Genomic DNA, 72,089 nt, shown 5'->3' with positions numbered 1-72,089 from the left:
TACGGTTTGAGTCAATATGCTTGATTAAAACAAACAACTCTTTAACAATAAGAACTTTACTAGGTTCAAATCAACCCCTTGATTTGAGTTCCACTAATATTTGGCATTGTTGCTTAGACCATATCAACAAGTTAACATTCATAAGCTCTATTTTGATGGACTTTTAAAAGTTGATTGATTTCTAGATCAATTCAAGACAAGCTAGTCTTACTTGTTGAAAGTAACAAAAGATATGAACTATTGTTAGAACGTCTAGACAATAGAGTTCAAAGCTAAAGAAAGATTTTGTGACTTTATTATTTCACATAGATTTGAGTGAATATAGGTTTATTTACTCAAAGTGATATAAGTTTGAATCTGTTTGGCTAGTTCAAAGATTCAGAAGTATAAAATCCACTTGGCAAGAAATCATAAAGATCTAGGTTAGATCATATTGTTGATTACTTATACCAAGAATGATCATCAATGATTGTGTGTTGTAATTTCACGATCTTGCTCCATAAGATATGGCACATCTACGTTGGAATGATCGAACTCAACTAGTACTTCATTCGATCAATGATGAATCATAAAGAATTTTCCTATAATTTCTAAACAAAATGCTCAACTACCACTAAACTAAACCAAATTCGTCAAAGCTATTGAAAAGTAATTTCAGAATATCTTTTCATAATATATCTAAAGAGTTCCTAAACTCAGTGGGAGCTTAGCGTTTGTTATTCAACAAACTAAGGCCCAAGAATAGATATATGTTTCATTGTGATTTATTCAAATGAGACACAAGGGTATTGTTTCTACCACGAATTTTTGAGAACATAATGTTTGTTTGCTCGAAATAATGTCCTTTTGGAGATTCGTTTCCAAAATGACAAGTGGGAGAAAATAGACCTCGAAAGTCTTCGAGGCGAACAACAAACATAAAACGGAGATTCCATAGGCTTTTCGAAGTTCTTTAGAAAATCCGAACACTTATTCTTTGAGGACTTTAGAAGTGGCTTTAAAGAATAGACATCTCTTAGAAGACTGCACAAGTGCTTCAAGGAGAACAGAATATTCAAAGGACTTTCAAGTGGCTATTGATATTCTATTGTTTGATGTTCTATACCCATGTAGGCATAGAGTTAAAGTCACTGAAACTATGAGATTCTTCTATTAGATAGTGAAGAAACATGGAGTTCAGGTCACTGAAGCTATGCGATTCTTCTATTAGATAGTGAAGAAACCTACAACTTGCAGTCAAACTATTATCGTGAGTTTGTGACATGTGAGAAAGCTATGACGAAACCCAGATTCCCTAAAAAGGTTAGAGGCCTCATATAGACTCAAATGTTTTAAATGGTTAGAGGCCATAAAACATACTCAATGTTTTGATGACAAAATTGAAATTTTGTTGATTTGCAAGAATAGTTTCACACCTATTGGTTGCAAGTTTGTTTTAAGGATAAAAACCATCAAACATGGAATTGTGTTCACACACAAAGCTAGATTAGTTGCTAAAGGTTACAAGCAAATTCACGACGTAGATTGTGTTGAAGCCTCATGCAAAATCGTAATGCTTAAGTCTATAATTCAAGCAATGATTGCATATTGGTACATATGGCAATTGGATGACAAAACGTATTCCTCAATCAAATGTTGGAAGAAAACTATGTACATGGCATGTCATAGGATTTGTGAATCCAAATAAATGCTTGAAAAGGAATGCTAGCTTATGAAATCTAAGTACAGATTTAAGCAAGCAATTGGGAATTGGAATTGTATTTTAGTGAAGCTAATAAGCATTTTAGTTTCATCAAATGTACATGATTCTTATAGATGTATAAGAAGTTTAGTGGGAGTACAAAAAAACTTAATTGGTCCTATGTGTATCACACATATATCTCTCTATTGTGAAATAACATTCAAATGCTAATGACTTAGATTTGAAATTATTCATCAATGATGGACCAAGGCGAAACTTAGTACATACTGGGTATTAAGATCTATTTACAAAGATCTTATATTAATGTATTGGATTAAGTAATGGCATTTACTAAATCAAACACGAAAGACTCCATTGGAGATATTAGACCCATGTGAATAAATCTAAGTAAAGAATGTTTGAACAATGTATAAGCATTTACTAAGTTAAACATCAAAGGATCTAAGTAAGATTCTTAACCTATATTATATGTCAAAGAATTTAGCTGGATTTAGTATCTACTGAAACTAGATGAGCTAAAGTTACATGAATAGAATTCAATTGGGAATTATTCTGCAAAAGAATTTATCATGTATGATATAATATGAGGATTGCCAAAAACGTATCGTATGACTTTAGGCATGGCGAACATATACCAATCTCTATTGATCTAAGTGAAGATCAACTAGATTGAGATCAAGAAAAACTTATGGTACTTGAAAAGGTACATAGGAATAGTTCTTGATTCAAGGAAATAAAGATATGCTAAATATTGATGCTACACGCATAAACACTGGCAAAGGATCAAGCAAGATTCCCTTGGAGTTAACCATTGACAAGGACGAGCTATAGAGCATCGTGTTTTGAAAATGGCAACATGGATTGGAGACCATGAGTTGTTGCGTGGGAAATTAAATATTAATTTCTATGTTCTAAGATACAGCTGGAAAGTCTTCCGCATATTTGTGAACTGCTTGGATAAGTAAATCCAACCAAAGAATCACTAGCAACCTAAACAGTTGAAGTAAAAGTACTTATTGCCTAAGAAGCAATAAAACAGAGTTGTTTATATTAATGAGTTCTTCATTGAACTTGGGAAGATCACATGTCTGTTGACTTAATGGTTCTTCATTGCAAAATGCGTAGAACCACTAATGTAGCAAGAAAGACTAGATCACAAAATAAACATACTCAAAAGATCTTATCATCATATCTCGAAGAACATTCAATGAAAAGGATATTAAGATTGGCAAAGCATGATAACTAAACCTATACAACAAGTGAGAAGCAACACTCACATTGTAGCACCGGAAATCGAGCATAGCTTTGAATTCCATGAACTGTTTTAAAGATGGGTTTGAGGCCCATGGTTATAAAACATTGGGGTTGAACATTTATCATATATGAAATGTATTTTCATATTCCATTTAATCTTGGTTTAGTATTAAATGATGAGTCCCTTCAATTTGACGATATATTAAAGATAGACTGTCAGGACCAGTCCCGTGACTAAGAAATGTCTATCAAGTGAACTTGAATGTCAAAAGTTGAAAATGGTCCCTGGTCGGAGTTTTCTATAAAATTGGACGCATAGAAAACGTTAGACGACTGGAATGCAAGATGACTAGTAGTTCTGTTTCTTGAACTATGTGGACATGGCAATGTCATAATCATTTGCATAGATACTTACTTTGGGAAGACTAGTATCGGACAAACCTATGAAACTTTACTGTAAGAGATGAAAATCTGTCATAAGTAAATTTCATTAAAATTATTAGACACTAAATCCTCAATACCTGAGTGATTTGAGATTACTTGTTTGAGAACTGGTTGCTTTGACGTTGACCAACCGTCGCACCGTAAAAGGAGGCTATAAAGGCAACGCTCAGGTAATCACCTATCAAACGAAGTCTAATCTCAAGATCACAAGATTGGGATTGTCCTCCCATAGATCGGGATGAGATGCTTAAAAGTTGTACAAGGCCACTCGGAGAGCTAGAAACTGTGAAATGCATGGCCGTGCTCGGATGAATCATATGCTATGATTATCTGTTTATTTGATCAGTTGAACTTTGAAACCGAGAAACACCTCTGGACATAATAAGGATGACAACTCTTACCTTATGTTCAAGAGCAAGCATCGAGCGACAAAGGAATTAGGTAATGCACACTTGTCCTTAAGGACAAGTGCGAGACTGAAGGAAATAATGCCCTTGGTCCAAGTATGCATATAATATTAAGTCTAATAAATGCGGTTCAGTATTAATTAAAAAGTTAATAATTCAGTGAGATCAAGTGAGCTGAATGCCTAGCTAGAGGCCGCTTCAGTTCAAGTGGAATTAATGATATTAATCCACAGCTTACTCTTGACTGAACCCGTAGGGTCACACAAATAGTACTTAAACGGATCAAGTATTTAATGGCATTAAATACTCCATCTATGGATATTCGGAATCGACGGATCTTGGTTTCAGTGGGAGCTAAGATCGTCACAAGCAAGAAATGAATACTCCGGAAACGATGATATTGCCGGAAACGGAAATATGGATCGTATCGGAAATATAAATATTATCCAAGTCGTAGATGTTGCCGGAAACGGAAACATGGTACGTATCGGAAAATATTAATGGAAATGGAAATATTGCCGGAATCGGAAATATTGCCGGAAACGGAAATATTGTCAGAATCGGAAATATTATCGGAATCGGAAAATAATTTCGGAAACGGAAATATTAAATATTTGTTCGAAACGGAAATTAATTCCGGAATCGGAAATATTAAATATTGTTCGTATCGGAAATGAATTCCGGAACCGGGAATTTAATCGGAAGCGCATCGTACGAATTAGGATCGGACGAGGCTTGCTAGACGAAGGCCCAACACGAAGCCAGGCCCGCGCCTAGCAAGCCGAGCGCCCAACATGGAGCTGCCACAGCCTCGCCAGGCCCAGCGCAAGGCCAGGCCCAGCAAGGCCTTGGCGCGCGCACGCTAAGCGTGCTGTTGGGCTGCTAGCAGCGGCTGCTCGTGTGGGCCGCAAGGCCTGCACGGGTGGTGCGATGCTCGTGGCCATACGATGCTCATGTTCGTAACGAATCCTAATCCTATCGGAATTCGTGTTTTGATTAAATCCTAATCCTAATAAGATTAAATTTATTATTTAGAGTTCAAGTTGGATTCTAATTAATAAATCCAAATCCTAGTAGGATTATAATTCCTTTTCCATACCTCTATAAATAGGAGCCTAGGGTCATAATTTATAGACGACAATTGAAGTATTCTAAAGGTAAGATTTTGAAGAAAAATCAGCCATACACTTGCACCTAAATAGCCGAAATTCCTAAGCAACCTTAAGGGCGATTCTAGTTGGTCAAGCTTAAGGCGGATCCGGACGTGCTGTGGATTATCTACGGAGGGACGACACTTGGAGTCCTAAAGACTTGTTCTTGTTCGGTTCGGGCGCAGCTAGGGAGGGCACGCAACAAAGTGTATGCATCTAAACTATGCTAAATGATTATGTGTAAATAATATGCTTTCCTGGCTTTATGGTTTTTCCGCATGATTTATGTTTTGTCATATGAATAATAACCTAACAACACTCTCTCTAGTGTGATCTTGAAACGACATAGATTGCCCTGGAAGTTTACCCGGTTGCCTTTTTGACAAATCATCAGCGAGTTGAGCAACTTGGTTCTCCAACATTCTATTTTGATTCTTCAACTCCTTTATGCTCTCATCGTGGTTCTTTTGAGCAGTTGCTGAGGTCTTCTGCATATTCGCTATTAGCTTATACAAATCACTCATGTTAGGCTCTGGAGTGGCATTGCTCTGCGGAGGTTGTTGCTGATAGCCTTGGTGCGGGGGTCTATTAAATCCCGGGGGAGCATTATGTGAGGCTCCTTGTTGAAATGGAGGCCTAGCAACATGTGGTTGAGGTGGATAGAACTGTGGTTGTGACCATTGTTGCTGGGGTTGAGGATTTTGAACATTATTGCTCCGATATGAGAAATTTGGATGATTCCTCCAACCTGGATTGTATGAGTTGAAATATTGGTCATCGGGTTGCCTCTGTTGAAAAGCATTCACTTGCTCCATTCGCGTGGTATCCTGCGGACTATAAGAGCACTCATGACCAAAGTGACCTTGGATTCCACATACTTCGTAGTAAGAAGTTGTCACTGGAGCTACACTAGACATAGCATTGATACTCATTGGGGGAGTACCAGACTAAGGAGCCTTCAAAGAATCAATCTTTAAGTTCAAGGCTGCCACTTGTGAGGATAATAGAGAGTAGGCATCAACGTCCATCTTGCCCCTCTTTGATGTGGTTCTGGTAGTGCTATAATGATTGACAGCTAGATTGGTAAGAAAATCATAACCTGCATCCACTTCTTTGTCAAGAAAAACACCCCCAGCAGCAGAATCAATCGTGTTCTTTGTTTCATCTTGCAAACCATGGTAGAAAATCTGAACCAAGAACCATTTTTCAATGTTGTGATGCGGGCACGACCGCTGCAAAGCCTTGAATCTATCCCAGGCTTCTCGAAGTGACTCTCCAGGTTCTTGCGTGAATGTAGTCAACTTATGTCTTATTTCAACAGTCTTGGTGGGTGGAAAGAATTCTTCTAGAAAGGCTTGTGAAATAGCACTCCACCATGTCTCCTTGACATCGTTCAACCATGTTTGAGCCTTATCACGAAGGCTAAAACCAAACAAAATAACTTTCAATTGGTCTTGAGTGACCCCTTGATGCTTGATAGTACCACATAGTTGGTTGAACCTTTGCAGATGGTTGGTGGGTTCCTTAGATGGATGACCACCATATTGATTTTGTGAGACCATGGAGATTAGAGCTGGCTTGATCTCAAAGTTGACTGCTTCGATAGTTGGCATCGTAAGCCCATTCGGGACACTGCTCGAGGAAGGCACCCCATATGATTTCAAGGATTTAGACATCGTGTGACTCGGTGGAGTCTGTGAGTCTTGAGACCCTGACTGCTTCTTCTTTTGTTGTTTCTTTTTGAGTTGTCGAAGAGTCTTACCAAGATCGGGATCGGGAGGGACCTAGGTACCCGTTCTAGAAGACCTGGGCATAAACAACAGACAAGAAAACGCAGTAAAATTTGCCCCAATTGAAACTAAAGTTCCAATGAGACAATGGAAACAGTTCAATTAATCAAACTAAAACTAATAGAATCTAGCCGTCTACCCTGCAACGGCGCCAAAAACTTGATAGATTAAAAAGTGATACCGCAAGAGCACGGTGTCTGTTGTTAGCATATACTTAGCAAATACGGGTTGATCCCACTGGAAGACAAGTTCTATTAGTTTTTGCCCAATTATACGAACTATTTCAATAACGAAAGTTGATTTTGAGTATTAACTAGTAAAGCTAAAGCAATAATAAAAATGTGTAATTTATCAATGAATTAAAGGTCTACGGCGTCTGTTCGGTTCACCATGCTTATACCAATCCAATAACACAATTCAATTCGACAATGAATAAACTAAGCCGAGTAATTAAAGTACATGTTAATCCTACGGTCGGGTCTTAACACTTTCAATTCAACATATGCAGTACGATCGCTAACATAATCATAATTGCCAATTGTACTAAGCCTCTAAAACACGATCTTTCGATTCTAATTCCTATTAGCTAGATAATTAATCCATGAAATTGGCCGATAACATGAACCAACAATTAAGAACAAATCAATTGGAATTACTCAATCATAATCTATAAATTAACAAACTTTAATGCATAACGATTACGGTATAAACATGGCTTCCCTTACTTAGCCCTAGAAAATGACTACTCGCTCATAATTAATTTAACAACCATGAAATAAATAATAAGAATGAATTTCATAATTAAAGAACAAATTAATGTAAGGAACGAAAATAATAAGAATGAATTAAAGCAAGAGAAATTATGAAATTACCTTAGATTGATGAATGAAAGAAATCAGAAAAATAGCGTTCAACAATGGAAGAGAGAAAAGTAGTAATAAGCGTAATAAGAATTCTAAGGAAGAAAAATAACATAAAAGAGAACCCTAGGAAAATAATTCCCTTCAATATTTATAGGCTTTCTATTTTCTGAAATAATAATAAATAAATAAATGAGAAAGTAAAAATAGAAGTCGTCAATAATTGGTCGATGATGTGATGACGTGGCGATGAAAAACCGATGGCGAGAGAGACGTATGCAATATGGTACTTCGTCGGCTTGGGCGCGCTGTGGGCGCAGCCTTGCGCTGTGGGCAGGCCAGCAGTTGCTTATGCGATGCGTGAGTGCGATGTGGGCGCAGCGATGTTGCTGTGGGCGCAGCACACGGGCTGTGGGCGCATCGAAGAAGAAGATGTGCGCTGTGGGCGCAGCACATCGCTGTGAGCATGTCAGACTTTGTTTACCGAGGCGACGTGGTGCTGCGGGCTGGGTGCGGCCACAACACGCTAGATGTGGGCATAAAGCGCTTCGCTGTGGGGACATTGCACGATTCAGGTACGATGTTGTGACGATGCTTCCCACATTACCGAGATTTTATGACGAGCATCGGAAACTAGCCCCGTGTCATCCAAAATAACGAATTTCCTAATTTTCCGAATACATCAAGCTAAGTGAACCGGAACTTCCGCAAATCATTTCCGAAAACTTCATTTTCCAATCAAACACGGCGTTTTCAATACAAACCTTCCGATAGTCATTCGACCCACCTCCAAATCTCCGGAAACATCCAAATGATTGTAAAATCACCTGAAATATCAAAGAAAACACAAACGGAGCGTAATAGAGTACGATAACGATGACTTATGCAAGTATGACTTAAAATGCAACTAATATGAGAGAAATGCCTAGAAATGCAACCTAAATGAGCCTAAAATACCCTATATAAATTAATATACTTCATCAAAAAACACAAAAGACTCAACAAAGCCGTCATTCAATATGGACTCCCTCTCCTTTGATGGTGTCACAAAAGACTAATCGGTTGACGACCTGAGGAGTGGCCTAGATTAGCGCCCCAAATTAGACTGATCACCTAAAACACTAGGGTAACCGTCCACAATTAGGCAAAAAAGCTTGTTCCTGAAAAAGTCAGTTCAAAAACTGAGATGGAATAAAAACACAAGTGCACAGAAGGCACAAAACATTCATACATGCGCACAAGGCGCAAAAAACCCAAATAAATTAATGCCCAAAGGCATCAATGTTATTACAAGCGCCTACGACGCCACAGAAATCAGCAGTAAAATAAAACAACCTACGGATGAGGGGTCGTCGAGCTTCCGTCCTGGACGTCTTGATCTTCTGGAGAGTTTACCTCCTCTTCCTCCACGTCCTCATCCTCCCCATCACTAAAAAACTCGGGGGGGGGGGGGGGGGGTCAAGCCCAAGGCTGAGCGGCCAAAACGGCCAACTGGTACGAGATCCGGCGTCTAAACCAGGAAAAATCTTTCTCGTCCATCGACTGGTCCCAAGCCTGCCGAGCACTCTCCAGAATGGCCTCCTCCCCAAGTTTGAAGGAACTGGAGGCTTCCCCCCGAATAATTTCAATCTCATCTTGGGTGGCCTTGAGCTTCTTCTCCAGGGCGTCCACTTTGGAAGAGAAGTTGGTAACCCGCTCTGAGACGGCAGCATACCCGGTCCTAAGAGCAGTCAGCTTCTCCTAATGCTCCAACAGCTTCTTCTCATAATCATGAGCATCTTCCTCAGCCTTTTTTAGAACAGCCGTTTTCGACCTGATGGCCACGTCCGCGTCCTCATTGATTATTATTGCCATTTTCTCAGCTTACTGCTCGTGATTCTCAATTTGGTCCTGATGGTTCAACATCTCTTGGTGCATGTCAAAGCGGTACTGTCTACCCTCGGCACATCGCATAAAGAGCTGTCAAGAACCAGAACAAGCTTAATTCACTCCAAAACATTAGGAGAGGAACTAAAACGAGTTTGTGAAAACAAATTAAGAGAATGCTCACGTCAAGCACAAGGGACCGCATGGCTCCAAAGTATACCCCTGGTTAATCCCAGGCAGAGAGTTCACATACTCCTTGGGAAAAGTGCATAGACGGTAGAAAGGATTTTGTCCTTTTCCTCCGAGCTGAAACCGCTAGATGGAGGAGTATGCGCTACCTCGGACCGCCTCATCCGCTCGAAGATATCACCTGGGCCAACATGCATACATCAATAAAAAATTCTAAATTACCAAGTTAGCAAGCCATCCTAAGTATCACAGAGCTTACCAATTGACGAAGCAGGCGGAGGCATCAACGCGTCCCCACCAGGAGAAGGATCCCTGGACTCCCTGCTCATCCTCTCCCTAGACGATGAAGCAGCACCACGGCCAGCATCTGCAGCAGCCTCAGTAGCAGCAGCCGCCTTGGCCACTGAACCACCCTCATCTGCCACCAGGGGAGACGCCTCCTTTGATACAGGAGGAAGGTCTCCCACTTGCGAAACAGAAGCTCCCACTCCCCTAGCCGGAGTTGCTGACGGCTTCAACCCGAGGGTCAGCGCAACATCAGTACTGCTTAACTTCTTGAAGAAGGGCCGCTTGGGCTTAGAGCCTACTGACGAAGTGGCAGGACGCTTCCCCGTAACCGATGAAGTAGGCCCCTGAAAATGAAGATGTGAAAAGCCGGCCTAAACTTTTAAGACTCTAGAACGCGTCCAACTGAATAAAACGTACCTTGGGAGGGTCACCAGAAGCCGCCTCATCCGACTTCTTCGAGGATTCCTTCCTCTTTGCCTCCACAGCTTTGAAGACGTCGTCCGTGTACACCTGGGACAACCAGGTAGGCCTCTCCACCAATCCCTTGTCTTCTGGGGACAAACGACTCATAGCAGAATCTACACAAGCCAAGGGGATTAGCGAGGAACAAGAAAAAAGAGGTTATTAACGAAAAACAAATTAAACACTATACTACCTATTTGTAAATAAGGGCAGAGACCAACAACCGCAAGGAAGACCACGTTGGTGAACTGTCCCACATGGGGAAGCCAACTGTTAGGCACCCACGCGTGACTCTTTGCAGACAGCCGATACATCTCGGCTTGAAACAAAGGCTTTACGAGCCTCCATTCCTTTGAAAGAAGGCGAGGATAGGCGTCAGTTTTGGACAAGAAGGGAGGCCGGTAATTCCAGCGAGAAAGACGCTCTGAAAGGGGAAGATCCTCCATTCGGATAATGGACCACTTGGTTCTCCATCATACCCAGCTGGAAGACTTACCCACTACCGTCTTATAACCCCGCCGACTATACAGGGTAAACCACCCTTGGGGAGAACGAGAAGGAGCGATATCTACAAGTCTAACACAAGAAGGAAAGGAGGGGGTGACGTCACTTAACGCACATTTGGCAATATAGCCAAAAACATTCGCCCAAGAATTAGGGGTCAACTGGGCCAGGCCAATGTCAAAACCATCCAAAACATCCATTACAAAAGGGTGCAAGGGAAATCTAAGGCCCAATAGGAAGGCGGCCGTATAGACAACAACTTCTCCCAAAGAAAAACGGTCTACAATACTATGAGGACAAGGACACCTAAAACTAAAACCACGATGCAAGAGAAAGAAACACTCAAAGTCACGTCCTTGCTCCTTTAGGTACCTCAACCATTTCCTTCTTGGGAGGATGTCAGAAGGAAATAAGTCCACGTCCTCTTTTCCACAAACCATGGGAGGAAGATTTTTGGAAAACTCCTCATCCGAAGAGCTGGAAGAGTCATCTTCGAAATCCTCACGTGGCATACGAGGACGGAAAGCCACACTCTTTCTTCTCCTTGAAGAACGATCCGCTCTGGAGCCCCCGTCTCCTGAATGATGTGAGGAACTAACTCCTCCCCTATTTCCATGGGACGGGTTCGAAAAGGGAACCCTGTTGTCCCTCTCTCGGGGTGTTGCCCATGCAGCCACATTGGTCGTCTGTTTAATACGTTCCATGCAACCCTACATAAGGAATAGGACGTCCGACTTAAGAAAAGAGGAAAAAGCAAAGATCGTGGACGCCGTCCAGATACAAGAGGAGTGCGGCGATCGACGGGACGTCTCCCCAAGAAATAGAAGCATCAAAAAGAAAAACTTTAAATACACACATAAATGAAGAAACAGGAAACTAACAAGAACACTTACCAACAAGTGATCAAACTGCTGAAACTCTCAGGCAAAATCGTCCAAGCTCCAAGAACAATGAATGAAGAGTCCAAGAACACCCAATGCAAGCACAAAGAAGATCTTCGAAGGGAAAATCGCTTTCTCTCTCTAAAAATTTCTTTGAAATAACAAAAGGAAAATGAGAGGAAAATGAACGATTTCTGGAGGTTTTAAATGGGAAACCAGGTCTTGAAAAGCAACCACACGTGGCACTCCACCATGTCAAGAAGGCTGCCCCACATGGGTGAGGGGCACCCTCCTTGAGGGGCAAATGATGTGACCTAAACTAAAGAGAGACACATGGATTTATTATGTTAGCCCAAAAGGGAGGCCCAAAGGTCCCCGAGCATGCATACCTCAAATGCATACAGGGCCAGTGTCCGCATCCAGGTCCAAGCCCCATCACTTAGGCTCAGGAGGTCTATTTTCTTGGTAAGATCCCAAGTTACCCATGTTTAAATCCCAAAGCTTAAAGACAAGCTCAAAGTTTAAAAGGTCCATCAGGTCTAAATCACACCTCCTGCTATTGGACACATGTCCCAATCTCAGAGAGCACTCAATCATGTAGCCAGGGTTTAGGGATCAATTCCTAAGGAACCCTAGCACTATAAATAGTGCAGATTCCTAGCTAGGTAAAAGGGGCATTCAATACATTCCCACCTACCTTAAACTATCTTTACTCTGCCTTCTCTCTACAAATTACTTCTCTCTCTAGCCAATACTTACTTAGGCATCGGAGGGAATATTCCTACAGGAATATTCTTATTTTGCAGGTTGCAGGAAGATCGTGCCAGCGCATACTTGATACCTCCAAGGAACGCGTGACACGTCATCACCACAAAAGATCCCACAACACAAGGTTTTATTGCTTTGTACGTGATTGAACATAATTCATACAGAGTATTCCCTATATTTCTTAATACTTGCAACAATTTGAGTGGCACACTTGTCAAATAATAAAATTGACTCTAAAATATACAATTACATATTAGTAAAAAAACATAAAATAAAAAATTTGATACTGGTAAATTATGTACTCCCTCTGCCTCTAATTGTTTGCTTTATGCACAACTATTAAGAATTGGTGTGTGGATCTGGGAAGAGACAAAAGTAGTAGGGAAAATATATTTTATGTGAGAGTAAAGTTGTGGTCGCATAAGTTTTTATGGTAATGAGACAATCTTTTAGGTACGGCTTAAAACGACAAATGGGGAAAAATGGATAGAGGGAGTATTAAGATTTAAGACTAATCCAACACCATACTACTCCCTCCGTCCCTTAATACTCGCATCGCTTTCCTTTTCGGGTCGTCCCTTAATACTTGCACCGCTTCTATAAATGGAAAGTTTTTACCAATATTATATTATTTTTTACACTTACCTACTAATCCATCTACACCCCTACTCCCTACAAAAAATAATTTAAAAATTCACGCCCTCCACTCCCCTCTCCCCACCCCTTACACATTTTCCACTAACTATATTACAAAAAGTACCCATTAAATTAATAAGTCAATTAAAGTGTCTTAAACTCAGCAGCGGTAAAAAGGGTGCGAGTATTAAGGGATGGAGGGAGTACACAATAACATTTGATTTTTATATATTAGTAAAAAAAATTGGTCAATGTTATTATATTTTTGAATAGTGAAAAAGTTAAACTGTTGCAAATATTCAAGAACATAGGAAGTAATATCCTAATTGTAAACAAATCAAAATAAAGTACTACAGGCCCGACCCTGAGGGGTGAAACGAGGGGCGGCCGCCCTGGGCCCCCTGACGGAAAGGGCCCCAAATTTAACAGTTTATGTTAAGGTGATTATATAAAATTAAAACTGCAATAGTAAATGAGAGTAGAAGTGGCTCGGCCGGTTAAGTTGGTGAAGTTAGAAACAAGGTACTAAGGGAGGGGTTCGAATCTTCTTGCTCAAATTTTACCCTTTTTACAATTAATTTACATGCTTTATGTTGTAGGCCCATTAACCTTTTCCTATGTTTTTTTCCTTTAACAATATTCTATATTTTTTCAGATACAAGCAAGCTAGAAACTGCAATAGTCTATGTTTCTCTTTATTAACCCACTTTCTCTTTCTTTAAATGATTTTTTTTGTGTATTCTCCAAAAAGGAAAAATAATATATACAAGATCCATCAACCCAAGTATCATGCGATCTATTTTTCAAAGCACAGAATAATTTTTCGTTGTTTGTAAAGGGTCATTTACTTATATTTTACCCCGGGACCAACCCTGAGTACTGCGTATAATCTGTAGAGCGAAAGGAGTAAATAAAACATTAAGAGCATCAATCATAAGGGTAACTCTTTTTTTACACCTCTTATAGTCTATTTCCTCATCCACCTCAACACCACTCTTAATAAGAGTTAGATACCTAAAAATACAAGAAATATACTAACTCTTATATAATACTTCCTCTGTTCTTATTTATATGACACAATAATTTAGTCACGTTTGTCAATGCACGATTTGAAACATTAATATCTTCAATTATTGATAAGAAAAAATTATAAAAATTTGATATTTAAAAAATATTTATTGAGACGAATCAATCAAGACCCACACGACTATGTTTTTTTCTTAAGTATAAATCACAAATTGAAATTAAAGGAGTTTGTGTGAATAGTGGCAAAACCCCAATTGTGTCATATAAATAAGAATATAGGAAGTACCTCTTATGTAGCTTTTTCATATTTTTTTTATTTTATTTATAATACAAAAATATCAAAAAACAAGCATAAAAGCCCCACAATATTCAACCTCACCCCCTCTTATTTTCTAAGACCTACCTCTTATTTAGAGGATGTCATAATCAACTTCTAAATAAGAGGGAGCTAAGAATTACCACATTTTAGCTAAGAGCTAACTCTTAGGAGAAATAAAAGTTAAGAGACGGCAAATAGATTATTATTGATGCTCTTAATATTAGTACTCCATACTGGAATAGTGATCTCACTATTCTGATTACATACATATTACAAATTCTGATTAATATCCATCTCCTAATCCAATCTAATAACGTTTTCTTAACAATTCTTTTTGTTTTTCTTTTTCAATCTCCAAATTTTTGTTCTTTTTCACTAGATTTTTTTTGGAAAAACCAAAAATAAAATAAAATTGTGTGGGTCCAGCCATAAACTCTATTCTTATCAACCATATGCAGTAAAATCCCGGCCCCCAGCCGTCCGGTGCTCCTTGTCTATCTCTACTTAATTACAACCTTTTTTTTTTATTTATCCTTAAAAAGCTACACTAATAAAATAAAAGGATATTTAATTGTTTTAAATAATTTTTTAAAATATACAGATTATCAGGATTCAGAAACGAGCGTCTTCGAAGCCGTGCAAATCGCTAACCCGGTTCAAATTCTTTCTCATCATAGCTACTTTAGCCAACCGTTCAGCCGCTTTCCAAGACGATGTTGGCGTTAACGGTTCCCCCTTTTCATCCTCTACACAACATCCACCACGGCTACTCCCTTCCTTTTCCCTTCTCTGCTTTTCTTCTGGCTGAGTTTGACGTCTCCACTTAATTTCCACTAACTCGGCTTCCACCCTCCTCCTAAATTCTACAGCTGCAGCTATTTTCATACTCGGCTGACTCAACACTGCTCGAGCCGAAGCTAGAAGCCGCTCGGCTCCCTCGAAATCGTTTCGCTCGGCTAATAATCTCCTACTTTCTGCTACTGCCCTTGTCATAACGAAGAGACTTCTCAATCGTTGGATCTTCGGGTCCGATGATCGGATGGTATGGAGACAGGGAACGATAAGCGATTGATTCTCACTGTAGATCACCTGTTTATAAGACGAAGGATCCTTGTGGTACGACCGGACGGATAACCTGTGATGGGACCAGACCGAACTCGCCAGGACCTTCAACTCAACCAAAATTTCTCTCTCCTCAGAACTATACAAGTCGCCCAGTTTTGCTGAACCGGAGTTAAGAAAACCGGGCCGCCCCGTGCAAGAATAAACTGCTGCTATTTCTGCAGCAGCTGAACCAGTTGCTAAACCCAGCTGCACCCTAACATCTAAAACGACGACGCTCAGGAATAAACTCACAGATCTCACAAACTCCTCCTCCGCGAAATTCTCCCTCATCCTAAACGTGTGAACCGGAATCTCAGAAAACCGGGTTGACGATACGATAAACCGGTCTCCTTTCTCTTCATCGTGGCCGCCCATCAAAACAATGGACGCGAAATGATTCTTCTCTTTACGATCTTGTATAACTCTGGCTGCTTTTCGAAGCGCGTCGTTTAGACACGCTCCTGTAGTGGCCAAATTAATAGCATCAACAATCCGCCTAGCTGACCGCCTTCCTGAAGGCGTCATCCTCCTAAGTGGAAGCAGCCGCTTAGAAGTCGAGGAAAACGACACCATGGAGAGGCGGTCATTGAAAGAGAGGGAAGCAATCAATCCCCTCATAGCTCTTTTAAGAGCATGTAATTTCCCAGTATTCATTTCGCCACCAATGTCCATAACCACCACAACATCCACCGAAGGACGACGAATTCTAGCCGATAATGGAGGAGCTTTCACGGTGAGTAGCACCGCGTAGGTTTCGTAACTCCTTCCCACCGCGACCACCGTTGACTCCGAAGATATTGTCACCTTTACTCCTTTGCTTCTGTTGTCGGCAATTTGAAGCCGTGGAGTCTCTGGATTGGAGATAAAACCCGGAAATTCATCAAAGATGTCTTCACTTTCATCCTCGGATTCGGGTATTGAATTGAACTGAACCAAAGAAACATGTGTTACGAGCGGCTCATCGTCGTCGTAGAGTCGATGTTTAGAAGGAAGATATTTTTTAACAAGTTTTTTCTTCTGGGGCAAACCAACAAAGGGGCCTTCCTTCCAATGAGATCCACAAAGAGGACAACACAAGGTGACACCATTATTACCATCTTTCATGGCAATAGCAGTAATACAAGGGAAATGAAAAGAATGCGAACATTCCGCCGTGAAAATAGCGGTTCCTTGCCCACTCTTAACACTATGTAGACAAATACCGCAGCGAGTCAACTTGGTAAAACGGAGTGAGTTCTTAAGAAGAAGAGCGAAAGTAGAGGGAGAGTGAGGGGAGGAAGACGTAGGTGTGGAGGTGCCGCTTTTACAACGAAGCTTCGGTGAGGCTTCGTCAAAAGCGGTTTTACAACGGAGTGTTGGTGATATAGGTACAAAAGGCAATGTTTTCGGCTGAGGAGTAGAGGGAGATGAAGATGAAGATGAGAAGAAGGTGAACTTCGATAACCCCAATTTCGGACTACGGGTATTAATGTTATTGCTATCGTATTTTTTGTTGTTGTGGTTATTTTCGTCTTTGGGGACGGAAGTGCAGAAGGCTCTTCGCCATCCAGTAACCATTGTTGTTAACAAAGTATAACTATTTGTGAATATGGTATTTCGTTCTTTTACTTGGCTCAATGGTAGGATTTTCTTTTGTAATTAGGTGTAAAATAAGGACTAAAGTTTTTAGGAGGATGAACTTTTTGGTCAAATCATTTTAACTTTCTTTTTCTGTGTTCTTTTGGTTTGTGTGTATGTATTGATGGCCCAAAAACCTGAGTGCACAGGGAAAAAGAGAAAGAGAAAGAAAAGAAGAAGAGAGGGTGAGATAATTTGAGAACTACTTTTAAGCAGTGACCTTCTTAAGAGAGGGGGGATACTGGGTTTGTTTAAATAGCTAACAGCTGGAGGTTTTCTGGATAAAGTTAATGAGAATTGAAGTTTTTTTTAAATAAAAAAGGTAAAGAAATGAAGAACAGTAAACAAGTCAACGAGATTGTATAGAGATCGAGTTTAGAGATTTACAACACCAAACAGTGTCATTGTTGTTGAGATCCGCTCTTTCGCCTTAACCCTCGTCACCTTTTTCATGTCCAAGTCTCCCTTTGCTCCTTTTTGGAAATTTCATAATACTCCTGATATCACTCTCGTATCCCATTGAATTTGACTTATACGAAGTATGAAGTATTAATTGATAATTTTTCAGTTGTATAAGAACAACTCATCACACCATTTTAGCTTTTATAAGGAAAATAGTTATTTAGCCCTTGCGAATATGCGATGAATGGTATTTTCTTTAATTTGAAAATTGGCAATGTTTGTGTATATAATAAAGAGAAAGGGGATTAAAAACACAAAACTTGAAACCATGAATTGTGACGAGTTTGGATGTGGATGAAAATCATATACTCCGTATTCAACTGAAATTTGGATGTAAAACTAATATAATCAACGGTCTCAAAATAAAAGATTTGAAATTACGTATGATGATAAAAAAGGAGAAAAAAAATATAGGGAAAGAGAGACTAGGAGAAAAAGACGACGATGATCTTTAAAAAAAAGATAGAAAAGTAAATGAAAATAAACATGGCCGCATAATAGGTAGCATTGTGGCATACAAAATTTTCTATTTTAGAGGAAAAATATAGATTGTAGACATTTTTTGAATTCATTTATTTAAAAAATGGATTATGAACCAAACCAATTTATTTCCTAAAAAATGAACGTCAAATATACTCTGTTCTCCTATTTTGTTTTTAAGCCTTCAGTTATTTTGGTCATTTCGAAATTAGAAATGATAATAGGCAATGTACTCCATAGTTATTGTTTTGACAATTATTTATAGTAGAAACAAATTAATTTAGTTAAAGCGGTAATTGTTTAGACAGTGTTTGAGACGTGTCAACAAATTGATGGTGGTGTACAAGAGAATCTTGTACACTATGTGTATATGTAGTCTTCTCCGTTTGAGATGAGACGGTTTGTGACTTTGTGATTTGCGTTCCCTATAATATTTTTGTAATTTGGTGCTTGATTTTTCACTTCCAATTCCCTATAAAGTTTTAAAAATCATTAAATGTTGATTACATCCCGATTTAAAAGGGAGGTGGAGTTAATTACGTATGTCAGAAATCGGTTGCTGTTCCATGTACCTTACTACCTTGATATGGACAAACTGCAAATTGGCAGACATAATGGAGTATTATCCATTCTCTGCATTTACTATAACAAACAATAAAAAAGGTGGGAAGAAGGATTCAGTAAAATAAGGATTAAACAAATGACTAAAGAAACTCCATGAATTATAACAAATGGCTAAAGAAACTCCTTTAATTATAGTTTATTCCATTTATCATATATATGTATATATATGATTAAAATATTAATTTTAATTGGATTATAAACTCTAATATAACTAGAAGTTTAACGTACATCAAATAACTTTAGAGAATTTTATCTCTATCACACCACCGCTAGCTGGACGAGGAGGTCGTACGCTAAGATTGGATTTGAAATCCCAAAATAATTGTCGTGGAATGCCCTTTGTGAAAATGTCGGCAAACTGATATTGTGAAGGAACATGCAACAAACTCAGTACCGGACTATCATTATGCTACAACAATGAGCCCTGTGCAATTTCTCAAAATGGGACCTTCAATTTATTACTTTAATAAAAACTTCAATTTTTATTAAACAAAAATTCGATAATTAAAGGATGATGTTGATTCCGTATTTCGTAACACTGTGAACTGTTGGAAGTCCTAGTGAAAGTGCAAAAGAAATGAGTGGAAAAAGTGGGAATGTGAAAAGTCCCACATGGGAAAAACACCAAGTTCATTTATTGTTTATATTCAGGGACTTGAGGGAAACATTTGTTTAAGAAAGCATGAGAGTGACATGGGTGGTCACACAACACACATGCGCACGGGCCGTGGGCCATGGGCCTTGGTACTTGGTGAATGCGGGCGTGCTGTGAATTTTGTGGGTCGGGTTATTCTTTTTGGTAGGAAGTGATTTTGATTAATTCTAACGTTCAGAATTAATCAACCCACTAATGTTGTTGTAACTGCCCAATTACTCCACCCACTAATCATGTAACCACTCACTACTTCCACTACTAGCTGTTTATGACTGTTATAACTTTCCTATAAATTCATTCTCTTTTTTTTTTTTGGCAAATAAATTTGATTATATTTCCAAAGTAAGGATAGCACCTAGTCACAAAAACCAACTCTAAGTTCCCAACAACCTGGGAACACAGCAACTAAACACAAAGCCAACAGGCACAAGCTAAACTCTACAAGCCACACAAAACAGAATTCTACTTACAACTGACTCTATAGGATCATAGTGATCATTAAACACACTAGAATTCCTCTGAATCCACACAGCATAGACTGTCTCAATGAAGGCAATACTACACAGTTTGGCTCTTTCTTTGGTGCTCCTGCTCTGTACAGCTGCCCATCTAACCTCATCATCCCAGGTCTGAATTGTTCTCTGCATCCCCATTTGAGTAAGAACTCTACTCCAAATCTCCTTTGAATATTGACACTCAAAGAACAAATGTGTCAGTTTCTCTTCATGTACCAGACAAAATTCACATTCACCACTAATGTCTATGTCCCAGCTGATCAATCTGTCTTTGGTAGGAAGCCTGTTTTGTAAAGCCAACCAAGTAATGAAGGTCCCTTTAGGACTAGCCTTGCTGTTACAAGTGATTCTTTTCCAATGCACATGACTGGCTCCACTCTGAAGATGCTTATACATTTTACTGATTTTGAACTTGTCATTATGGACAAATTGAGTCACTCCTCCTGCTTGCATTAGAACATCTCTATACTGCCAGATCTTCCTTAATGACCAAGTTAGCCCAGATGGGATGGGCATGGTCCAAAAATCCATCTGCTTCACATAGTAAGTGTGGATCCATTTCACCCACAGTCTGTCTTGTTTCATAGATAAAGCCCAGCAGTGTTTGAGAACAGCAGCTTTATTCCATATTGTTAAGTCCTTTAGATTCCACCCACCACAACTCTTGGGAAGGCACAAGTGATCCCAAGAAACTGGGGCCTTTTTTGAGCCAATATCTGACCCTGTCCACAGAAAGCACCTGCAAATGCTTTGGATTGTCTTCATAACTTTCTTGGGCATTACAAAAATTTGACACCAGTAGAGCTGCATTCCAAACAGAACTGACTTGACCAGCTGTAATCTGCCTGCATAGGACAAGAATCTTGCAGACCAACTCTTAATTCTAGCAGTTGTTCTTTCAATAAGAGGTTTACAATCAGAGAAACTCAACTTCCTAGTTGTCAAGGGTACCCCTAAATATTTAAAGGGGAAAACACCTTTCTGAATGCCAATTGTGGTAGCAATCTGGTTAGAAGCAACATCAGAAACACCAGCTGTATAGACTTCACTCTTATGGAGATTAGCACTGAGACCAGAAGCCTTTGAGAACTTGGTAAAAGCTCCAAAAAGAGTAATAATAGAAGGCAAATCTGCCCTGGCAAACATGAGAAGGTCATCAGCAAACATCATGTGGGTAATCTTCAATTTCTTACATCTTGGATGATAGTTAAATTCCTTTTGTGAACTCATGGCAGCCAAACATCTTGACAAATACTCCATACCCAGAGCAAAGAGATAGGATGACATTGGATCCCCTTGCCTCAATCCCTTTTTTGCAGGAATAGGAAGGGTAGGAAATCCATTGACAAGAATAGAGTAGGAGACAGTTCCCAAACATTCCATCACCCACCTAATAAACATGTCAGGGAATCCTAATTCATGCATCATTGACTTCAGGAAGGGCCATTCCAAAGAGTCATAAGCCTTCTTGAGGTCAACTTTTATCATACACCTAGGGGAGATGTATTTCCTTGAATAACATTTCACCAGCTCAGAAGCCAGTAGGATATTATCAGCAATATTCCTACCAGGAATGAAGCCAGCCTGAGAATCATTCACCACTTCACCAATTATTGACTGCATTCTGTGAGTTAAGATTTTTGAAATCAACTTGTAAACAACGGAGCAACATGCTATAGGCCTGAAGTCTTTAATACTGGTAGCATTGTGAATTTTTGGGATTAGAGTAATGTTAGGTTATGATACATATGACATTTACATAAATCATGCGGAAACAACCATTAACCCAGGAAACATATTATTTACACATAATCATTTAGCATAGTTTAGATGCATACTCTTTGTTGCGTGCCTTCCCTAGCTGCGCCCGAACCGAACAAGAACAATTCTTTTAGGACTCCAAGTGTCGTCCCTCCGTAGAAAGTCCACAGCACGTCCGGATCCGCCTTAAGATTGACCAACTAGAATCGCCCTTAAGGTACTCAGAAAATTCGGCACTTTTGGGGCAAGATGGGTGTTTGAATTTTCTCTCAAAAACTCACTTTTGAATACTTTGAAAACTTGTATATAAATTATGACCCCTAGGCCTTTATTTATAGAGTTATGGAAAAGGAATCGTAATCCTAGTAGGATGCGAATTAATTGGAATTAGAATTCTACATGAATTCTACTTAATCAATTTATCCAATAGGAATAGACATTTAATCATACACTGACTCTTGCAGATTCAGGAATCTCGCATGAGCTCAAACTCACACACACACGGCAGCCACAAGGGCTGCCCACGCATGCGAGCAGCAGCCCACGCAGCGCGGCCCACGCATGCGCGGCCTTGTGCGCGCTGGGCTGTGGCGTGCGTGCTTGCTGGGCGATGGCCTGGCTTCGTGCTGGGCCTTCGTCCGGCAGGCCTCGTCCGATGCTAATTCGTACGATACGCTTCCGATTAAATTTCCATTTCCGGAATCTATTTCCGATACGAACAATATTTAATATTTCCGATTCCGGAATTAATTTCCGTTTCGAACAAATATTTAATATTTCCGTTTCCGGAATTATTTTCCGATTCCGGTAATATTTCCGATTCTGACAATATTTCCGTTTCCGGCAATATTTCCGATTCTGGTAATATTTCCATTTCCAACAATATTTTCCGATACGTACCATGTTTCCGTTTCCGGCAACATCTACGACTTGGATAATATTCATATTTCCGATACGATCCATATTTCCGTTTCCGGCAATATCATCGTTTCCGGAGTATTCATTTCTTGCCTGTGACGATCTTAGCTCCCACTGAAACCAAGATCCGTCGGTTCCGAATATTCATAGATGGAGTATTTAATGCCATTAAATACTTGATCCGTTTACGTACTATTTGTGTGACCCTACGGGTTCAGTCAAGAGTAAGCTGTGGATTAATATCATTAATTCCACTTGAACTGAAGCGGCCTCTAGCTAGGCATTCAGCTCACTTGATCTCACTGAATTATTAACTTGTTAATTAATACTGAACCGTATTTATTAGACTTAACATAGAATGCATACTTGGACCAAGGGCATTATTTCCTTCAGTCTCCCACTTGTCCTTAGGGACAAGTGTGCATTTCCTAATTCCTTTGTCGCTCGATGCTTGCTCTTGAACATAAGGTAAGAGTTGTCATCCTTATTATGTCCAGAGGTGTTTCTCGGTTTCAGAGTTCAACTGATCAAATAAACAGATAATCATAGCCTATGATTCATCCGAGCACGGCCATGCATTTCACAGTTTCTAGCTCTCCGAGTGGCCTTGTACAACTTTTAAGCATCTCATCCCGATTTATGGGAGGACAATCCCAATCTTGCGATCTTGAGATTAGACTTCGTTTGATAGGTGATTACCTGAGCGTTGCCTTTATAGCCTCCTTTTACGGTGCGACGGTTGGTCAACGTCAAAGCAACCAGTTCTCAAACAAGTAATCTCAAATCACTCAGGTATTGAGGATTTAGTGTCTAATAATTTAATGAAATTTACTTATGACAGACTTTCATCTCTTACAGTAAAGTTTCATAGGTCTTGTCCGATACTAGTCTTCCCAAAGTAAGTATCTATGCAAATGATTATGACATTGCCATGTCCACATAGTTCAAGAAACAGAACTACTAGTCATCTTGCATTCTAATCGTCTAACGTTTTCTATGCGTCCAATTTTATAGAAAACTCCGACTAGGGACCATTTTCAACCTTTGACATTCAAGTTCACTTGATAGACATTTCTTAGTCACAGGACTGGTCCTGACAGTCTATCTTGAATATATCGTCAAGTTGAAGGGACTCATCATTTAATAAACCACAAATTAAATGGAAAATGAAAATACATTTCATATATGATAAATGTTCAACCCCAATGTTTTACAAGCATGGGCCTCAAACCCATCTTCTAAAATAGTTCATGGAATTCAAAGCTATGCTTGATTTCCAGTGCTACAATGTGAGTGTTGCTTCTCACTTGTTGCATAGGTTTAGTTATCATGCTTTGCCAATCTTAATATCCTTTTCATCGAATGTTCTTCGAGATATGATGATAAGATCTTTTTGAGTTTGTTTATTTTGTGATCTAGTCTTTCTCGCTATAATGGTGGTTTTACTCATTTTGCAATGAAGAACCATCAAGTTAGCAGACGTTTTTCTTGCTTCAAGAGTGGTTCTACGCATTTTTCAATGAAGAATCATCAAGCCAGCAGATAGGTGATCTACCCAAGTTCAGTGAAGAACTTTAAACAACCCTGTTTTATTGCTTCTTAGGCAATAATTACTTTTACTTCAACTTTATAGGTTGCTAGTGATGCTTTGTTTGGAATTACTTATCCAAGCAGTTCACAGATATGTGGAATACTCTCAACTATATCTTAGAACATAGAAATCATTATTTTAATTTCCCACGCAACAACTCATGGTCTCCAACCCATGTTGCCATTTTCAAAACACGATGCTCTATAGCTCGTCCTTATCAATGGTTAACTTCAAAGGGTCTTGCTTGATCCTTTGCCAGTGTTTATGCGTGTAGCATCAATATTTAGCATATCTTTATTTCCTTGAATCAAGAACTATTCCTATGTACCTTTTCAAGTACCATAAGTATTCTTGATCTCAATCTAGTTGATCTTCACTTAGATCAATAGAGATTGGTATATGTTCGTCATGCCTAAAGTCATACGATACGTTTTTGGCGATCCTCATATTATATCATACATGATAAATTCTTTTGCAGAATATTTCCCAATTGAATTCTATTCATGTAACTTTAGCTTATCTAGTTTCAGTAGATACTAAATTCAGCTAAATTCTTTGACATATAATATAGGTTAAGAATCTCATTTAGACTCTTTGATGTTTAACTTAGTAAATGCTTATACATAGTTCAAACATCCTTTACTTAGATTTATTCATATGGGTCGAATATCTCCAATGGAGTCTTTCGTGTTTGATTTAGTAAATGCCATTACTTAATCTAAAACAATATTATAAGATCTTTGTAAATAGATCTTAATACCCAATATGTACTAAGTTTCGCCATGGTCCATCATTGATGAATAATTTCAAATCTAAGTCATTAGCATTTGAATGTTATTTCACAATAGAGAGATATGTGTGTGATACACATAGGACCAAATAAGTTTTTATGTACTCCCACTAAACTTCTTATACATCTATAAGAATCATGTATATTTTATGAAACTAAAATACTTATTAGCTTCACTAAAATACAGTTCCAACTCCCAATTGCTTGCTTAAATCTGTACTTAGATTTTATAAGCTAGCTTTCTCTTTCAAGCATTTATTTGGATCCACAAATCCTATGACATACCATGTACATAGTTTATTCCAACATTTGATTGAGGAATACGTTTTGTTATCCAATTGCTATATGTACCAATATGCAATCATTGCTTGAATTATAGACTTGAGCATTACGATTATGCATGAGGTTTCAACACAATTTACACCATGAATTTGCTTGTAACCTTTAGCAACTAATCTAGCTTTGTGTGTGAACACAATTCCATGTTTGATGGTTTTTATCCTTAAAACAAACTTGCAACCAATAGGTGTGAACCCATTCTTGCAAATCAACAAAATTTCAATTTTGTCATCAAAACATTGAGTATGTTTTATGGCCTCTAACCATTTAAAACATTTGAGTCTATATATGGCCTCTAACCATTTTAGGGAATCTGGGTTTCGTCATAGCTTTCTTACAAGTCACAAACTCATTAATCTACATGATAATAGTTTGACTGCAAGTTGTAGGTTTCTTCACTATCTGATGGAAGAATCGCATAGCTTCAATGACCTGAACTCCATGTTTCTTCACTATCTAATAGAAGAATCTCATAGTTCCAGTGACTTGAACTCTATGCCTACTAGGGTATAGAACATCAAACAATAGAATATCAAATAGCCACTTGAAAGTCCTTTGAATATTCTGTTCTCCTTGAAGCACTTGTAAAGTCTTCTAAGAGATGTCTATTCTTTAAAGCCACTTCTAAAGTCCTTAAAGAATAAGTTCGGATTTTCTGAAGCACTTCGAAAAGCCTCCGGAATGTCCGTTTATGTTTGTTGTTCGCCTCGAAGACTTTCGAGGTCTATTTTCTCCCACTTGTCATTTTGGAAACGAATCTCCAAAAGGACATTATTTCGAGCAAACAAACATTATGTTCTCAAAAATTTGTGGTAGAAACAATACCCTTGTGTCTCATTTGAATAAATCACAATGAAACATATATCTATACTTGGGCCTTAGTTTGTCGAATGACAAACACTAAGCTCCCACTGAGTTTTGCAACTCTCTAGATATTTTATGAAAAGTTATTCTGAAATTACTTTTCAATAGCTTTGACGAATTTGGTTTAGTTTGGTGGTAGTTGAGCATTTTGTTTTAGAAATTATAGGAAAATTCTTTATGATTCATCATTGATCGAATCAAGTACTAATTGACTTCGATTATTCCAACTAAGATATGCCATATCTTATGGACCTAGATTGTGAAATTACAACACACAATCATTGATGATCATATTTGGTCTCAAGTAATCATCAACATGATCTAACCTAGATCTTTATGATTTCTTGCCAAGTGGATTTTATACTTCTGAATCTTTGGACTAGCCAAACAGATTCAACTTATATCACATTTGAGTAAATAAACCTATATTCATCAAATCCATGTGAAATAATAAAGTCATAAAATCTTTCTTTAGCTTTGAACTCTATTGTCTAGGCGTTCTAACAATAGTTCATATCTTTTGTTACTTTCAACAAGTAAGACTAGCTTGTCTTAAGTTGATCTAGAAATCAATCAACTCTCAAAAGTCCATCAAAATAGAGCTTATGAATGTTAACTTGTTGATATGGTCTAAGCAACAATGCCAAAGATTAGTGGAACTCAAATCAAGGGATTGATTTGAACCTAGTAAAGTTCTTTAAAGAGTTGTTTGTTTTAATCAAGCATATTGACTCAACCTGTAATTGACCATTTCATTCAAATAAACAAACAAACATTGTTTTTGTTTTTCTTGAATGTGAGTCTTTCTGTGTTTGAAAACAGAAATTTAGGTATGTTGATTATGGAACAAAATAGCCATTAAGTTCCAGCCTTTGAAAGGACTTAAAACAAACTTAGATGACCCTACAATTAATGTAGCATTGCCATGCTTCATTTCCCACTTGTAGGTCATTAGTGTATCCTAGCTTCCATTGTTTGAGTTATTACCGAAGTAAGAACCTCAAGCGGTATATGATACCAAGGAAGTTTGATTGCTAGGTCACTTCTCTTTAAACATAAACTTATAGGTAGAAACGGAATCGTAAATTCCTTTCATTTGTTCCTTGTTTCCTATTTCTTGTACCCTTTCTTATAGTCTTAAGAATTGAATTCTTTAGTGTTGACTTTTATACTTGTTAGACATGTCCAATGTCACCCCAACAAGGTTCTTAACATTTAATTTATGTTGAATATTAAGTTTCAACTGGATGATCTTACCAGAAGCTTCTAAAGTTCTCTAAGCATCGATCTATTCGAATGTCTAGGGACTAGACTCATTCGAGAATTAAATGGACAAAGATATTAGGTTGTTAACCATTGGTAAAGCTGAGCGTATTAAACTCAATGCTTTATGATCTCAATACTACAGTGTATTTTGAATTCACAAGCACCAATTGGTTTGCCATTCGATTTTGATATTCGAAAACAACCATAAAAGTCGCTATAAGAAACGTACATTTTAAATTGCTCACTTTCTCTCTTTTCCGTGAATCGTTCTTGGATTCACTACCAATCGAGGAAATTTACTGTTACCTTTCTAAAAGGATTTATTGCAGTGCAAGATATTTAATTATAAACAATAATTAAAACATACATTGAAGCATGCAAAGTCTAAACATTTATCATGAATAATAACTTGAAATTAAAGCAACCATGCAATTCAAACAAGTTATTAGCATTTTATTCGATTTTATTGTTCCGGCAGGTGTGAATAAAATGATTCCAAGATCCTAAAATCATTGAAGAACTAAGCACAGTTTGTCGACTTAATCCTAGAACATCTTAGGTAAGCAAAAACCTTTTGCTAATAGTCTAGAAACTATTCTTGGTTGATAGGTACGTCTAAGAACTTATTAGGTAAACCTATCGAATTTGCCACGACATAAAAGGACTCCTTACTTATATCGTTGAGTTTCACCAAAACTAACATGTACTCACAATTATTTGTGTACCTTGCCCCTTTAGGACCAATAAGTAACACCTCGCTGAGCGAAAACTATTACTAGATTGATGTAAAGGATATCCAAGCAAGTGTATATTTTGGCATGGCACCTTTTAACTCAATTTTTAAGTTTGGAACTTAAGGCTCTTACTATGTTGGTTAGATTTTAAGTGAACTAAAATCCTTAATCATGCAACATAATCAAGCTTTTGATCTCATGCATTTTAAGACATATTTAAAGCAATAAATAACTTAAAACATGCATAAGATATTTGTGATCTAGTATGGCCCGACTTCATCTTGAAGCTTTGACTTCAAAGTCCGTCTTGAAAATCTCCGTGGGAGGCACCATTTTCTTCAAATAGGGTAAGCTATAACTAATTACAACTATTTGATGGTACGCAGACCATATTTGAATTGAAAAATAACTTTGGTGCTTTAGACCAATTACATTCAAATTAATGGTACGCAGACCATATTTTCTATCCTATTTGGGCCATACTAGTCACTTCATAACCTGCAAAACAGTACATATACAATATATACCATTCACCCATTCATTATCATGAATGGCCCACATAGCTGGTTAGTTAAACACATTATGCATCACGTAAACATTTGCAGCAATTAATCAAGGGCACCAATAATCTACCAATTATTCAGTCCTTATTAATTCTAATCGAGTTGTTTTAACCTTAAGGATTTGTAGACCTAATCAAGAGTTTATGACTAAAAAGTGCTCCCACTCAAACCAATAAATTCATATGCTTTACTAATTTTAAACATAAAATTGTATTTCTAGTCTAACCGGAAACATACAAATTTAATTAAAATTTAAAGCTCATATAAGTTTATAATTGAATCCAAAATTTAATTTAATTTCAGTCGCATTTAAATTAATTCATGATTTTAATTTTAGTAAAATAATTAGAATAAATTCCATTTATTATAATTATAATATTCAAAATTAAAATCCAAGAAATTAATTCAAATTATTAATTTTAAAATTAATTAAAATTACGTGAACTGAAATTTTCAAATTAAACATTCAAAACGATCTAATCGAAACGCAAACACCCTACGCGTTGCACGCCCATGGGCTGTACGCACACAGCCATTGCTGGCCATGTGCGCGCAGCCCATGCGCTCGTTGCATAGTTGCTGCTGTCCCATACGCAAGCCTCCGCACAGCGCCCCATCGCACGCGAGCTATCGCTCGCAGTGCGCGCGCGAGATCGCTCGCTGGGCGCGCTGGTTCGCTCGCTGGCGCGCGAGATCGCTCGCTGGCGCGCGAGATCGCTCGCTGGTGCGCGCGAGCCATCGCTCGCTGGCGCGCGAGATCGCTCGCTGGTGCGCGCGAGCCATCGCTCGCTGGCGCGCGCGAGTGATGCTGTGCGCAGCGCTCGTGGCACGCGAGCTTGCGCTCGCTGCGCACGAGGCTGCGCGCTGTTGTGCGAGGCAGCGCGCGTTGTGGCGCAGCTCGCTTGCTGCCCACACGCGACTGCCTTGGCTCGCCCCTCGCCCATGCCCATCCGTTAATTGCTCGTGGCACACGTCACAAGGCAGGGCTGCTGCCTTGTGCTCGTGCACTACGCCCTTGCTCATTGCATTCGTGCCGCACGGGCGACGAGCTCCCTTGCTCGTCGTCGCATGCCCGCATTATACAACACCCCTTAAGGGTAACACGAAGCGTCCATTGCTTCGTGCGTGCAAGTTATTTGAACGAATCGCATAAAAATTTAAAATTTATATTTAAAATTAATGACAAATTAATAAATATTATTAATTTCATAATTTTAGGGCGAAAAATCGAAAATTTATTATCCAATTGATTTCCGATTGATATGGATTCAAGTCTAGGTCATAAAAATTTAAAATTTATCGTAAATTTACAATTTTTATGGTGGTTTTTAATCATAGGTTTCTAATTAAATTATAATTAATTATGAAAATCAAATTAATTCTAAATTATTCTAATTTTCAACAAATTAATCATAATTACAAATTAGATTGCATAATTAACAAGACTAGGCATTCAAACTTGTTAAACATATGCAGTAGGTCAATCAAAAATTCAAGATTTATCAACAGGAATCGCAAATATTTAATTTAACATCTTAAATTTACGAAATTTTGCATCCGAAAAACTAAAACCTTCGAAAAGTCATAGTTAGGCTTCGAATTTGAGAATTCTGGGTTCGGCAGAAAAATACTATTTTTGTCAAAATTTTAGAATGCCTTTTACATACGGAATTGACACAAAAATCACTCAATTCGGATGAGTAATGAAGAAACTGCCGAAAAACTGCGTACATATATTTAAATAAACGCAATTTGCAATTAATTAACAATTACGAAAATTAATCACCCCTTTTAATTCTTGCAAATTTGTAATATTTAACCATGTTCATGCAATTTAGATTATGAAAATAATAAGGGGCTCGTGATACCACTGTTAGGCTATGATACATATGACATTTACATAAATCATGCGGAAACAACCATTAACCCAGGAAACATATTATTTACACATAATCATTTAGCATAGTTTAGATGCATACTCTTTGTTGCGTGCCTTCCCTAGCTGCGCCCGAACCGAACAAGAACAAGTCTTTTAGGACTCCAAGTGTCGTCCCTCCGTAGAAAGTCCACAGCACGTCCGGATCCGCCTTAAGATTGACCAACTAGAATCGCCCTTAAGGTACTCAGAAAATTCGGCACTTTTGGGGCAAGATGGGTGTTTGAATTTTCTCTCAAAAACTCACTTTTGAATACTTTGAAAACTTGTATATAAATTATGACCCCTAGGCCTTTATTTATAGAGTTATGGAAAAGGAATCGTAATCCTAGTAGGATGCGAATTAATTGGAATTAGAATTCTACATGAATTCTACTTAATCAATTTATCCAATAGGAATAGACATTTAATCATACACTGACTCTTGCAGATTCAGGAATCTCGCATGAGCTCAAACTCACACACACACGGCAGCCACAAGGGCTGCCCACGCATGCGAGCAGCAGCCCACGCAGCGCGGCCCACGCATGCGCGGCCTTGTGCGCGCTGGGCTGTGGCGTGCGTGCTTGCTGGGCGATGGCCTGGCTTCGTGCTGGGCCTTCGTCCGGCAGGCCTCGTCCGATGCTAATTCGTACGATACGCTTCCGATTAAATTTCCATTTCCGGAATCTATTTCCGATACGAACAATATTTAATATTTTCGATTCCGGAATTAATTTCCGTTTCGAACAAATATTTAATATTTCCGTTTCCGGAATTATTTTCCGATTCCGGTAATATTTCCGATTCTGACAATATTTCAGTTTCCGGCAATATTTCCGATTCTGGTAATATTTCCATTTCCAACAATATTTTCCGATACGTACCATGTTTCCGTTTCCGGCAACATCTACGACTTGGATAATATTCATATTTCCGATACGATCCATATTTCCGTTTCCGGCAATATCATCGTTTCCGGAGTATTCATTTCTTGCCTGTGACGATCTTAGCTCCCACTGAAACCAAGATCCGTCGGTTCCGAATATTCATAGATGGAGTATTTAATGCCATTAAATACTTGATCCGTTTACGTACTATTTGTGTGACCCTACGGGTTCAGTCAAGAGTAAGCTGTGGATTAATATCATTAATTCCACTTGAACTGAAGCGGCCTCTAGCTAGGCATTCAGCTCACTTGATCTCACTGAATTATTAACTTGTTAATTAATACTGAACCGTATTTATTAGACTTAACATAGAATGCATACTTGGACCAAGGGCATTATTTCCTTCAAGTAACAGCAGTGTTGTTTGTTTGTTTCAGAAGTTTCCCTGTGGAGAAGAAATCCTGAACAGCCACATAAATGTCATCTTTAATGATGCTCCAAGCTTCTTTGAAAAAGAAACTGTTAAACCCATCTAAACCAGGAGCTTTATTGTTGTCAATCCCTTTCAGTGCCATATCAATCTCAGCAGTTGAAACAGGAAGAACTAAAGATTGAGCTGAAGCTGCAGAAAGTTGTTTACCTTGTCTCACAACTGTAACATCAATACCCTCCAAAGTGTCTGCAGCAGAACCAATAAGACCATGATAGAAAGCTTTGATCTCATCTTTAATCTCTGCAGCAGTGGTAAGCTTCCTCCCATTAGCATCATAAATAACATCAATACTGTTCCTGGCATATCTCTCCTTTACTGCTGTGAAGAAGAACTTTGTATTTGAATCACCAGTTTTCAACCACTGGATTCTTGATTTCTGTTTGAGAGCTCCTTCATGAATACTCAGAAACTTTTTAAGCTTACCAGTGCACTCTTTTTCAGTCAGTTGAAGGTCAATATCACTAGGAGAAGCAGCTAACTGAGATTGAGTGTCATCCAGCTCCCTCCTAATACCATCAATTCTCTCCTCCAGCCTAGCAAATTCTTTCCTATGCAAAGTTTTCAGACCCTGCTTGATGACTTTCAATTTGTGCCACACTTGAAACATAGGAGTTCCATTTACAACAGATCCCCACCCTTCTTGCACAATCTGATGGAACTTAGGGTGCTCAGCCATGTAATTGAAGAACTTAAATGGTCTACTTCCCCTCTGTCTCACCACTTTACAATCCAGCAGAAGAGGGGAGTGATCTGATAAACCTGGGTTCAGATAGTCTACACATACTTCTGGATAACTAGTATGCCAGTTTCCACACCCAAAGGCCCAATCAATTCTGGAATGAATTCTCAAATCACCTTGCCCTTTATTGTTCCAGGAGAAGAAATTTCCACAACTCTTGAGCTCTATCAGCCCAGTTGCATCAATACAAGCATCAAAATCTCTTGTTTCTGTATCAGAAACTTGGCTACCATGGATTCTATCGCCTGCATGCAGCACTGAATTGAAGTCACCCATGACAAACCAAGGGTATATCACCCTTGGTCCAATTTGAGTCAAGGTGGTCCAAAGAGGTCTCCTATGATCAATTGTATGCAAGCCATACACAGCAGTGAACTGAGCAGTAAAATTCCCATCCTTTGCAGCTAAATCACCATGAATAACTTGGTCAGTTTTTAAGCCCATAGTAAAGGTAACCTCACTATGCCTCCACCCAATCCAGATTCTACCCTTAGGAGAATAGGAATAGTTCATTTCCCACTTCCAGCAACTACCTAGCTTATTCTGAATCTTGCTAGCTTTATTTTCCCTCACTCTAGTTTCTAACAGAGCAATAACACTGATCTTATTGGTTTCCAGCAATCTCCTAACCTCCACCACTTTATTAGGATCATTCAGACCCCTAACATTCCAAGTGCAAACAATCATGGTGGATACCTATCTCCTTCCTCAACCTCTGCATCCTCACCCTCCTCCTCTATAGAAAATCCCTCCACTACATCAACCACTTTTGGAACCTGAGCCAATCCCAAAGGATGATCATAGTGTTTAGACTCTCTCCTTCTCCTGGATACTACTCTCCATCCATCATCTTGAACATCACTCACTTGTGCCTGGTTCAAAGGGGTAGTAGCAATCAAACTTGGAATGATTTCTTGAGGAACAGCAGGTTCAGGTACAGAAACAGCAGCATTCACCACCTTCTTTGGTTTCCAGACCTTAGTCACCTTTTTCTGCACTGGTTGAACATGAGTAGCAGGTTGATATCTTCTTTGACCCTTTTTAACTGAACAATCATGCCCAATTATTTGACATTCCTTACAAAAAGGTGGGAGCCATTCATACTCCACTTTCTGATTGAAGGTTCTACCACAAGAGTCCTGTATTTGAACAACCTTGGTGACAGTTTTAGTAACATCAACTTCAATTAAGAGCCTAGCAAAAGAAATCCTCAATTGCTTAGAGGTACACTCATCAGCAAATAAAGGAACCCCAACAAGGCTCCCAATCCTACTGAGAGAATCCATGCCCCAACAACACAGAGGTAGGTTAGGGAGCTTCACCCACACAGGAATTACCCTGAGAATTTCCTCTTGGAAATTAAAATCTGATGACCATGGCTTAGTGATCATAGGCCTACCAAAGAAAGTGTGAGGTCCAGCAACCAGTACCTCATCTCTATCCCTTTTTGAGCAGAATTTAACCACAAAATAGCCCTCATCATGTAGAAACACATTAGGCTTACCAACATGACCCCATTCCTTATCAATATACCTAATTACTGCCCCAATGGAGGGTTTATCACCAACAACATACATGATCAAAGCACAATCCCAAATAGCAGCCATTTTACTCATATCAACCTTGTCAAGCATAGCAACAGGAGTACCTTCCAAAATTGTGGGAGCAATAAAGGAGAGGGAGTTACCTTTGCCAGTGAGTTGGGGTCCTCGAAATAAGTTCACCCAAGATGATTTTGGGTCAACCCTGGTGTGCTGCTGTTCTAATGGAGGTCTAGTGCCTTCGTCTCCAAGTTCTCCAGAGGTACCACCATGCTCTGTTTCAGAGGAATCAAGATCCCCTTTGCTTGCGAGGGTTTCCGTACCATTTGTCAAACCCAGTACAACATTAACGTTTCTCACCATTTCCTTCACCCTTTCCAGAGCAGAGCCACCCACTCTCCCACCCCCCTGTCCTTCTTCCATACCTCCCACAATCTCGGAGTGAACACCCCTGGTTTCCGATTGGTACGAAGGAGAGTAGTTGATGGCAGCATGGTACACCGCAATAGCTTCTTGAGTGTGTGGTGAAGGTGGTCCAGCAGAAGGATGCGACGGGAATGGCGTCCTGATTACCGGCGGCAGTCGGACTTCATCTCCATTGCTGGGTATGGTGTTTCTCAACTGATGTTGGTTCATTAGGCGCAAAGAGGCAGTATGAAGAAGCGCAGAGGCCTCCTCATTGATCTCACGAACTTCTTATTTCTGATTCTTCTTCTTCCTCGCCATTTCCAATGGTGGGTGTACGATAGCAGAGAACCTTATCGTGCGCTTCTTCTTCTTGTTTTCTATGTTTTCATTCTCTTTCGTTTTTCATGAACATTATTATAGAAACTATTCTCTGCATTCTATCTCAAATTCTCGAACACTTTTCCAGTACTCTCTGGGAAAATTTTATGATCTCCAATCGAGTCTTGTGAGTGCACACAAGTCTTGATGTCGTGTTAGCCCTGGAGGACAACCGCAAGCGTTCTACTGCACCAGGGCATTGCAAAATTGTCTTTTAGACCAGTGGTTCGGCCACGACACGATAATCGCTCTAAATCGTTCACCTCGTTCATCACGATATTGAGATAAGTTTATTCTAATTATATTATTGTTGCAACATTATTATTTTATCGTATTAATTCGCAACAATCTAAAAGACAATTAATTAATGTTGCGTATGTTATTTGTGATGTTGTTAATATGTTTGATTTCTTGAACTGAGTGGACGTATAATTTGATTTGGGCTATTTGAGGATTATTTGTAGTTTGTTCATTTTTGTGTACGGGATATTAAGTTACATCAAGGCTTTGTTTGCGTTGCTAAGCTTTGAGTAGTCCAATTCTTCTTAATGGCCTAATACTTGAAGAAGGGGTAGAGAGAGTTTCATTATATTGTCAGCTAGCACTCAAATCAGAAGGAGTTTGGTGTTTGTTATTAATCAAAGAGTGATCATGTGCAGTTGCTAAAGCATGAGTTTTGTTATCCCACTTTTTGGACTAACGACATAACTGCTCTAACGTTTGATCATGTCGTGTCGACCAGGTATTGTCGTGTCACATGTAATGTCATGCCAAGGGAGGGCGTCGAGTATGACGTCAGACGACAGGGCATAGGCAACAGTGGACTAGCGACACGGGACCAGCGACGATCGACAGAGAAGTAAGAAAAGATAGGTTAAGATCCAAGCCCAAGGCCCAGAATGCGCTACGCCGTCACATTACCAGAATGAGTCCAAAGCATTGCCAAGGATTATGGAAGTCGTTAAAGAATGGAGAGGAACGTGGACAACGGCTAAGAGAAGATCCATATCTTTTAGGGAGTCTTCCAACCAATACTGCCGTTGTTTTTCATATATAAAAGGAGATAGAGCAGCAAGAAGAAAACACAAGTTAACCCAAGTTCTCAAGCATTCAAGCAATTACAATTCTCGTACTTTAAAGCATCCTCTGTATTAGTTATTATTTTTACACAATCATAAACAATCTCATATATTATTTAGGATACTTAGTGGATTGATAGCCTCATAGCTATCCGCGGTTTTTTACCTTATTCCTGGGTTTTCCGCGTCAACATCTCTCTGTGTCGTGTCTCCTTTATTCGCTTTTCATATTCATTGCTTAGTTAGTGTCGACCCAAGCCAAGTGTCGCCTCTAGACGAAATTTGGCATAAACAGTTTGGCGCCGTCTGTGGGGACATTAACTAGGTTTTACACAAAATCACCTATCACACCATGACTTCTGAAGAGATGACGCTCGCAGAGATGAAGGCAGCCTACGAACAGGCCCAGGCAGAGCTGGCCCAAGAAAGGGAATCTATTGAAAACCTCCAGAAAGAACTCGAGTCTGTGAAAAGTACCAAGTACCAGTCGCGCTACAAAGCCGGTGGAAAACCAAGGAAGATAACATTCGAGATGCCTGAGGATTTCGAAGATCTGACCGATGATGAGGAGCCCCGTGAAGAAGAAGATGGAACAGCCCCTGATCCTGTGACTCAGCGCCTGAACAAGATGGATGCACGCATGACTAAGCACTACTCTCGCCTGATGAAGCTGATGACCAAACTACCCGGAGCACCTACACCAGTGGAGACAGAGCCGACTGATGGGTATGCAGTTTCACCATTTTGTGAAGCGATCGCCAGAGTAACAGTTCCACACACACTTCGACTCCCCACCTAGACCACCCTGTACGACGGAACATCCGACCGTTACAGGCACGTCAATTTCTACAAGCAGCGCATGTGGCAGATCGGGATCCCATACGACCTGGTCGAACCTGTCATGTGCAAATCATTCGGTGGAACCCTCGATGGAGCAGCTTTGGAATGGCTTATGAACGTCCCTCCCGGATTAATCTCTTTCCTTTCCGACCTCATCAACGCCTTCTATCAACAGTTCGCCAGCAGTCGCCAGTTGGAGAAGCAAACCAGTGATGTCTATCGGTTGGTTCAAGGGCCAACCGAGTCGGTACGCGATTACTTTAACCGTTTTAATTGTGAAAAAATTAGTATAAAAAACTGTGATGTCAAGACAGCCATCGAAGCATTCAAAAGAGGTCTCATCCCCAACTCGGAATTGTACCGGGAAATAACCAAATATCCCTGTGCGATCTTCGAGGAGGTACGATCGAGAGCCACCGCCCAGATGCGAATTGAGGATGACGAGGTCATACGGACGGCATCCCAACGATCGACAGGGGGCAGCAGCGATAGGCGATCGTACACCCCAAGGAGCAACAACTGGCGACACCAACCATATAATCGCCAGAATCAGGTACAAAATATAATGTCAATCAATATGATGATACTAACAACGTTTACAGGAATGAACGGGTAGATCACCCCAACATCTCCAACTATGGCTTCAACGTCGACATCGGAGGAGTGGTGAAAGCCCTTCAAAATGTAGGTGGAACAGTCAGGTGGCCCCGGAAAAGCGACAGACCAGACTCCATGAAAGACATGAGCAAATGGTGCGATTTCCAACGGAAGTTCGGCAAACGTACTGTTCTTGGAGGCACTGCAGGAAATGGGACTGGAGGAGAAAAACATCGTCAGGAGATCGACGGTTCTAGTAGGATTCAGTGGGGAGTCGTTGAGAACCGTTGGAGAAATATCATTACCCACCTATGCAGAAGGTGTCAACATCATGACAAAGTTCAACGTCGTCGACTGCCCGTCAGCATACAACGTCATCTTGGGACGACCATGGATCCACAAAATGAAAGCAGTATCGTCAACGTACCACCAATCAATCAAATTCCCAACCAAATGGGGCGTCATGGAGATCAAAGGACAGCAAAGACACGCAAAGAAATGCTACGAAACCGCACTAAAACCATCAAAATCCTCCATCTAGCAATTACAGCCTGGGTCAACCACAGATGAGCCAGATGATCAACAGATCGACGAGGTCGCATTGGACCCGACGAAACCAGACCAAGTCATAAGGACTGGAGCGTCGCTGCCTGACAACATCAGAAGTCAGCTAGTGTCGTTCCTAAGAGAAAACTTGGACTGCTTCGCCTGGTCGCATGAAGACATGACAGGAATCAGCCCAGACGTCATCACCCACAAGCTCAACGTCGACCCCAACTTCAAACCAGTAAAATAGAAGCGACGAAAGTTCGCACCATAGAGAAATAAAATCATAGATGAGGAAGTACAAAAACTGATAGACTCGGGGAAGATCAGAGAGGTCAAATACCCGGATTGGTTAGCAAATGTCGTCGCCGTCGGGAAAAAGAATGGAAAATGGAGAGTATGCATCGACTTCACCGACATCAACAAAGCATGCCCTAAGGATCCGTTCCCCCTGCCACATATAGACGCCATGGTCGACGCCACTGCCGGCCACGAGCTACTCACCTTCATGGACGCCTATTCGGGATACAACCAGATACTTATGCATCCGGAGGATCAAGAGAAAACTTCTTTTGTAACAGACAGAGGAATTTATTGTTATAAAGTCATGCCTTTTGGTCTTAAAAACGCAGGTGCAACATACCAACGACTGGTCAACAAGATGTTCAAAAATCAACTCGGAGACACGATGGAAGTATACATCGACGATATGCTGGTGAAATCAAAGAAAGCGGACGACCACGTGGAACACCTGCGACAATCATTCGAAATCTTAAGGAAATAAGGTATGAAACTTAACCCAACTAAATGTTCTTTCGGAGTGTCAGCAGGTAAATTCTTAGGTTACATCGTTACCCAACGAGGGATCGAGGCCAGCCCCGACCAAATATGAGAAATCATCAACATCCAATCCCCCAGAAACATAAAAGAGGTACAGCGTTCAACAGGAAGGGTGGCTGCATTAAACCGTTTTATCTCCCGGTCGTCGGACAAATGTTGCCTATTTTATGATGGTTTGCGCAAAAACAAAGGCTTTAGTTGGACCGACGACCACGATACAGCTTTGCAAAACCTTAAAAAAATACTTGATGACGCCACCCCTCATGTCCAAACCCAAGGAAGGCGAAGTCTTACAACTCTAGCTCGCCGTCAGCACAACAGCAGTCAGCGCAGTACTAGCCCGAGAAGACGAAAAACAACAACTACCCATCTACTACATCAGTAAGCCCTTGCTAGAGGCAGAAACCAGGTATTTCTCCCCCGAAAAACTTGTTTTAGCACTCGTCACTGCCGCCAAAAAGCTAAGGCATTACTTTAAAACTCACCAAATAGTGGTGATGAGTAACTATCCAATCAAGTCTGTGATGCGTAGGCCAGAACTGACAGGTCGAATGGAAAAATGGACGATGGCACTCGGAGGATTCAACATCAAATACCAACCGAGGACGGCTGTAAAGTCGCTGGCCCTAGCGGACTTTGTGGCAGACTTCAGCCCCGACTTGGAGAAGATAGCAGACGACGAAGTCAAACTCATCAACAACATAAAGGAAACATGGACGCTCTTCGTCGACGGCTCATCTAACTTTCGTGGTGCAGGTCTAGGCGTCGTGATGAAATCGCCACAAGGGGACATGATAGCACAGGCCATTTGCTGCGACTTTAAAGCGACAAACAACGAAGAAGAATACGAGGCACTAATCGCCGGAATGACAATAGCTGAAAAATTGGGAGCAAGCGGACTCAACATCTTCAGTGACTCACAATTAATCGTCAACTAAATCAACGGCGACTACGAAGCCAAAGACCTGAAAATGACCCTATACCTCGAGAAAGCAAAAAACTTAACCTCTAGATTTAAACCCTTCTCCATCAAACAAGGGCCACAAGACCTAAACACACAAGCCGACGCCCTCGCCAACCTAGGATCCGCACTCAGAAAGTCACCATTCTCAACCATACCATTAGTACATCTGTTGTCGCCCGCCATCGAAAAGGACGTCCCACAAAATGCTAGCCTCGTCCTGTCAACCACAAACACAGATAGCTGGACCAAACCCATCCTTGATTACCTAACACACGAAGCCCTACCCGATGACAAGCTCGAAGCCAGAAAGATACTTTTCAAAGCTTCACGATATGTTATTTTGCAGGACGTGTTGTTTAAACGATCGGCAAACGGAATGTCGATGCGATGTGCGGAAAAAGCAGAGTGGGAAGGATTACTGAAGCAATACCACGAAGGAGAATGCGGCGGACATGAAGGCGGACGAAGCTTATCAACCAGGATCAAAAGGAACGGGTACTATTGGCCCGCAATGCTCAAAGACGCCATGAGGTACGTAGCTAAGTGCGACAAGTGCCAACGACACGCAGCTATGACACATAAACCATCTGAATTCGTACACCCCACTTTGACACCGTGGCCTTTCATGAAATGGGGGATGGACATCGTCGGTAAATTACCCGTCGCCCCAGGACAGAAGGTCTTCATGTTAGCTCTAACGGATTATTTTTCTAAGTGGATAGAAGCAGGTGTGTTTCAACAAGTAAGGGACAAAGAAGTATGCTCGTTTATATGGACTAACATAATATGCAGGTTCGGAATACCATCAGAAATCATATGCGACAACGGATCACAATTCATCAGCGACAAGACCAGGGCTTTCTGCAAGACGTGGAACATCGAGCTAAAGACTTCGACTCCAAGATACCCCCAAGCCAACGGACAGGCGGAATCCAGCAACAAGACGATCATCGCATCGCTAAAAAAGCGTCTGGATGACAAGAAAGGACGATGAGCAGAAGAGCTGCCATCCATCCTATGGGCCAACAGGACGACGCCTAGGACGGCGAAGGGACAGACTCCTTTCTCACTCGTTTACGGGTGCGAAGCAGTACTGCCCCCTGAAGTGACATTGGCTAGTGCACGATATGGACTCATGACACCAGAAAAAACGACGTGGAACTAAGTGAAAACCTCGACAACACAAAAGACTTCAGGGAAGCAGCGTTGATAAGGATGACGTCGCAGCAGCAGATCATGGCAAAATGTTTCAACAAAAAAGTCAAAGTAAAAATGTTCAAGAAAGGCGATTGGGGGCGGCGCAAAGTATTTCAAAAACGAAGGAGCTAAACGCAGGTAAACTCGCACCAGCTTGGGAAGGACCGTACTTGATCAATAAAATCATTGGAAAGGGGGCATACAGACTCGTCACCAAAGACGGCAAGTCCGTCCCCCGTAGCTGGAACGCTACCCGCCTTAAACTTTATCATTTTTGAACACTCGTCGTGGCCAATTTTATAAGTCATCATATTGTCGTTTCTATCTTTTATTCACTTTTTATCGCTTTATTTTCATTCAGAACCATTACTGACTTAAGCATCGGAGGGCAGTTGGCACCCCCAACGGCCAATCCTCGTAGCAACCCATGTTCCCTTTTGCAGAACGCACGACAGATAGCAAATTCCCACCCCGCAGAAGCGACGATACTTGAAATAAGGCAGATCCCAAGCAACGACGAATAAGCAAGCAACACAGGTACCACTTTACATATGCATAATCCTATCGTTTCAATGTCTATTCTTTGTAAACACCTGTTATGCTGCGCACGACAAGAAATTCGAAACACAGAAGAGAATCGCAAGAAAAATATGATTGAAAAACGAACACACTTGTCATACGAAACACAAACTGCGCGACCTTTAAGGCCACGAATTTCAAAATACAATCCAAACACAAACAAACACAAATTATCCAAACACCTCGTCGCCGCCATCGACAACGAGTAAAAACATCCATGAAACACACAAAAAACACAAAATATCCAAACTACTAGCTATTCACTTCTTCTTCTTGGGCGGGGGACGAAACCTCTTGCTCTTGGCCTGGGGGCACGATGACGTCAGCCACGTCCGTCGCCTCTGCCAAAACCACCTCTTGAGAAGCGACGACGGAAACATCTCCCTCGTGCTGCTCTATGAGAGCTTCCCCCTCTGTTCTGTAGTGGGAACATCCTCGACCAGGGGAGTAGCATCGACGTCAGTCACGCTAGTACCAGCAGTGTCCGCCTCCATCGCCAATTCGTCCACATCCACCACTGGAACAGACAGCTCCGCCATAGTACCACCATTAGCCAAAAAATTATCCACCTCCTTCTGACATAGCCAAAGGCTGGTCTCCCCGATTAGACACGAGTACATCATTTGCGCCCTCGTCTTCCATATAGCCAATGCCTCAACATCTTTTACCTCCTCCTGTAAAGCGTCATACAAGCTCTTCAAACCCTCCATCTCCTCTGTAGTCGAAGCCAACTCTCCCTTCACCTTCTCTAATTCCTTGGCCGCGTCAGCAATCTGTTCGTCCTTGCCCTTTAGCTGCTCGTTCTTCGCCTTAACCACCGCAGCAAGATCGGCCACCTTTTTATCAGCAACCTTCCACTTAGCCTCCCAAGAACCAGCAGCCTTCTTCGTCACCGCCAACAGTTTCCCGGCGTTATTCAGCTCGTCGCACAGCAGCGAACATTGCCGACGCACGGCCAGAGTAGCCTGCGACGCCTACAAACATAACACATCGCCACAAATTAACACACGACATGATTAACAAATTAACACACGTAAGCTAAGTTCAGCAGCGTCCGACGCGACAAAAAGAGGCTCCACCTCATGATAACGCTGATACGTCGATGGTAAAATCAACCGATCCGCGTAAGGCCAAACAACGGCAGCCTCGCCATCACCCAAGAAGCGTGGGGGCAGAAAAATAACCGTATCCTCGACATAACCTTTCTCGGCAGGACGCTTCTTGGCCGACCCGACAGGAACATTACCAATGTTGACAGCAGTCGATGATGCCTTGAACGGCTTTAGAGGTGACGACGAAGCAATGGGATGAAAACCTTCGCCTCCTATGACGACAGGCGTATCAGGAGACGCACCTATCTTAGAATGTCGAGGAATGATAGACATGGCCCGACTGCCATGCACAGCAGACAAACTCTGCCCACCAGCAGCAGCAGTTGACCTCAGACGTTTCCTCGCCCTTTCCATCACTTCGCTATGCGACATCCTCGACATTGGCTTACTTGACAACGTATGCTCTTCAAACAAAAACACAACACCATAAAAAATAAATCCCCAAAACATAACCCAAAAACAAGCAAAATATCGACACAAACAAAATACCTGAAGTATCAGCCATGTCGTCTTCCCCTTCAGCAGATGACGAATTTGCTACCACCTCCTCAGCTAAATCCAACCTCTTTCGACGACGAACCAAGCAATCCGTCTCCTCCTCTCCTTCCTCCTCTTCTCCCTCGACGTCGCCCGTCTGAGTCTCCTCCTGCCCATCTAAACGACCACCGTCGCGGCTGAAAGACATATCCTCGACAGAATAGCCTAAAAACTTCTGATACTTGTCGTGCGAATCAACGTTCAACTCAGCCAACGACGATGCCTTGACAACTGCAAAACAAAACCAAGTAAGGCGACGTTCAGTAAAACGACAAGAACCACTTTTACCTTCCGTCGTCCACCCTTCAACCAAAAAATGTCCCTTCTCTCCCAAAGAATCCTTGTTCAAATAGACAAAACGACTTTGCCAACCCCTGTCGTTCATAGCTAAACCAACGCCTAAATTCTTCTTCCCCTTCTTCGTAACCAGCGTATACCGACAACACTCCTTCAGCGTTAGGTCGTAAGAATACATCAAGTCAGCCAAGTCAAAAGGCACTTGCCAGTCTGAAGTAATCCCTTGCACCACCGCGAAAATCCGCCAGATCTGAGGCATTAACTGACCCGGACTCAAGTGAAAAACCTCGATGAAAGACCTAGCTAGCGGCGTAAAAGGAAATTTGAAACCAATTGTGAACGGATACTCGTACATAATTACATACCCCTCCGGGCAGTCGAGAGCTACTTCATCCGGATCAGGAATCTTCACCTCCGCTGACGGCGGTAAGCCGGCAAGCTCAATAAACATCGCCGGATCCACTACGGCGGAGTAAATCGGATTAAGGGACTTAACCCGACTAGATCCCGACTCCCCTTTTCCTTTGGACACAATTGACTTAGATCTAACCATCCTACTTATGAATTTCTACACGAAAATCAAAAGAAAGGAACAGACTTTACGTGAATTCGGACGAACTCAGTGCGGAAACCAACTTCTCTTTCTCCCTTTTTCTCCTTTTCTCTCTCTTTTTTTTAGATCTGGAAGTTTTCTGAAAATTTGCTGTATGAAGAACTTATTGCATGTCGTAAATTGGTATTTATTGCTTCAGAATTTCGAACGGTTTATCCCCACGATCTAGGCAGTTGTGGACGGTTTGTTTTTCGAAATTGAATTGTTTCTTTTTGCTCCGTGTGACCCCGCAAATTCACAATTGGGGGCAAACTGTTATCCCACTTTTTGGACTAACGACATAACTTCTCTAACGTTTGCTCATGTCGTGTCAACCAGGTATTGTCGTGTCACAGGTAACGTCGTGCCAAGGGAGCGCGTCGAGTATGACGTCAGACGACTGGGCATAGGCGACAGTGGACTAGCGACATGGGACCAGCGACGATCGACAGAGAAGTAAGCAAAGATAGGTTAAGATCCAGGCCCAAGGCCCAGAATGCGCTACGCCATCACATTACCAGAATGAGTCCAAAGCATTGCCAAGGATTACGGAAGTCGTTAAAGAATGGAGAGGAACGTGGACAACGGCTAAGAGAAGATCCATATCTTTTAGGGAGTCTTCAACCAATACTGTCGTTGTTTTTCATATATAAAAGGAGATAGAGCAGCAAGAAGAAAACACAAGTTAACCCAAGTTCTCAAGCATTCAAGCAATTATAATTCTCGTACTTTAAAGCATCCTCTGTATTAGTTATTATTTTTACACAAGCATAAACAATCTCATATATTATTTAGGACACTTAGTGGATTGATAGCCTCATAGCTATCCGCGGTTTTTTACCTTATTCCTGGGTTTTCCGCGTCAACATCTCTCTGTGTCGTGTCTACTTTATTCGCTTTTCATATTCATTGCTTAGTTAGTGTCGACCCAAGCCAAGTGTCGCCTCTAGAAGAAATTTGGCATAAACAAGTTGTTAATTAGTGAAATAAATGTTGCTAGTGGAATATTATGCTTCCTTATTTTTAGCCACCAGGCTTTGCATTTTGTTAATTAGTTACCTTACCCAGGATAGATTAGTGGGAAGTTACCCCACATTGCTAGGCAGTATTTGCAATATATTAGGAGTTTTTTTGTTGTAGGTTAGTCTATTTAAATAGGTTTGTTTCTTTTCATATGTGAATGAGAATGCAGTAATATCATACTTCCAACATTGCTTTTATACTCTGTTTTCTCATCGCCAACAGTTTCAAAAGGTTGTAATTTTGATGTATGTATTAAGAGGGATGGTTCAGATGCTATTGCAAATTTGCAATTAATAATAAGGCGTTGTGTTTGGTGTTGTAATACCTCGTGATTTAAAAAACTCAATTTATTAAGTTTAATTATTTTTATTAGCTTAAAATTCGTTTTAAATCATAATTTCATATTTTATTAACGAAATTTTTATTTATATTTATTTTTCAGATTTTAAAACTTAATTTCATATTTACGAGAATAGTTACATTTTAAATATTTCGAAATTTATAAAAGATTTTAAAATAACGTTTTGGTTAACAACGAATTTTGTTCGAAAACTAAATTTACTTACTAACACTTTATAAAATTTATTTTCTGTACTTAACTTATTCAAGATTAATATTTTATTTTCGATTAATAGTAATTAAATTCTGAAAATTAACCCAATATTTATTAATTTGCTTATTTTCACTAAAGAAACCAAAATCAGTTTATTTTTCTTCCTTCTTCTTCACGTCACTTTGGCCATGGAAGTCAAAACCTTCACTTTCTACTTGTCACCACCACAAGACAACTCAATCTACTTGTCACCACCACAATGCAACTCGAGCCTTACTCATCAAATCTATTTGAATGTCTGGAAATCTAGAACTAGAAGAGCTCATCTTAATCATCAATTTCCTTGATTCAATCTCTTCAACTTGTCAATACAACCAAGCTGAGTTGTTGCATCTTTGGAGCCCCATAACGACTATAAATAGCTGCTCAATCATGCCCAAATGCAACACAAATCAGATTAACAATTTCAATTTAAATTTTGATTTTAAATTTCTAATTTACCTCCTAAAATAAATTATGAACCACCATAACCACCACCATCGTGACTGCCGCCGCCACCCCCACTCCCCTTATTTCTCCGAGCAACCCAACACCGCCCAGCACCCCTTCGTCGTCCCTCTCCTCCGCGCCAGTCCCCTGCCTCCCATCCCTTCGTCCAGGCAGCGCGCAGCCACACAAACCACCATCGGACTCGCCGCCGGCAAGCGAATGCTGCCCAGCTTACCGACCACCTCCCTTTCCCAGCCACGACCAGGACCCCAGCCACGCCCTACTCCTCTGCTTCCCTCTCGGTTCACTGCTCCTGTTTCTCGTTCCTCTTGATTTGCAGTTGATTTCATTTTGAAACACTAAAGCTTGGGTTTTATTCCTTCCCTAGGTCCAATTCTACTCTAGCCCAATAAGTAAGTTTTATCAATTTTGGATATTCTTATTTTATAATTGGTAGTTACTCTAATATTGTTGATGATCGTATATATTAAATTAAAACTTAGTTTATTTCGTATTTAATTAAGTTATGAATTTATAGATATATTTATTCACTTAAAATTGAATTTAATTATAAGTTTTATTTAATTATTTCATATTTAATTGATTTATGAATTTATCAACTAAAAATATTATTTAGAAAATATTAAGTTTATATAATTTTTGGTTTTAATAATATTTCAACAACTTAATCTTTTGAAAGAATTCGGACTCGGAGCTCAGAAAGAACGAACCAAGGACAAGCTTAGCATAGCGCGGAATTAAGGTAACGGCTATTGCTAGTACCCGCAATTCCTTATAAATGCGATTATGAAATTACAACGTTATGATTGATTTATGAACTGAATGTTTTGACATGTTTTATGGATTGCGGGAAATGAAATATGATTTGATTGAATTATTTATTATAATATGATTTGATGGAATTATTCCTTATTTATGATTGATTGAATTTCTTATAAAATGATGTTTATAAGAAACCATGAAAAAAAAGAAGTTTTATTTTGATCACATGATCCAAAGGAAATATGTTACTTCAACTGAAGTAAAAAGACTAAAATGTAAAATTAAACGAAACATGGTAAATGAAAGTGAAATACCTAGTCCGTTTGGCAGTATATGTTCACAAGTTACGAGTCTCGGTCATGCATGTACCCATGGGGCATCCGCCTATTGAGCCAAGGCTCTCATGTTTTCGGGCCAAGGCCCCATGTTTTATGGACAGCGGTCCATCGTGGAAGACGTTCCACCATGTCATACTTGCCACGGCTAGCATGTGCACCCAAAAGTAATGAATGAATTAATTAAATGGCTTTATAAAATGTTTTACATTATTCTATTCTCCCTTTGTTATTAAATAAAATGAATTGAAATGAATTTACGTTGTTATAATAGTTCTTTACTGAGTCTTGGGCTCACCGTTTTTGTTTTCTGTTTTAGGTACTGCATGGAACGATGGAAACAAGTAGTGGCGAGGAATTTCACTTTAATAATATTCACCTAGTTTATGCTTAAGGTTTTAATAGTTTAATTAAAGACTTTTAGTAAGTTATGTACTTTTATTTTGGGAACATAAAGGATTATTATATTAATTTGGAGTTTTAATAGCTTATGATTGATGATTGCCTTGTAATTCCCAAGAGGGAGTTACGGCTGGTAATGTCCCGACCAAATTAGGTTAATTTCACTGCTAATTATGCTTAATTATGTGAATTAGAGGTTGGGGGCGTTACAGGTGTACTCGAGGGTTTTATCTAATTCTATTAAGGTTCTAGAGAATTCACTTGAGAGGGTTCCTTCTGTGGTGCTTAATGAAAATCTTATTGTTTAATATTTGCTCCATGTATGAAGTTGGCTTATGTTAATCACACTGTTTTAAAAGGACGTTAAGGAATTGGATTGCTAGGCTTCCCCTGATGATTTTGATCTGTCATTTGAGGACTTGCGAATAATAGGCATTGGTATATAATTATTAAGGATGTTGTTGGGCAAATCCGATATACGAGCATGTACATACGTCTATAAAAACTGCACCCACTTTTTAGTTTTTACATTTATTGGACGTTAAATGAACTCCGTATTAAATTTTATATTTTTTCTAATGGTTCCTCAAATGATAGTGAGTGAGGGCTTCTAAGGATGTAATTCTTTCATTTATTTCATTCAAAAATGAGGTTTATATATCTCAAATATAAACGGAATCATAGGCTATAATTTAGGAAGCTAAATTTATATTATCCTTTCAGTTACAAAGTTAATAAACATATTTCCATATTTGTTTTAGCAGCTTCAACTATGGGAAGAATCTATTAATCTAGCTTTTAGTTTTTCTGTAACACAAAAGTAGTGTTTGGAAAGTGCAATATACTTTGATGATTTGGCGAATTCTAATCAGTTGGACCAACATAATAGACGGGTTGATGCAGACAAAATTTAGTTTTAGTTGTTCAACTTTCTTGCACCAGTTTTGAGATTAAAAGGTTGTACCTTCTTAATGTTATTTTATCGAACTTTAACTTACTCAACCTCTTTTATGTGCCCTCCAATACTCTAGCGGGCAACGTGGGAGTTAAAGTTAAAGTTTGAACACTAACGAGTAAGTAAGTCGTGGTCCGAATTTGGTTGCTAGTAAGCTGTGCAGGTCGGACTCATAGTTGATACGACTACTTTTTTGCAATGCTAGAAACACTAATAAGGTTGCTCATATACTACTTGGCAAACAGGCGCAGTGATGGTAGTATATCCATCATGCACGTTAGTAGGTCTCTGCTCACTTCATTATATATTTGTCAAATTATTATTTTACGAATATGTCTAGCATGTGTCCATTTTCATGCATACTATTTATTTAGATAATTTGTGGGGCTATGTGGGGGTGAGCTAATGTTTAAGACTAACTAATAAGTTAGTTACTAGCTCCATGATTTAGTGAGTACGTGTATGTGAAGCGACAAAAGGATTGTTGCATGCACCTAAAGTACGTAGTGGTATGAATAGTTTCTCAAAACTACTATTTATGGTTGGGTTATAATGACTGGATTTATTCCATGTACGTGTATAGTTTATATGATTGACTTTAATGGTGTATACATGCCTTGTGATGTTCATATGTTGTTGGGTCACACAAACTTTAATACTTTTGGGGAGACTAATTTTTCTTATGTCTTAAGCCAATATGAAGGTTGGAGGTTGATGTGATTATTTATATGATACTTAATGGCATAGTAAGGCTAATGAGTTACATGTACTCTAATCTTATACTCATTATGAAGAGAAATGTTTGGTAAATGCATGGAGAATGGTTGGTAATCGTTAATTACCTAAGTATAAACTTTTGTGGCTCCAGCATACTATTATTGATAGTTTTTGGGAAAATACTCTCAAAATAATAAGCTAATGTATTTGTAAGTATATATAATGCGGCGATCACTTACTCTTGATTTGATGTTGCTTTGCAGTTGAGACGATCACACCATTACTAGTGAATTTATTTTTTACTATGTGGTAGTGTAATGTTATGAGAAGATGAAAAGTATAAGTATAATGCATTTTACACTATGAAGTTCATTCCATGGGACTGGATCTCAAATGACAAGAGAACAAGCTTTGAAAAATTGCTTAAGTCGTTGAAGGACTTAAGCAAGCTTCTAAATAACGACATGACAAGTTTGACAAGACTATGTCTGGTAAAGGTTTTCATGTCAATGAAGGTAACTCTTGTGTTTATTCTAAGCATGATTCTCTTGGCTGTGTGATCATTTGTCTTTATATGGATTATATTATATATATATATATATATTTTTTACACTAACTTGGATCGAGTAAATGAGATAAAAGAATTTCTGAATTCAGAACTTTTTTTTAAAAATGATAAACCACATGCAAGGCAAATGTGATTTTGAGTGTAAAATTCATAAGAACTCCAAATGGAATTTGTCTTAGTCTGTCTCACTAAGCTGAAAATTTGCTTAAAACATTTTCCTCATTTATTGTCGATCAAGTTAGGACTCCACTTAAAGATAAATAAGAGTGATCCAATTTGTCAACCTGAATATGCTAGGATTGTTTGTAGTGTTATGTTTCATTTGAACTACACTGCACTTGAAATTGATTGTTCTGTAAGTGGATTGAGCAGATACAACCATAGCCCAACTAATGAGTATTGGGATGCTATTAAGTGATTGCTTCGGTATTATATGGGTACCATGGATTGGACTTTTCACTACTCCAAATTTCCAAGAGTGTTGGAGGGATTATGTGATGCCTATTTGGTATCTGTAAATCATAAAGTTCACTCCAGCAGTGGTTATGTATTCACCCTAGGGGGTGGAGCTGTATCTTGGAAATCTTTCAAACAATCTTGTACTAGCTGCTATGACTAATATAGAATATGAATTTATTGCTATTGAGTTGGCAGGTTATTAGGCAAAATGGTTGAGGAGTGTTCTTGCAGATATTCTACTGAAGGGGAAGCCATCTCCTTCAATTGCGATCGTTGATGCAAAAAACCATGCCTACAATTAGAAGAAAGACACATTCATTTGAGGCATAAGACCGCCAAAGAATTGTTGTCAAGGGGAGTGATATATCACTAGACTATTATAAAGTTTGGAATGAATAAAGCGGATCTGTTAGTGAAAGGCTTATTTAAAACTAGGTTTGAAAACGTCGGAAGGGATTGTCTTGTGACCCATTGGATGAATTGTAAAGTAATGAACTCCTACTCCGAAAGAGTTCAAAGGACGACATTTGATACAATTCGGAAGCACAAATTTTTATTTTTTGTCCATCCTTATATGTTTATTATGTGCTTGCTACTATTTGGAACGAGGTTGAGCACACCACTCTTAATGAACCTATATCCATATTTTTGGTGGTGTGATGTAGCTCACACTTGATGGGATTCGCCTACTTAGGTGTGGAAGTGAGGCCTCTTTCTACGAGAATTGCATGGGCTATTATCTAGAGCACCTATGAGCATCCAGGTTATGGACGTATTGCTAGTATAATGCGTCACTTTTATTGGCGAAGATTCAGAATATTATACATGTTCAAATGTGTGCTTTGAGTATCGGGTTTCTAACCTCCTATTAAGTTCAAAACGAAAGTCACTTGGTAGGAAGGATATCCTAGCTTGAATGTCACTAAGTGTTAATTCAAGTCGCAAGACATTGGCACTTATTCAATTGTTTTTTTTTCCCAGAAATTCAATTCCTTCATTTCTTTCTTTTTTCTTCTCATCTTCGGACTTGTGGGGGGTTGTTGGAAGTCCTAGTGAAAGTGCAAAAGAAAATGAGTGGGAAAAAGTGGGAATGTGTAAAGTCCCACATGGGAAAAACACCAAGTTCATTTATTGTTTATATTTGGGGACTTGAGGGAAACATTTGTTTAAGAAAGCATGAGATTGGCATTGGTGGTTACACAACACACACGCATGCGGGCCATGGGCCTTGGTGAATGCGGGCGTGGGGTGGGTTTTGTGGGCCGGGTTATTCTTTTTGGTAGGAAGTGATTTTGATTAATTCTAACGGTCAGAATTAATCAACCCACTAATGCTATTGTAACTGCCCAATTACTCCACCCACTAATCATGTAACCACCCACTACTTCCACTATTAGCCGTTTATGACTGTTACAACTTTCCTATAAATTCTTTCTCTTCCGTTTTTCATAAACATTATTACATAAACTATTCTCTGCATTCTATCTCAAATTCTCAAACACTTTTCTGTACTTTCTGGGCAAATATTCTGATCTCCAATCGAGTCTTGTGAGTGCACACAAGTCTTGATGCCGTGTTAACCTTGGAGGACAACCACAAGCGTTCAACTGCACCAGGGTAGTGCGGAATTGTCTTTTAGAGCAGTGGTTCGGCCACGCCACGATAATCGTTCTAAATCTTTCACCTCGTTCATCACGATATTGAGATAAGTTTATTCTAATTATATTATTGTTGCAACATTATTCTTTTATCGTATTAATTCACAACATGAACTTTGTGAGATTTTCCCAATTATTGCACCCAAAAAACATATTGGATTTTTAGCAATCTAGCTTGTATATTTATTTTTGAAAATGGAAGAACTTGTTTGCATATATAGGGAAATTAGGGTGAGAAATAACGGTTTAATAATCAATTTCATTGTAACATTGAAGATTAATCTATTGAAAACGAGATTTGATAATGATTTAAAGGTAGAATTTAAATTGCAGATGATTTTTTTTTTTTTGAAAGTTGGATGAGAATGGGGAAGAAGGGATGAATTTTTGTTTCCAATAATCGGTAATCCCAATTGTTGGTATAGTAATCTCCACGGATTTTTAAAAAAAAAATCTCAGTCAAAGTACACTTGTCAAGCTCCGGAAATCAAGCAAAATGTGACTTTTAATGGCAAAGGGATTCGAACCCAGGCCTTTTGTATATTAGCATGTTACCTTAACCAATGCTCCACATTAGTCTTTATGTACATTTAGGAAATTGTTTACACTATATTTAAAATTAAAATTTTGGGGCCCTGTTCCGTCGCTCACCCCGCGCCGCCTCATAATCTCCCTTGAACACACACACCTGACGCAACACTACTTTCTCAAAAAAAAAGTGTATATCCATCCCCACATGCTTGGTGCGTTTATGTTGGACGGGGTTGCTTGGCAAAAAAAAAATAGCACTAACATTATCACAATAAACAATGGTGGCATGTCGAAGAGGGCAATGTGACTCTAGAAGGAGATTACGCAGCCAACAAGCTTCTGCGCTCGAAAACATTTGCGACGCCTTGATATTTTGCCTCCGCACTTGATCTAGAAAGAATAGGCTAGCGTTTGGAAGACTAAGAAATAAGATTGTCTTCTAAGAAACAACAATAACCTAAAGTCGAATGGCGAGTGTCAGGACACCCACCCAAATCTGCATTAGTGTAAGTGATCAAGCGCGTAGTAGTCGAAGGTATAAGTGTAATCCATGATCAATGGTGCCCTTAACATAACTAAGGATGCATGCGCTTTAATGCATTCAAATGAGGCTCTCGTGCATATGATCATGCATAAAAAGACAGACATGTTGTACCGCATAGGCAAATTCAGGGCGAGTAAAAGTAAGGTACTAAACAGCACCTGCCAAACTGCGGTAATGAGTAGGGTCCATCACATAGGGACCTGAATCTGCACTAATTTTTGCATTAGTATCAACAGGAGTGGCAGCAGGCTTATAAGTCCCCGTGCCTACACATTCCAAAATTTCATGTGCATACTTTTGTTGGGAGAGAAGCATATAATAGGGAGTGCGTGTAACAGAAATACCCCAAAAATCATTGAATGACCCCAAATCAGACATCGGGAATTTCATTTTTAGATGAGAGATCAAACGATCATGTAGAGCATCAGAAGATGTGCACAGAATAATGTCATCAACATAAAGTAAGAGGGAAGCCATGTCATCACCATGCCTAAAAGTGAACAAGGATGTGTCACTTTTCGCAATGACAAACCCCATATGTAATATAAAGTGAGCAAACCATTGGTACCATGCACGAAGAGCCTGTTTAAGGCCATAAAGTGCCTTACAGAGTAAGCAAACATAATTGGGAGCTCGTCTGCCAACAAAACCTGGTGGTTGATGCATATAAATTGTCTCCTGGAGATCTCCATGTAAGAAAGAATTTTTGACATCAAGTTGGTGGATAGACCAATGCTTAGCCATAGCTAGGCACCAAACGGTGCGTATAGTAGCTGGTTTGACCACCGGACTAAATGTCTCATCACAATTGACTCCCTTTTCATGCGACCTGCCATCACAAACAAGTCTAGCTTTATGCCGTATAAGGTCACCTTTATCGTTTTCTTTATGAGAAAAATACACATGCAATTAACAATATTCACCCCCATAGGTTTAAGTAAAAAATTCCATGTCCATGTACAATTGAAGCACCATATTACTCTTGCATAGCCGAATTCCAGTTTTAGTCAGTTAAGGCAAACTTATGATTTTCAAGAATGGGGGAGCGAGTCAATGTAGGGCCAGTGGCTTGGACGGTAAGGCCATATGTAGGATTTGGTTTAAAGATCTCGTGTTGGCTTCTCGTGATCCTAGGCAACGACGGTGGTGGCCTAGTGGGGCGAAGTGGCTGGACCCCACGAAAAAGAGGGGGGAGTATAGCAGCCTTAGGCTGGCGAGGGTGTGTTGGCATCCGAAGAAAAGGGGATAGGACTGGGTAATGCTCACTGGGTCTGATTAGGGGTAGGCAGAAAAATTGAGCTTAGCCTGGTTGGGAAGGGGGGAAGAAGGTGGGTTGGTGAGATGAGCTCCAACGTTGGTCTAGACTCTCTAGATTCCAAGAAATTGTAGTCTCCATTCCTTAAGTGTGTTAAATTACGAAAGGGGAAGGTATTTCCATTGAATTTTACGTGTAGGGAGATAATAACTTTCATTGAGGATAGGTATAAACACTTGTAACCTCTATGGTTTGATAAGTAGCCTAAGAAGACACATAGGGTGGGGCGAGGAGCTAATTTATGTGGTTCCATAGCCAAGATATTAGGAAAACATAGACCACCCAAAAATTCGAATATGGTCATAGGACAGGGTTTTTCAAAACAATACCTCAGCTGGAGTAGTGTTATTAAGGTCTTAGTAGGGTAATATATTAATTAGTAGCCCAAAATATACAGAGAACGAGCAACAAATTTTCAGTGCAAACAAGTAAAGCAGCAAATTCATCGGGCAAAGGGACTATCTCATTATTTCTAAAAACGAAGACATGATGATCGTAATCCCAAAAATTCAGAATAGCATGGAGAAAACTAAAGTCTATTTTTTATTGTCGGCCTAAGAATGCATCTAGATTATATTCTTTTAGGAGAGATTTCTCAATGGGACTAAGTGCATGTAACCACTTCCCTACAACGGACTTAAGAGACATGGTAGAGACAGACATGATGAAAGTTAAAACTGGGCCCTTGGGATTACATAATCTATAAAAAAACGGCAAGTAAGCAAGCAAAGGTGGAGAATAATGAGCATAATAGATCTTTATTTATACAGTCGAGTCGAATACCTTCTAAATCAACTTGAAAAAGAAGAAGAATTCTAATTCCGCGGAAATTAAGATACTAGCGGAAATTTTTTCTCGCGCCTGGATCTTTGCGCGAAAGATTTTCGCACTGGAAAGGCTGCGAGAAGAAAATTCTTGCGGCAAGAAGCTGTTTTGCACGGAATTTGTAGGAGGAAACTGTGATTAATTATAATTGTTTTAATTTTTTTCCAATGCAAACTCTTATATAATTCGACTTATTTTAGGACAACTCAGATTGCATATACCTAGATTTAGTTGGACTCGGATTATTTCTTTTCAAAAAAATAAAATAAAAATATTTCGATTATTTCTTAATTAATAAAGTAAATCGTTGACTTTTAAACCTAAGTGTGCGTTTGTCATTTTCGTTGTTTTTTAAGTAGGATATAATGAATCGAGGTACCTCCATCTAAATCAAGGTACCTCCATTCCTCCATTACCAGTCTTGTTGCAGGAATAATAAGTGACCATCTTATTTGCTTAAATTATGGATTTTCTCTTACCATAAGTTATTGTCAGCTACCATCATGTCATTAGTATCATGTTTTTTCAAATAGAGCAGAGTTATAAATTAAAGTTGGAGTATTTTCGCGTAGAGGGCTTATTATATGTTTGACTTTTCCAAAGGTGATCTCCAATTCGTAGCATGTGTCGGGTTATTTTAGCTATTATCATAGGTTTCTAGACCAGGTTGAACTCTGGGCAGTCCAAGTAAACTTATATTATGGGATCCTCATGCGGCTAAGAGTAGTATACTAGTATGTTACCAGCTTGTTGGTTGGTTCATCCTAATGACGGAATGAAATTCGTCTTGAGTTTATAAGATTGTCATTATCTCCTATGGTGTATTAATCTGTACCTAGAATTATAAGTGACCGCCTATGAGTGTTTTAGGCTGACTTTCATATCCATGCACAATTATTGGCATTTTGTAGCCGCAACCAGACCTTGTCAATGCCGGTAAAAGTATAGTAGTATGGAAACCTTGTACCAATTAAGGTTGACTTTCTTGTTTGAAGTTTCTTATACCCCGTATACGTTTATGAGTGTATAAAGTCCATGTTTGGTAAAGCTCAAATAAGTCAAGCAATCCTAATCCTTCTATATATTGTTTGAATTGATACTGGGGTGCATCTTTTAATTTGCTATCAGTCATAGTGTCGTTTAATTTTCTCTTAAATTCATAGTGTCGATTTTATCGGTGCGCAATTATTTTCTCATTGCTACAAGCATAAAAGTGTCTGGACTCTGGAACTAAAGTAATAGTGACCGCATGTGGTAGTGTGATTGCTTAAGCTATGAAATTTTCTTATCAGTGCACAGTTTATGTTCCTGTCAACTGTTTCTTTGTCAGCCATTTTCATTTTCTATGAACCAGTGTCAAGTAATCGAACCACCCTTGTGAAAATTTTCTTTATAAATACTCTATTATCCCTTGGTGGCACATGTATGACTCTAGCAGCCCACTTTAAAAAAATTATGGTCTTACCAGCCCATTTTGAAAAGTAATACTACCTGTTAAATTTGCTACCAGCTATGTAGTATTTCACACTCTGTATGACTTTACATGGAAGCATGTTAAGAGTAATTGCGTAATAATGTGATGTATTCTTGTTTCCGGTTAGAGTATCATGTGTTCAATTAATCCCAATCGGCATTCCCATGAGGTATAATTTTGTCATTTTGGTCAATATATAGAAGAACTATGGACAATTTTCATTATGGGATATAAGGCGGTTTTGCTAGTCGTATTCATAAGGAATTTGTTGATTACTTAACTTCAAAAATCAACGTTTCTAGTCACCCCAATGGTTTTCAACACTCAAGGTATATCCTTACCAGCCTCACCCTATTTTCAAATGACCGTATGTTGTTGTCACTTCTATATAGCAAAGTATGATCCTGGCAACATAAGTACCTTGATTAAGGAGTTGCGGAGGTTCTTTTATAATTGTTGTTTTCAAATTTTGTTGTCAATGTCGTGCGGTTTTGATATTTTTGCTAATTGTGATTTGTGCTAAGATATTTTTCCGAACAACCTTCCACCTTACACAGCCGACCAAATTTTAAAACAATTGGGTATGGATTAGTTTTTTACTTGTCATAGGCTAGGTAAAAGGGTACGCACCAACTGGTTGTTTAATATCCCTTTTGAATTTTATTTTTATTTTTATGGAGTAGTATGGATATATGCAAAAGTCTTGAGACATACGGAGGTCAGACACCACTTAACCAATCAAGGACGAGTTACAGAACGTTAAATTGTTGAATAGCTTTGGAACACTTGAGAATTCCACACCTCCATTTTCAACTGTTGAATAGCTCTAGAACACTTGAGAATTCCTATAACTTTCTGCCATAATTCAGTTGTCCAAGTAGCTAACTGACTTCCATAACTAACTTTCTGCTATTTTAAGTGTCTGTCTCAAGTAGCTAACTGACCTTATAAAGTTAGCCAAGTTGCTGACCTATTTCATTACTCTTAAAAGAAGTAGGTATTTTCTATCAGAGGTATGTATCATGAGGTATGTATAATGCTACATACTCTGTATCTCTTTAACTAAATTTCACTTGTACCTATGTCATCAGTAATTTCATGAGGTATTTATCATGCTACATACTATGTATCTCTTTAACTAATTTTCACTTGTACCTATGCTATTAGTAAGTCACAAATTGATTAATGTGTGTTGCTACTTGTCTGCTTCTAATGCTTCTGATAAGCGTCTGATGCTATCAGTAAGTCACGGATATTATTCAAGGTTCTGATCTGCTTCTTCTGATATGCGTCTGATGCTACTGGTTTGCTTCTAATGCTTCTGATCTACTGGTTCTGCTTTTGCTGTGTTGCTACCATTTCTGTTGTTTTTGTTGTTGTTGTATCTGCTATTTTTGTTGCTGCCATTTGGTCCATCCCATGTACTTGGTTTATGCAGTATGAACTTATAATGACTAGTATATAGAAATTTATGCGTGCATATATCCGACTTGTCATGAAATCCTGAAAGCACATAGGCACCACCGTGTAAAATTCGGATCAAGTATTTGTTGACCAAGTACTTTGATTGTGACAACACAATTCAGTTGGGCAGTTTTGCGGGTTATCTAGGAAGCACTTTATTAATAAGTAATGAACTTTATTTTGTGCAGAAGCTAGTTAAAAAGAGTGTTCCCATGCTCATAACTTTTAGTGTTAAATAATTTAGGTTTTTATATGTTGGCCATACGTTAATATTAGAAATTTAACCTTGCGTTTTTTTGTTCTTTTCAAATTTAGGAGCCTTTTGTTGCTATCTGGTTTGGTTCCTTGCTCGTTTCACTGGTGTCCGCGCTTCAATTAGGTGAGGATATATAATTCCTTATCCCTTTGTCTCTTCCTTTTTATTTTAATCATTTAACAATTAATAACTTGATGAATTATTTTTACTAGCGCAAATTGCTTGCTGCTTGCATATTCGTAAGAATGTGTACATGTAATGTTTTTTTTAAAATTTTATATTTTGAATACTTAGAGATAGATCGAAGTTGGATATCAAATTCAAAACCGGAGGACCCACAATATGAAGCTGGAATAAGGGATTTCGTCAATTTTGCGGTTCAGAATGCCGGAGATCGTTCTAGGTTACCATGCCCTTGTTTCAAATGCCATAATTTTTTGTATAGACGGATAGATGAAATTCTCGGTCATTTGAGCAAGAATGCTTTTGATAGAACATATACCCGTTGGATTTGGCATGGGGAAAACTATGAAGGAACTCATACAAGTGATTATGGGAACGATGTTCATGATGTTAATGACAACCCTAATGTTAATGAGGGTGATAAGTTAGGAGACATGATACGTGCAGCTCAAGATAAGTTCGCTGGAAATCCTGCCACATTTGAGGGGGTGTTAAAAGATTCTGAAACACCGTTATATCCAGGTTGTAGTAAGTATACAAGATTATCTAGTATACTTAGTTTATATAATGTGAAGGCAGGTCATGGTTTAACTAATCAATGTTTTGATGAAGTACTTGAAGTTTTCAAAGACATGCTTCCTGATGATAATGTCTTTGCAAGTGGTGCATATGAGGCTAAAAAGATATTGATCCCGATGGGGTTGCCATACGAGAAAATTCATGCTTGTCCTAAAGATTGCATACTCTATCGAAATGAGCGTGAATCATTAATGAATTACCCAGTATGCAATTCCTCGCGATACAAGGAGAAGGAAGGAGTGCCAACTAAGGTTTTGTGGTATTTTCCTATAGTTCCGAAATTTAAACGTCTTTTTTCGAATGCGGATGATGCACAAAAGTTGACATGCCAGTTTTATGGACGGAACACAGATGGCTTACTAAGACACCCAGCTGACTCCCCGCAGTGGAGGTTTATTGATGGAAAATACCCCGAGTTTCGTAAAGAAAAACGGAACCTACGCCTTGCACTTTCAACTGATGGTATGAATCCATTTGGATCTCTTAGTAGCATGCATAGTACTTAGCCAGTGATTTTGGTTACTTACAACCTACCACCTTTGTTGTGCATGAAAAGAAAGTACATGATGCTTACATTGTTAATTTCCGTGCCAAAACAGCGGGGAAATGACATTGATGTGTACTTGGCGCCCCTCATTGATGATTTGAAGATATTATGGGAAAAATGTGTCAAAGTTTTTGATGCGCATCAAAATGAGACCTTTAATCTGAGAGCAATGTTGTTTTGCACCATCCAAGATTTTCTGGCATATGGTAATCTTTCGGGGTATACTGTGAAAGGGGAAACTGCTTGTCCCATATATGAGGATGGTATGAAGGGAAAGTGGCTAAATAATTCTAAGAAGATGGTTTACTTTGATCATCGTCCGTTTTTTTTCCTGTCATCATCCATACCGCAAGCAAAAAAAGGCTTTTAATGGGAAACAAGAATTCAGAAAACGTCCAAGAGACTTGAGTGGGGAGGAGGTGTTTCAAAAGGTTAAGGACATCCAGATAACCTTTGGGAAGAAATCTACAGCAGGTATTTCTAAGAAGGGGTACAAGAAATGTTCTGACTTCTGGCTCTTACCCTATTGGAAACACTTATTTGCTAGACATTGTTTAGATAAAATGCATATTATTGAGAAGAATGTGTGTGATAGCTTGATTGGCACACTGTTGAATGTTCCTGGGAAGACAAAAGACGGTGAAAATGCTCGATATAACTTGAAGGATATGGGGGATTAGAAGTGAACTCCACGTTGTTGAGGGAAAACCCAAGAAATACCTTCCTCCCGCAGCTTATACATTGTCACGAAAAGAGAAAAAAGTGTTATGTGAATCTTTAGCTGGAGTGAAAGTTCCAGAGGGTTTTTCTTCAAACTTTCGGAACCTTGTTTCGATGTAAAATCTGAAACTTGTGGGTCTTAAGTCTCATGATTGCCACATTTCGATGCAATATTTGTTGCCAGTGGCTATTCGCTCAATTTTACCTAAAAATGTTCGATATGCCATTATTAGATTGTGTTCATTCTTTAACGCAATGTACGCCAAAGTCATTAATCCTAAAGACTTAGATAATTGGGAAACAGAAATTGCTATCATTATTTGCCAATTACTGATGTATTTTTCCTCCATCTTTTTTTAATATCATGGTTCATTTACCTATTCACTTGGTGAGAGAGATAAGGTATTGTGGCCCAGTTCATTTGAGAGCTCAATGGTCCTTTGAAAGGCAAATGAAAACTTATAAGGGATATGTGAAGAATGCCTATAGACCCGAAGCTTGATTGCTGAAAAGAACTTCTATGAAGATCTCGTAGGATCATGTAGTCAATATCTAGGGAATGCAAAGATTATTGGGCTTCCAACATCAAGACATAATGGTAGAATGGAGGGAAAGGGGATCATAGGTCATAAGAAACGTGACTTGTCTTATGAAGAATGGCACCATATATTCTATTTAACGAGGATGAAGTTACACCATATATTAACAAAAACATTGATCACCTTAAGCAGTTCAATCGTAAGGCAAGTCAGAAATCACTTCTTAGTCAACATCACAATTCATTTAGCACTTGGTTGAAAGATAAAGTGATGGGAGAGCTTAAGGATCCACTATATGTTGTTTCTGATCGACTAAAGAGTTTAGCGTTAGGACCCAATTTTAGAGCCTTTTTTTATTTTAGGTATGTATATAATGGTTGCACATTCTATACTAAGGAGCAAGATGAAGTTAGCACTATGCAGAATAGTGGGGTTGTTGTTGAAGCCAAAGCTATGTATTTTGCAAGTGCTAAAGATAGTTCTCCTGCCCATGGTAAAATGTGGTACTACGGTGTCATTGAAAAAATTGTTTAGTTGCAATACAATGATTTTGTGATACCAGTTTTTGGTTGCAAATGGGTTGATAACAACAGAGTTGACTATGAAGATATAAGGTTTATTTTGGTTAATTTTGACAAGCTTGGTCATAAGGAAGATCCTTACATATTGGCTAGTCAAGCAAGACAAGTGTTCTACATGACTGATCCATTCGACCAAAAAAGGTCTGATGTTATAAAGCCAAGGTCTCGGTTTGAAACCGATGAAATTGTTGACTACCATGAAGATGATGATATTGAAGAAGAGGAAATCCATTTCATCAATGGGGTACAAGTCCAAGATGTCATGAACGATTATGGAGATGATTCATATATATATATATATATATATATATATATATATATATATATATATATATATATATATATATATATATATATATATATATATATATATATATATATATATATATATATATATATATATATATATATATATATATATATATATATATATAAAAATTTATTTATATATATGTGTGTGTGTGTGTGATGACCATAGTGAAGGAATATGGGTTGATGACACTAGTAATGAGGGTGCATCACGGAAGTGTCGACGGAAAGAGAAATGAGGTGCAAACACAAGAACTGTTGATTAAGTAGCTTATTAACTTATAATATTTCTATCTTTTTAGGTTTATGTAGTTTTAATATTGATCTAATAATTATGTAGTTTTATTACTGCATCTCTCTTTATTAGTTTTAATTATATAGCTTATTAACTTACAACATTGAATTTTTGTAGGTTTATGGCGAGAAAGAAAAGGAAAATGCCTCCACCTCAAGGCGATCTTACTGACGAGGATGATTCTGATGCAGAACGGGTTAAACGTGAGGTTGAGAGGGGTCGTACGGTAGTTAATGCAGTTGGAATAGCGATTAAAAATGGGACCAAAATCCCTATAGAATGGGATCCACTTTCGGGTATACCATGCGGGGAATACAAGCTCAGTTTTACAACCTACATTGGTGTAGTAACTCAGGAGCGAGTATGCATAACATATGAGAGGTGGAACGATATTCCAAAAGAAACATTAGATGAATTGTATGAGTGCATAAAAGTAAGTATATTTGTACACAATAAGTAACTTTGAATAATTTTAGTATTACGTTGCTTGTTACTGTATGTTTTTAATAATAATGATTATTGATGCAGAAGAGATTCATTGTCTTAGAAGAGCGTAAAAAGTATATCTTGCAGCAAGCTGATGACAGATGGAGAGCATACAAGACCACGTTAAGGAAGAAATGGTTGTACCATAAATTTGGAAGGTTGAGAGCAAGGCCACCGGATTGGAAATATCCTTGGCTAACTCAAGAAATTTGGAATAAATTTGTTGCACAGAGTACTTCTGAAAAGTTCAAGGTATTGGTTTATTATCTTTTTACGATCAATGGCGGCATTAGTCCACCGGGTTTACCTACAGCCACACCATCCTAAAACCCATTGTACATGCTGTCAGATTCTACTAATATTTCTTGCTCTAACATCAAACCAAGTACAATTTTAATTCAGACCAAAACTTATATACTCACCCAACTTCAACTGGTTTCAAACTACAAAAGCTATGGCTTCAGTGTCTTAGAGTAAGGTGCTATTAGTAGATAGTAGAACAAGTGTCTTATTTTGAGTTTTGATTAATAATGGAAGACTAGTAGCAAAAAGGAAGTATACCATTATTTATTCAATCTGAGTAAAATAAAATGTCTTATTTCTTCATTACATATTCTTTTCAATAGTGAAACGGTTCTACTATAGTTATAGAGCAGAGGATCATCAACTTAGAAACAAGCTCACCCAAATGTGCCCATTACTCTAGTAGCGATGTGATTCTTTCCAGCACCCAACAGCTTTGCTAAACCAAAATCTGACACCTCTTCTTACGGGATAGTTTAATTGGTTAGGAGTTTTGGGGTAGATATCTACTGTAATATGGAGTACTATGCTTTTAAATTAAATTATATCAACACCTGCCACTCGTTATGATGTTAGTTGTTGTAAAACAATTTGCGTCTACTAACTTTGACCTGGTTTATTTTATAGGAGGTGAGTGGAGATAGTCGAGCACGGTCAATGCTAAAGACTTCAAGCTATTGTGGAGGCCTTCTAGGGTACCAGTACTATCAAGACGAGATAGTAAGTTTTCTTCCTACTTTGTGGAGGAAGTTAATCAAAGTTGGTAAATAATTATGAACAAAATGATTTCATTGGGTCTTATGTATTGTCTATTTCTAAGCTTTGTACATCATTTTGATCGTAAAGTCTCAGGTTAGGGTGTAAAACTAAGGTGCAAGCAACATTTAAGCTAGGTAGGGTTGCCAAATAGAAGCAAGCCTGAAAATCAAGGGGCTTGAAAGGTATTTAGGCTGGCTTGTATGACATACATAAATATTTTTCATTTCCTAAATGCATTCTTGCCCTTTGGCCACTAGGTAGACTTTTTAACGCGTTACTATTGTTCATATTCCTACCCAACATTCGTACAAGTAAATTTCCGAAAATGTTTGTCCAAAGTTCTCCAATTTTCTCGGAAATTATCTAAAGGGAATGTATATATTGTTTGATACTCATACTCCATGTTCGAATCAGGGATTTCTTTTGCAAAGGAGTTGCTTTACATACATCAATTCCCAAGGTTGTACCCCATCTGATTACTTGCGTAATCCACACCGAATTGTATCCCAAATCAAGTGAACTTGAAACCAAACAGACTCATATATAGAATGACCAGGATCCTCTAGTGAACTAAGTCTTCAACCAGGGGAGCGGGTTGCCTACTTGATTTCGATAATCACCTGCTATTGTTGGTGTCACATTCCTGAATGTTTTCACCACTACAGCATTTAGTTATTTTTTTTAACTTGCCAAGGAGTAAATTTTGTGAAACACAACAATTATCTTTGCATCTTCCCTATAATTACAGGGGGGGACAAATCTAGTAACAAAACAGCAAACAGTTGAATCTTCAGTTACTGAACACCCAACGGTTCACTGTAAAGTTCAGAGGCCGCCTTATCCTGATATAGTAAAAGTTTCTTTAGTCTTTATTCTGAGACAGAAAGCTCCGGATCTGTTTGTTAGGCTGCTTTAATGTCCAGTGATTAGCAATTAGCAATTACACTATTGTTCAAATTCAATATAATCCAACCTCTTAGTGCATATATAATTAATTATACGCTGCGTGTTTTTTTTTGTCAGGCAAAAGAATTTATGAAAAAAGGGGTTCATGTCGATCAGGTGCCTCGATATGAGACTTGGTTGCGAGCTCATTCACATGTCAAAGATGGAAAATATACCTTTAAGAATCCAATCGATCAAGAGACTGCTGAAACAATTGTAACGATTTGTATATATCCTTTTTTAAATCATATGTGTAAACTTGTGTTGCTATTGTATAGCTAAATAGATTGGTTTCTCATTGTTGATTTCAGTACTGAAAGCTCAAGCTGAAAGAGGTGAAATTTCTTTCAAGAGCCGTCGTGATGATATTTTGGCACGGGCAATAAAGAAGCCGGGACATGGTGGAAGTGTAAGGGGCGTTGGATCATGTATCAAAAATAAGCAGTATTTTGGGTTCGCCAAACCAACACCACCTAGCCAATTGCGTGCCGAACTCACTAGTATGAGGACAGAGATGGAAATGATGAGAAACCAACAGAATCTCTTAATATCTTATTTAATGTCGGGTCAAAACCAAGCCGAGGCACATGAGAAGTTGAAGAAATTGATATCTTGTGGTGCTAGGGGACAATCTGGTGGTTCCATTGGTCAAGGGAGTGGCCAATCTGGCAGTTTTGGAACTCAATGGTTGAGTGGTGCACAACCTACTGGTTCTTTTACCGAACTACTTGCTGGAGGTACACATCAGGGAGGCCAAGGTGTCACAAGTCCTCTTCTAGACACTCGACTTCAAGCGCAAGAGCAAGAGAAAGAACTTAAGCCCTGCCATGTTTCATTACCGCAGTCAGAACAACCCTTCCATGTTTCATGGCCGCAATCAGAACATTCCCTTGAGCTTGGAACTCAATGGTCCAGTGGTGCCCAACCTACTGGTTCTTTTACCCAATTACTTGCTGGAGGTACTCATCAGGGATGTCAAGGTGCCATAAGTCCTCTTCCAGACACTCGACTTCAAGCTCAAGAGCAAGAGAAAGAACTTCAGCCTACCATGTTTCATTACCACAGTCAGAACAATCCTTTGAGCATGAAGACCATCAACTTTACTCTCCGCAACACGAGAACGGTGGTATTCCTTGGCCCGAAACATACGACACTCAACCGATTAGTGCTGACCATCGTTAGGTATTAAGACCAGCTTTATCTATAGAAAATATGGAATGCATATTTTATTAATTTCATAGAAACTATAGTCCTAAAAATCCTCCCAAAAAATCTAACGAAATGTTGGCAAAGATTCTAGCCATTAGTGATTTCTAGTGATTCGAATAGACCTTCTGACAATTAAGGTCTGAAGACTCATGCATGCAATTTTTGGTTAAACTAGTAAAGGTTTCAGCAGGAGGTGAATGTAATTCATATAGTAATTAACATGAACACTAAAACATTGATGTATCCCAAAAATAACACGGCGAATTTCACTCTTCATAAACCTGTAAGTGCACAAATTGATCAGAAGAACAATTATTGATCTTCAAATCAAGCTTAGAAATGCTGAATTAAGTGACACTAATTCAATCAAACTTTAGAAAACTACTAGAAATCTTTATTCAACACAACTCAACAATCCAGAATCTTTTAATTTCTTTTTTTTAAAAAAAATCCAGTTCTACTCTACTGATCTTAACACTAACTGCATTTCTTATGTATTTAATATGACAAGGGTATGCATGACTGTTGTTTGGCGATTGAGGAACACAAAGTAATCCAGATTGTTACAACGGGACAATTGTACATACCAGGGGAATCATTAGTGGTTAAGAATCATTTTTTTGATGTGTCCCCTAGCAATCGACGAGTCTCTATAAATGAAGATATTGTGTCTACTGCACTACTGTCGTGTCCTACTGAACAATTCACTTTCGTTTGTCAAGCAAAGGATAGTTTCATTCCATGGCCGACTCACTTAATTTTTCCAAAGAAGAAGGTATCCTCACTTATTCTCCTAATAAAGTGTTTATAAGTTTCTATGTGCATTCCACTTATAGTTTTTATATCTTTTTTAAAGCAACCAAATGAAAAAGAGACCACCCCTTTCTCGCAATTTCCATCATCATCACAAGCAGCATCCACAAAAAAGTATAAGGTCACTGATGAGAATCGTACCAAAGTGAACTCCAGTGTGTTAGTTCCAAAGAAAAAGTTTTTCGAACTTGTTCTCCTAATAATTTATATTATTTTGTATGTGCATTCCACTAATAATTTATATTATTTTCTATGTGCATTCCACTAATAATTTATATTATTTGTTTTTTAAGCAACAAAAAGAAAAAGAAAGCAACCCCTTCTCGCAATCGCCATCATCATCACAAGCTACATCCACAAAAAGTATAAGATCACTGATGAGGATCGTGACAAGGTGACCTCCGATCTATTAGAAGTTTTCAAGAATGAAGCTATGGGAATGAGAAAGAAGAATGAGACCATCGCATTACCAATACCATTTTTTGTGCTTTGCAACGAGATAGAAGCTACGTTTGATTATGAAGTTATTTTTTATTCGTGCTTCCAAAGAGATGTCAGAGCATCTCACATGTCTCTTTTCATGAGGTATGTATCATGCTACATACTCTATATCTCTTTAAATAAATTTCACTTGTACCTATGTTATCAGTAAGTCACAAATTGATTAATGTGTGTTGCTACTGGTCTGCTTCTAATGCTTCTGATATGCGTCTGATGCTATCAGTAAGTCACTAATATTCTTCAAGGTTCTGATCTGCTTCTTCTGATATGCGTCTGATGCTACTGGTTTGCTTCTAATGCTTCTGATCTGCTGGTTCTGCTTTTGCTGTGTTGCTGCCATTTCTGTTGTTTTTGCTGTTGTTGTATATGCTATTTTTGTTGCTGCCATTTGGTCCATCTCATGTACTTGGTTTATGCAGTATGAACTTATAATGACTAGTATATAGAAAATTATGTGTGCGTATATCCGACTTGTCCTGAAATCCTGAAAGCACATAAGCACCACCGTGTAAAATATCTCGTGTCTTGAAACTAAGAACCAAGACTTAATATATATACTTTGATGTGTAAGGTACTTGAGCGAGGGGTGTAGAAAGGAGAGTGTATCGGGAATGTATGGCTTTTGCGATGTTCATATTCTTTCTCCGTTAACCCCGGCAGAAGAGAAAGATCGATCTGACTATTTGAGTAATGTTTTTGGGTGCAATGGAGGCAAAAATATAAATCAAATATTTTTTGTTCCGTACATTGAAAGATTAGTTATGTTCACTTCATGAACTTTCTTAAAACTTTTTTGTTTGTTGTTGGTTACACTAATACATTTTATATTGACGACATTTGATGTTAGTTGTCATTAGCCCGTGGAAAGGAACAGTGTTTTGGCTTGATCCAACAGGACAGGAAAATGAATTTCCAGAATTTGTTCAGGGGATCATTTTGGCGTATGTATCTTTCATTATTCCAATTATAAATAATACTTGCTCATATTTTTGTATCTAACTTGTCAAATTCTGCGGGGGAATGTTAAAATTTTCCGTTGTTCATCGAAAGGATATCAAAATGAAAAGAAATCCAGCAATTATGTGGATTCAACCACAAGTGTGCAATTCATACCTTAAACTTAGTTCTTCTTAATACAATATGATATATTTTCCTTAAAACAGTCAAATATTTTCTGAATTATTGATTTGAAATTCATTATGAAATAGTGTCCTCGTTAAGCTCAAGGAACCAATGATTCTGGATATTATGTATGTCGTTACATGCAAGAGACAATATCAAAGAGACAACAAGTGGTTCCTCCAAAGGTAACCGTCATTTTTTCTTAGTTATATATGTTTCTTTTTGTTTCCATTCACTGCCAAGTTTCCGGTACTTCCCCGAAACTCTTTTGCATAATTTTTTTATCATGATGAGAAGTTGGCATTGTAATTCAAAATTTTCTGTTTGTGGCTATGTGCTTCCTCAAAACAGTCACTGCTTATTGGTGAAACTTTGCTACTGTCAATAGCCGAACTGCTATTTTCTTGCATGTCATGATTGATGCCTCATATTGGAACTTGGCAGTTTTTTAGTTTAGAAGAGATGAGTTTAAGACATTGTTCTCTTGGTTGTGATTGTTATACATGAGCAAACCACCTGGTTTAAGCCACACTGGACAAAACTGAAAGTATGGCTAATCATGAACTTGGTCTGATTGGTCAAGATATTATCGAGCTACTGGGAAGAAATTGGGAAGTAAAATTCTAAGTCACAAGAAGGGAAGCCAATGAACTTGCCCATAAAATTGCTGCTCTAGCCTTCGAGCTAGAAATCGATCATCAGGTTCAATGTGTACCAGTTCGATCTCAATGGTTTCAAACAGTAGATTTCATGTTTTCCCTTTCCTAGCTACATCATCTTACTATGTCAGCCTGTGAGCCAACTGCTCTTTTCCTTTTCATGCTTTTACTTTGTTTATTTTCTAAAAAACCTCCATTGTACTTTGCTGGATTGATGTCCCTTCGAGGGCCGGGCCTATGGTTGAATGAATGAAGTTTTCCTTTTCTCTTTAAAAAAAAGTCTATTAGCTCAATTGGTAGAGCTTTGTGCAATTGCACAATGATGTAGGTTCGAATCCTACATAGGCTACTATTAGTTTATAATATTATTCTCATATTGGTTGATCGTTTACTTTAGTTTATTATACCCTTATTAATCCAAGAAAAAAAATCAGAAACCAAATTCATGAATTATAAGTTGGAGAAATGAACAGAAGAATATAAAAACCACGGTTACAAGCACAAAATATGGATAAAAAACAAAAAACGAACAATAAAAATCAAAGACTTGACCTAAAATTTCTTTAATGCTAAAAAGTACTTTTTAGGGGCAACTAAAATTTAACTGATGTTAAAAAGAAGTAATAGAGGCAACTATTATTTTCTGATGTTAAAAAAAATGTTTTAGAGGCAACCATTATTTCATTAATGCTAAAAAATACTTTTTAGGGGCAACAAAATTTTAATTGATACTAAAAGAGAAGTTTTAGAGGCAACCATTATTTTCTGATGCTAAAAAAAATGTTTTAGAGGCAACCATCATTTCGTTAATGTTAAAAAGTACCTTAAAGGGGCAACGTAAATTTCATTGATGCAAAAAAAAAAAGTTATAGAGGCAACCATTATTTCCTGATGCTAAAAAATGTTTTAGAGGCAACCATTATTTCATTAATGCTAAAAAGTACTTTTTAGGGGCAACGTAAACTTCATTGACGCTAAAAAAACAGTTTTAGAGGCAAATATTATTCCATTAATGCTAAAAGGTACTTTTTATGGGCAACTTAATTTCTTTTGATGCTAAATAAACTTTTTAGGGGCAACCATTATTTTATTAATGCTAAAAAGTACTTTTTGGGGCTGGCTAAATTTCACCGACCCTAAAAATAACTTTTAGAGGCTACCATAATTAACTAATGCTAAAATACACTTTTAGAAGCCATAAAAAATGAATTGCCTCAAGGTGTTGCCTCTGTATCTAAATTTTGTTGTATTGTAAGCAGGCTCTTAGACAACAGACTTCCCTGCAACCAATATCCAAATCTGTTTTCCTAGATGGAACTAGGTTGCTGATATCTAGTGAACAATAAACTTCTCTACAGGCAGCTGATTGTTTTGTGTAAGAACTCGGTTTTAGGGTTCTTGCTAGATTTCAGATTAATGAGGTAGCCAGTCTAATCCAATTAATGAATGTATGTCCTTTATTCTGATTTTCTACCATCAGCATCTGAAATGCTTTTATGGTTGCATACTAAGTGCAATTTTGTTTAAAGGAACTAGCATTCGTCATTGAAGATTGAACTTTTAAAGACTACATAATTCTGTGAATAAGTGTTGTGGTTTTATTCATCTTAGAATCTGCACGCAGTCTAAGTAGGGTTGGCAGAAATGACTTTTTTGCTTAAGCCTCCTCGCTACTTGAAGAATGAGTTAATAAAATTCATGTTTAGCATTTTGTATTTGTATCTTGTAAGGTGCTAGAACTTTCCCTGAGTTTCTTCTTCCACCCCAAATTGCTTCTTCTTTCTCTGCTTTCATCGTCTCTTCTACCGACCTACTACCTAAGAGACCTTCTACCGACCTTCTTCCACCCCAAATTGAGTTTGTTCCAGGAAGGGAAGAAGCAATTTATGAAATCTGTCTCCATCTTCCTCCCCATCTTCTTCCCTTCCTGGAACAAACTCAACCCATGGGACAAACTCCCAGAAGAAATAACCAGCTTCCCATTTCTGTATTCAGGCTCATGATTTTTCATCAAATGGAACGAAATCGCAGACATAAAAATTTCATGAATATGATCGCTGAGTGTTAAAGTATCTGAATGACAAATAGAACCCAAATCATCACAAACAAGATCATTAGCTGCTAAAACCTCGGCAATTTGGTTCCTGTTATCCTGAAACTGGATTGTTTTCATGTCATCTTCGAGTTGGAACTTCCAGTTAACGAGATTTGTCTCGTCTACTGGTGGCCTTATGTCGATGTTGTAGGGAAAGAGTAAGGAAAGCCTTTCATCTGCTTGTTCATAATTAGTGTTTTCATCTAACATAGGAGATCCGAGTACCAAGACTGAACCACTCAACTTCTGTAAAAATTTGTCGAATAAGTTGTATAGCCTGTCTGATTGAAGCAGCAGTCTTTCTATTTCCCTGACGTATAGGATGATAGCTATCCACCCTTAGTTAACCAGTAGCAAGAGATAGCCTTTCCTATTAGCTTTTTTTTTATGCAAAGCCAGGCAAAACCATTAAATTAAAAAGTTACCAAAGTACAACCATGACAATCAGGGATGTATCTCCTCCTGAATTACAGTTACAAGAAAATTACAAGGATTATCAAACAAAACTACAGGGTTACGACATAAGCTATTATAATAAATGTCCTTCACCCTACCAGCCTTGGCCAAGATATCAAAAGCTACATTGGTTCTTCGGGGACTGAACTGAATTTGAATGTTAGTGATCCGTGTAACAAGTTCCCTGCATTGCAATATTAGATTGAATTAGCATCTGGTACGTACTTGTGTGTCCTCTAGCAAGTGATTCATAGCAAGTTGAG

At 38.8% G+C, this 72,089-nt stretch overlaps 2 protein-coding genes and 1 non-coding gene across 3 annotated transcripts; 2 read left to right on the top strand and 1 right to left on the bottom strand.

Annotated features, from left to right (window-relative positions):
- The first annotated feature begins 6,167 nt into the window (after nt 1-6,167).
- Nucleotides 6,168-6,274, top strand: LOC130464664 (small nucleolar RNA R71). The gene has a single exon (XR_008925028.1). It is a non-coding gene; the product is annotated as a small nucleolar RNA R71 (small nucleolar RNA).
- A 25,765-nt stretch (nt 6,275-32,039) lies between these two features.
- LOC110784553 (uncharacterized) lies at nt 32,040-33,554 on the bottom strand. Its single transcript, XM_056832524.1, has one exon. It carries the CDS (start codon nt 33,552-33,554, stop codon nt 32,040-32,042), a length of 1,515 nt encoding a protein of 504 aa, XP_056688502.1.
- Nucleotides 33,555-57,315: 23,761 nt separating this feature from the next.
- On the top strand, nt 57,316-59,993 carry LOC110793312 (uncharacterized). Its single transcript, XM_021998176.2, has 4 exons — nt 57,316-57,334; nt 58,173-58,246; nt 58,785-58,848; nt 59,020-59,993. Exons 1-4 carry the CDS (start codon nt 57,316-57,318, stop codon nt 59,991-59,993), a joined length of 1,131 nt encoding a protein of 376 aa, XP_021853868.2.
- The last annotated feature ends 12,096 nt before the right edge of the window (nt 59,994-72,089 follow it).

The sequence above is a fragment of the Spinacia oleracea genome, chromosome 6 (genome assembly GCF_020520425.1).
Source record: "Spinacia oleracea cultivar Varoflay chromosome 6, BTI_SOV_V1, whole genome shotgun sequence".
NCBI classification, from domain to species: Eukaryota; Viridiplantae; Streptophyta; class Magnoliopsida; order Caryophyllales; family Amaranthaceae; genus Spinacia; species Spinacia oleracea.
This window is presented reverse-complemented; position numbering and strand designations above follow the sequence as displayed.

Coding starts and splice junctions, on each gene's coding strand:
- LOC110784553 (XM_056832524.1), bottom strand. CDS start 33,554: ATGATTGTTTGCACTTGGAATGTTAGGGGTCTGAATGATCCTAATAAA.
- LOC110793312 (XM_021998176.2), top strand. Junction 58,247..58,784: donor ATAAGCGTCTGATGCTATCA/GTAAGTCACGGA, acceptor TTTCAAATTTAG/GAGCCTTTTGTTGCTATCTG. Junction 58,849..59,019: donor GGTGTCCGCGCTTCAATTAG/GTGAGGATATAT, acceptor TTGAATACTTAG/AGATAGATCGAAGTTGGATA.